General features: G+C 42.8%; 4 protein-coding genes across 12 annotated transcripts in view; 3 read left to right on the top strand and 1 right to left on the bottom strand.

Annotated features, from left to right (window-relative positions):
- Positions 1 to 5,388: 5,388 nt before the first annotated feature.
- Positions 5,389 to 9,316, top strand: LOC135543678 (zinc finger protein 703-like). The gene is made up of 2 exons (XM_064971052.1): positions 5,389 to 6,071; positions 6,980 to 9,316. Exons 1-2 carry the CDS (start codon positions 5,820 to 5,822, stop codon positions 8,480 to 8,482), a joined length of 1,755 nt encoding a protein of 584 aa, XP_064827124.1. The 5' UTR covers positions 5,389 to 5,819; the 3' UTR covers positions 8,483 to 9,316.
- A 12,240-nt stretch (positions 9,317 to 21,556) lies between these two features.
- LOC135543615 (erlin-2-like) lies at positions 21,557 to 39,130 on the top strand. 9 transcript variants are annotated; one of them, XR_010456246.1, is made up of 13 exons: positions 21,558 to 21,668; positions 21,978 to 22,053; positions 24,290 to 24,397; positions 24,574 to 24,655; positions 25,370 to 25,416; positions 25,543 to 25,604; positions 27,721 to 27,846; positions 28,065 to 28,138; positions 32,987 to 33,045; positions 33,419 to 33,510; positions 33,685 to 33,818; positions 34,632 to 34,711; positions 35,092 to 35,198. XR_010456246.1 is itself a non-coding variant. In XM_064971040.1 (13 exons), the coding sequence occupies exons 2-13, from the start codon at positions 22,013 to 22,015 to the stop codon at positions 35,263 to 35,265; spliced, it is 1,035 nt and encodes a 344-aa protein (XP_064827112.1). In that variant the 5' UTR covers positions 21,559 to 21,668; positions 21,978 to 22,012; the 3' UTR covers positions 35,266 to 39,130. The 9 variants fall into 9 exon arrangements, 7 of the variants coding, with proteins under 7 accessions (XP_064827122.1, XP_064827123.1, XP_064827112.1 ...); XM_064971040.1 differs by having other exon boundaries at positions 21,559 to 21,668; positions 33,729 to 33,818; positions 35,092 to 39,130; XR_010456230.1 differs by lacking the exon at positions 21,558 to 21,668 and adding an exon at positions 37,147 to 39,130 and having other exon boundaries at positions 21,971 to 22,053; positions 33,729 to 33,818; positions 35,092 to 35,334.
- A 3,278-nt stretch (positions 39,131 to 42,408) lies between these two features.
- Positions 42,409 to 48,540, top strand: LOC135543608 (cholesterol 25-hydroxylase-like protein). The gene is made up of 2 exons (XM_064971013.1): positions 42,409 to 43,096; positions 46,628 to 48,540. The coding sequence occupies exons 1-2, from the start codon at positions 42,654 to 42,656 to the stop codon at positions 47,082 to 47,084; spliced, it is 900 nt and encodes a 299-aa protein (XP_064827085.1). The 5' UTR covers positions 42,409 to 42,653; the 3' UTR covers positions 47,085 to 48,540.
- Positions 48,541 to 69,563: 21,023 nt separating this feature from the next.
- bmp10 (bone morphogenetic protein 10) overlaps positions 69,564 to 72,089 on the bottom strand; it is a 3,356-nt gene continuing 830 nt past the window's right edge. The window contains exon 2 of the mRNA XM_064984481.1: positions 69,564 to 71,557. Coding sequence (XP_064840553.1) covers positions 70,464 to 71,557 — 1,094 coding nt within the window. The 3' untranslated portion in view covers positions 69,564 to 70,463. The remainder of the gene's footprint in view (positions 71,558 to 72,089) is intronic.

Raw genomic sequence — 72,089 nt, 5'->3', positions numbered from 1 at the left:
ACAACAGCTGTTACAAGCCCCACTTCAATGCAAGACATGAAAGGAACTACTCCCCTTGTTCCTTTCTCTCGCTCTTTGTCTTTTTCCTCTCTTGTCCTCCTCCAGGGCTCCTTTCAACCCCCTCCTTCTTTAACCCGCCCCACCCACACTTATCCTCTCTCTCAACCCACCGACCCCCTTACAAATGGAGAAATGAGTTATGTCAGGGAATGACTTGAGTTTTAAGCACGGCACATTTCCTTGTGACATTTTTCAAATCTTTAGATCAGAAGTAGACAGGGAGTAAAAAAATATATATTTGAAGCTCATTCAATTCTTGCCTCATAGCCTGGCCTACTCTTGAATTGGCTTGTGAACAGAATAACCAACCCGCGCATGCGTCATCTGTTTATACATCTTACATCCCACGGTGGAGACAGAGTAAAACAAACACACAGACAGACAGATAGACAGACTCAAAAGGAAGATCACATCACACTTAACCCTGAGTACATCTGCATACACATGTTCTTGGGTCTCGGGCAGGTTATTTGAGTGTTTGCTGCAGTGTGTAGGTGAGAAGTGATGGCTCAAGGCTAACGATGACAAGTCAGACAGTGATCCTGTTGAGTGAGGCAGAAGAAGTGACTTCATCTATCCACCCCCAGCCAGCCATTCAGCCAGCCAGCTTCCCACTCCCTTTCCTCTTAACTGCAGATAAATGGCAATAGTCATTCTAGTCAAGGACTCCACTGCTGACAACACTTGATAAGCACTGTCACAGACTTTCTACGTCCTATGATTTTTTTTAAAGCAGCACAGGAAAATCCCTTATTTATTGTTCTCTTGAGTCATTGAGTCTGTCAGTGTTCTCAGTTTAACAAGGTTGAATGAACAACATGGTGTTGTTTAGAACCAAACAGGCATGTACAGTGCATTTGGAAAGTATTCAGACCCCTTGATTATTTCCACATTTTGTTACATTACAGCCTTATTCTAAAATGTATTAAATTGGAGCATTGCTGCACAGCTATTTTCAGGTCTCTCCAGAGATGTTTGATCGGGTTCAAGTCCGGGCTCTGGCTGGGCCACTCAAGGACATTCAGAGACTTGTCCCAAAGCCACTCCTGCATTGTCTTGGATGTGTGCTTAGGGTCATTGTCCTGTTGGAAGGTGAACCTTTGCACCAGTCTGAGGTCTTGAGCGCTCTGGAGCAGGTTTTAATCAAGGATCTCTCTGTACACTGCTCTGTTAATCCTTCCCTCAAATCTGACAAGTCCTCCAGTCCCTGCCACTGAAAAACATCCCCACAGCATGAAGCTGCCACCGCCATGCTTCACCGTAGAGATGGTGCCAGGTTTCCTCCAGATGTGATGCTTGGCATTCAGGCCAAAGAGTTGGTTTATTGGTTTCATCAGACCAGAGAATCTTGTTTCTCATGGTCTGAGAGTCTTTAGGTTCCATTTGGCAAACTCGAAGCGGGCTATCATGTGCCTTTTTCTGAGGAGTGGCTTCCGTCGGGCCACTCTACCATAAAGGCCTGATTTGGTGGAGTGCTGCAGAGATGGTTGTCATTCTGAAAGGTTCTCCCATCTCCACAGAGGAACTCTGGAGCTCTTTCTGGGTGACCAAGGCCCTTCTCCCCCTATTGCTCAGTTTGGCCAGGTGGCCAGCTTTAGGAAGAGTCTTGGTGGTTCCAAACCTCTTCCATTTAAGAATTATGGAGGACGTTGTGTTCTTGGGGACTGTCAATGCTGCAGAAATGTTTTGGTACCCTTCCCCAGATCTGTGCCTCAACACAATCCTGTCTCAGGGCTCTATGGACAATTCCTTCGACCTCATGGCTTGGTTTTTGCTCTGACATGCACTGTCAACTGTGGGACCTTATACAGAGAGGGAAAAAAGTATTTGATCCCCTGCTGATTTTATACATTTGCCCACTGGCAAAGAAATGATCAGTCTATAATTTAGTAGCCCATTCCAGCCTTGTGTAGGTCTACAATCTTGTCCCTGACATCCTTGGAGAGCTCTTTGGTCTTGGCCATGGTGGAGAGTTTGGAATCTGATTGATTGATTGCTTCTGTGGACAAGTGTCTTTTATACAGGTAACAAACTGAGATTAGGAGCACTCCCTTTAAGAGTGTGCTCATAATCTCAGCTCGGTATCTGTATAAAAGACTCCTGGGGCCCAGAAATCTTTCTGATTGAGAGGGTATCAAATACTTATTTCCCTCATTAAAATGCGAATCAATTTATAACATTTTTGACATGCATTTTTCTGGATTTATTTTGTTGTATTCTGTCTCTCACTGTTCAAATAAACCTACCATTACAATTATAGACTGATCCTTTCTTTGTCAGTGGGCAAAATTACAAAATCAACAGGGGATCAAATACCTTTTCCCCTCACTGTATAGACAGATGTGTGCCTTTCCAAATCTTGTCCAATTAATGAAATTGACCACAGGTGGACTCCAATCAAGTTGTAGAAATATCTCAAGGATGGAAACAGGATGCACCTGAGCTCAATTTTGAGTCTCTTCTTAGGGCTGCAATCCCGTTAACGGGATCGATATGACAACGGCCAGTGAAAGTGCAGGGCGCCAAATTCAAAGCAACATAAATCTCATAATTAAAATTCCTCAAACATACATGTATCTTATACCGTTGTAAAGGTAATCTTGTTGTTAATCCCACGACAGTGTCTGATTTCAAATAGGCTTTACAGTGAAAGCACCACAAACGATTATGTTAGGTCACCACCAACTCACAGAAAAACCCAGCCATTTTTCCAGCCAAAGAGAGGAGTCACAAAAAGTACAAATAGAGATAAAATTCATCACTAACCTTTGATGATCTTCATCAGATGACACTCATAGGACTTCATGTTACACAATACATGTATGTTTTGTTTGATAAAGTTCATATTTATATAAAAAAATCTCAGTATACATTGGCGAGTTATGTTCACTAGTTCCAAAAACATTCAGTGATATTGCAGAGAGCCACATCATTTTACAGAAATACTCATTATGAATGTCGATGGAAATACAATTGTTAGGCATGGAAATATAGATATACCTCTCCTTAATGCAACCGCTGTGTCAGATTTCAAAAACACTTTACGGAAAAAACAAAACCATGCAATAATCTGAGACGGCGCTCAGAAAAAGAAAAAAAATGATCCGCCATGTTGGAGTCAACAGAAATATAACATTATAAATATTCCCTTACCTTTGATGATCTTCATCAGAATGCACTCCCAGGAATCGCAGTTCCACAATAAATGCTAGATTTGTTCGATAATGTCCATTATTTATGTCCAAGTAGCTACTTTTGTTAGGCCGTTTAGTACACAAATCCAAACGCTCATCAGGTCCAGCCGACCTGCCAGGGCTCTCTGCCAGAGCAGTGACTCAAACAGATCCCATTCGGCCCCACATCACAGTAGAAGCCTCATTCAAGTTTCTAAAGATGGTTGACATCTAGTGGAAGCCTTAGGAAGTGCAACATAACCAATATCCCACTGTGTATTTGGGGCGGCAGGGTAGCCTAGTGGTTAGAGCGTTGGACTAGTAACCGGAAGGTTGCAAGTTCAAACCCCCAAGCTGACAAGGTACAAATCTGTCGTTCTGCCCCTGAACAGGCAGTTAACCCACTGTTCCCAGGCCATCATTGAAAATAAGAATGTGTTCTTAACTGGATTGCCTGGTTAAATAAAGGTAAAAAATAAAATTCAATAGGAGCTGGGTTGAAAATTGACCAACCTCAGATTTTCCACTTCCTGTTTGGATTTCTTCTCAGGTTTTTGCCTGCCATATGAGTTCTGTTATACTCACAGACATCATTCAGTTTTAGAAACTTCAGAGTGTTTTCTATCCAATACTACTAATAATATGCATATATTAGCAACCGGGACTGAGGAGCAGGCCGTTTAGTCTGGGCACCTCTGGTCACCTTTCAGCCAAGCTACTCAATACTGCCCCTGCAGCCATAAGAAGTTTTAACAAAGGGTCTGAAAACTCATGTAAATAAGTTATTTCTGTTTTTTTGTTTTTTTTAAATAAATGTGCAAAAATGTACAAAAAACCTGATGTCGCTTTGACATTATTGGGTTTGTGTGTAGATTGATGAGGATTTTTTTTCTCATTTAATCCATTTTAGAAGAAGGCTGAAATGTAACAGAATGTGAAAAAAGAAAAGGTTGTGAATCATTTCCGTATGGACAGTAGATACATCTGTTGCTTAGGAAGATTCGGTAGAACACATACATTTGCTACAGATGGGTTGACTTGTTGCTCATCTCAACTGGCCTGAGAAGCAAAATGTTTTGGCTTGTATTAGTGAATAAGGGGGGGGAATCATATGTGTAATAACTTGATATGTTGATTGTTGTAACATAACCTGATGCATAGTTCTGTTGGATAATATCTGTTGAATAGTTTTGCAACTCATTTTGTTGCTGTGTTGTCAGACAGTTGCTGTTGTCTTGTCATGACAGGCATCTCTAGACGCAAGCGTGTCATTCTAATGTATAACCTCAGTGGAGACAATGACGTTTATTATACGGCCGATATAACAAGAGGTGATGTGGCATCATGTAGTTACTTGGGAGAGAAATGAGAACTATCATGCCAGACACAATTTATGACCATTGGAGGAGCAGAGTACCCTGAGCATCAAAGTTTATTTATTTCAGCCCGAGCTTAATAGCATCTGTCAGGACTAATTTTCCAATAATACAACCAATTCATTGCGCAATTAGATTAGTTAAATTACCTAATTGGCGATTCAGCTAGCAGCAATGCAATGAAGTCATTAACATTCCAGAATTGTACCCAGACATGAACATAGGGCTGTTATTTTCGAATGCACTTAATTTATTTACAAGGGGAATGGATAGGCTATATAAAAAATGACCTCTTCAGGAAACCATCAGCTTGTTGTTTGGCTATGCGCTATCTATGTCAATAAAAAAAACGACTTAATGTCAGTTATCATACAAAATATGTCTATATGTCTTGGACTCCCAGCGGCCTAAGGCACTGCATCTCAGTGCAAGAGGTGTCACTACAGCCCCTGGTTCGAATCCAGGCTGTATCACATTCGGCCGTGATTGGGAGTCCCATAGGGCGGCACACAATTGACCCAGCGACATCCGGGTTTGGCTGGGGTAGGCTGTCATTGTAGATAAGAATTTGAATTTGTTCTTAACTGGCTTGCCTAGTTAAATAAAGGTTAAATAAATTTACAACAAAAAAAGAACATAGGCCATACTTCACAACATTGCTACAGAGTGTAAGGGTGTGGGCATAGGCAGGCCACGCCTCTACATGGAGAGAGTCTTCCCCCTTATTGAATGCGGGAACTCGCTATTGGGCGGCGGCTTCTTGCTTTGAAATTCCTGGTCCTTAGATCTTTAGTATGTGAAATGAGCATGGTACTAGCTGTTGTGTGAACGGAGAGAGACAGTGGGACATCGACGGAGCAGCCTGACCATATCCTCTACGGCGATATTCGATTTAGTCCTTCTTTTTTATTCTGTTCTTGTGATAACTGACTACTGATGATCTTTCTGCTCCATTCCAAGGAAAGTATTTTGAAGGGACAGAAGAGCGGATCAAGGATTTCTGACATTTGAGATAAATCTTCCTCTTTAAAGACAATAATTTGATCTGATTCAGGGAACCCATGCTAGCGTTGGTATATTTGGATTAAACAAACCGGGTACTAATCATTGATTATTGATTTGCGCATAATACGGTGTGTACATAAATGTATTTCGACTTGCACCTACACGTTCGCTGCCCTCGCCTGAACTCTGCGCCGCCTCGATCCAGATGAACGGTTCTCCCCACGGATCTGAAGCGCATTTACGCAGTCCGTCCCCCGAGCGCACCGGTAACAACAGCGGTAATTCACCCCAGAGTGGAGCGAAAAGACCGCTGGTTTCCGTACCTTCTCCCTCAGATCCAACACGCCAGGCTAAAAGGCTGCCCATTCGGATTCTAAAGATGTTGAGCGCACACAGCAGCCACTTGCTACACCCGGAATATCTCCAACCCCTGACGTCCGCGCCAGTGAGCATTGAGGTAAGCGAAGCATATCTTCTAAAACTGTCTAATTGTTCAATCATCATCTACCGTGTTAATGTTTGGAAATATCTACATATATTTACAAATATCCCATGTAGTTTACGAGATTAATCATGAATTACGCATCAAATTACGCATCAAATTGTCGCTAATGCGTCAACAGTTTACATTACAATGCTGTTTATATTTTTTTCCCCTTTTAAGTTTTGTTCTTAGATAATACAAACATGGGCCAACGAATTACATTGAATTAATTTCTCAAATTAGTAGCCTATTATTGAGTCGACTTTTTTAGATGACATAAATAAGCCAGTGTCTTGATACTCCCAGATATTGTCGGTAAATTGTCTGTAAAAGAAGGAAACAGAAATAGTTCAATCGTTTCCTTAGTTTTCTCCAAATAGAACAGATGCTGTTTACCACGTGCCAACATTGCAGTCATAAATCTTTCTATTGGGGATTTTCATACTGAATACACAGGGACATTACAACTCTCGAGCAGAATTATGTTTCCTTCCCTCTGCGGATATATGACTCATGGGCTAATTTATGACTAACATTTATAACACATTTTACTGCACCTCGTTGTGATGACATTTATTGGATGGAAATCACATCCATGTATTTTATTTGGCCTATTAAATGATAGTGGCTGAAATAGATTTCTAGTGGAAATACTACACGCAGCACAAATATTACAGAATAGTAACCAAATAGTTACAGATTAGTAACCAAATAGTTACAGAATAGTAACCAAATAGTTACAGAATAGTAACCAAATAATTACAGAATTACCCCAATACTTACCAAATTACCATCCAATGTAAGTCTAGTATAGTGTGAATATAGAGTGTTTTTAACATGGCAGTGCTCTCATCCTGTCTCTGTGTGTGTCGCCCCCTCAGCTGGATGCTAAGAAGAGTCCCCTGGCCCTGCTGGCTCAGACCTGCTCTCAGATTGGCAAACCAGACCCCCCGTCCTCGTCCAAACTGGGCTCCCTCTCCTCCGGCAGCCTCAGTGACAAGGACCCTTCCGGACGCTCCTCCAGCTCCGGCCACAAGTCTGGAGACCAGCATCAGTCTCTGGAGGATAAGTCTAGCTTCAAGCCTTACAACAAGGCCGGAGGGGAATGCCGCAAGGATGGGCTGTTGACCAAGGGTGCTACAGACAAAGCTGGCTTCAGAGTGCCCAGTGGTGGATCCGGGAGCAGCGGCTCTTGCCCTTCCTTCCCCCCACACTCCACCTCTCCTAGCTCCAGCTCCCCTCCCCTGCACTCCCAGGGCCAGTCCCACAGACAGACCCAGTCCCCCTCCACGCAGCAGCAGACATCACACTCTCAGGCCCTGCACATGGACAAAAAGCCTGTGAGCTCAGACCAGGCCAGCTCAGACAGCAACAGCAGCACAGGGAAGAAAGACTCTGATCACAGCAAGGAGAGGCTGGATGGGGCCCAGCTAGCTAACTCCAGTCACATGCGGGCTAGCGCCAACTCCAGCAATGCCAGCTCCGCTAGCAGCCCGCGGCCGGATAGCAAGGCTGACCCACAGTCCTCTCAGCCTGGGCTAGGCTCCGGACACATCGCCCCTGTCTCCCCCTTCAAACCAGGACACTCCGTCTTCCCCATGCCCCCCGCCTCCATGGGCTACCATGGCTCCATAGTGGGTGCCTATGCAGGCTACCCCTCTCAGTTCCTGGATCATACCAAGTCTAGTCTAGGGATGGGGATCCCAGGGAAGCACCCTGGCTCCAGCCCCCTCACCGGGGCCTCACCTCCGTCCCTCATGCAGGGTCTATGCAGGGACCCATACTGTCTGACCTATCCCAACCACCCCCATCTAGGGGGCAGCAACTGCAATACTTGTGTCCACGACCCCTCCTCCCTAAAATCAGGTTTTCAAATCATGTATCCGTCTCACCATCTCCACTCCCTCCACCCCAGTTCTCTATCCTCCACCACCCCCACCCTGTCCCACCCGCTCTACACCTACGGCTACATGCTACAGAACGAGCCCCAGCCACACGCCTGTAACTGGGTGTCAGTAGGAGGGCCGTGTGACAAACGTTTCTCCACGTCAGAGGAGCTGCTGGCCCACCTGCGTACTCACACAGCTCTCTCTGGTGGGCTGGACAGTAAGCTCCTCTCTGCCTACCCCTCCTCTGTCTCCTCAGCCGCCTCCTGCCACCTCCACCTTCCCCAGCCCGGCAGCCCTGGCACCATGCCCAGCTCCTTCTCTCTGCGGGGGTCACCAGGCTTAGGCCTGGCCCGCTACCACCCCTACACCAAGGCCCACCTGCCCGGAGCCCCAGGCCTGTCCATGCATTCTCTACAGGCCTCCTCGCCCTACTACTCCCCCTATGCCCTCTACAGCCAGAGACTGGGCTCAGCCTCTGCCCTGGGCTACCAGTGATGTCTGAGGACACAGAGACAACAGAACAGGCACCTCAGACATGCACAGTGGATGGATGAACCAGGCCCTGTCTGGACAGGAGGGGTCTTTGCCAGTCACTACAACAAGGGGGCCTCACCCTGCCTGCCTGGAATACCACCTGTTGCCACAGGATTCTGAATGGCATTGCAATGGCAAGAGACCCAGTGGTGATGGCTGGCCAGCAGTACAGGCCCAGAGACATTGGTGTGTGGGCCAGACACCTGCCTGGGAACAGAAAGGAGCTTGAATTTGATTGGATGAGATGGTGGAATTTAGATTGTTTTTTGATTTTAGATTATGATTTTATTTTCCCGCTCCCTCCTAGGAATGAAAACGTGTATTTATTTTTCACTTGAGCGCTTGGCATTCAAAATGGGGGAAGTGTACTATCCAAATGAATTGTTCATAAATATTCGAATAGAAAAAAACGATTTGAATCATAGCATTATGTCTATCGTACACTCTTTAAATAAAGTTTTGCACCATGGCAAAGATGGACTGATGGTTTTTTCCTGGAGGAATAAACCTACTTTTTCAACATTTCATCTGTATCTTTCCATTTCCGCTGTTTTTTCCCCCATCTGCTGTTCACACTCTGAGGGAGTATCGCATGTCCTGACGGTGAAAGTCTTCTTGATAAATTGCCATTTATTTTCTATTTGTAAGCAGAGATGTCATATTTTTTCAAGTGTTATTGTGTGAGCCCGTTGGGGTTGCTGACTGTCATTGAAAGAGGACGGGATTAAATCAAACAAAATACATACAAACGATGGCAGTGCTCTTATTTTGTTTAATAAATGATACTTGATTGCATTGGAAGTTGTTTTGTCTTAATTAAATGTTTATATACTGCCCAACGTAAAACTAGTTTTCATCATGGGTATAAGAGGGTCATTTAACTGTTAAATGTAATTACATTTAGCTGTTGTACTGCAGTTGTCTCTATGGACCAGTATAGTAATGATTTAGTGATATACTACAGCTATATGGCCGTGTTATATTTAAGCAATAAGGCCCGAGGTGGTGTGGTATATGGCCAATATACCACGTCTGAAGGCTGTTCTTAAGCACGACGAAACGAGTGCCTGGAGACAGCCCTTAGCCGTGGTACATTGGCCATATATCACAAACAAGTATTTTTGCGTCATGTGTAACCTTTATATAACTAGGCAAGTCAGTTAAGAACAACTTCTTATTTACAATGAAGGCCTACATGGGACAAACCCGGATGACACTGGGCCAATTGTGCGCTGCCCTATGGGACTCCCAATCATGGCCTGTTGGGATACAGCCTGGACAGCCTATACCCGTGGTATATTGTCTGATATACCACAGCTTTCAGCCAATCATCATCTAGGATCCAAACTACCCAGTTTATAATTCAGAATAAATAATAGCAGTTGACAGGATTTTAGTGTCTCAGAGAAGGCAGATCAGGTCAACTCACATTTAGCCAGTTAGCTTCTTTCTAAAGACAACTATCCCTCCTTCCTCCCCTTCTCCCTCTACCACCACCATAATGTTGGCTGTTGGGAGTGCAGGGTTTAATTGCTGATGCTTGTTTGTTAGCGGGCCAGAATAGCCATCTCAGCAGCACTGTGGCTTGCTAGCTGTCTCTGAATGGCTGCTGGGTCAGTGGGATTTCAATAATGACTAGAGAGAGGGATGCCAACCCTGGCTCCCCTCCCTGTCTGATGGATGGCCCTGCTGCACAAAGGCCAGGACTGACAATGCAAGCGGTAAATAGAGAAATATTAATCAAAGCTCTTGACATTTTGTCCTCCCCAGAGAGGAGTACAGCCTTTAAACCAGGCAGCGCAAACAAAAAGGCTATGTGCGTCCCAAATAGCACTCTATTCTAGGACACTACTATGTCCTACTATGTAGGACACTACTATGGACCAGAGCTCTATGGGAATAGGGTGCCATTTGGGATGCATTCTATGTCTTTCTCCTGGTGGAGGCAAGCATTTTGTAGGTTAATAAATACAATACTGTGTTGTGTATAATCTGAGGTCAGATTTCTCAGGTTTTTAGTATTTGTTAGATACTAATATTCAGGAAAGAGAATGCAAGCCTAGGTAACAACAACACCACAGTTCAGCAATTCCAGTGGTTTGGATCTTGGTTAAATAATGGTTTATTTCTCCAGCCTTTAACTGTCTGACATTGTATCGTACAGGAGGTTTATCCAGGAGTAAAGGGGATAGGAGTCTGTCTCAGGGGCGGCTATTGACCCAGACTCCCCTAGCAAGAGAAGCACTCTCGGTTCATTAGCACTCCAGACAAGGGAGAGAGAGAGAGAGAGAGAGAGGCGAGCACAGGTGTCACTTGACAGGGCCATTAACAAAATAGATCACCCTCCCAAACCATGGCGGGCTGGCCAGCTCCAGACCAGCAAGATCACTCTGCCCTGAGAGCTGAGCACAGGAAGTCATCAGGAGGGATGCCCAGCGGACACATTTTTCATCCCCAGGAACAAGCTAAGGCCCACAGCAGACGGGGATGGGGAGTGTCTCCCACACATATGGTTTATCTGGGTTCTCTACCTGTTTTCGGGGTTGGATCAGATATGGTTTATCTGGGTTCTCTACCTGTTTTCAGGGTTGGATCAGAGGTTGGAATCAAAACTAGGACAGAGGAATTGTTATTTTTAAGGTTGCACTGTAAATAAGAATAACTTTTATATTGAAGATATGTTGAACTGTTAAAAGCGGCCCACTGTATTTGGTCATATCCTGGTTTGTGTTGCCACCTATGGGTCTGTTGTAGAAGTAAAGATTATATATTTGACTGAGTACTGCACTATGTATTACTCTTTGCCATGCTGTACATAGCTATTGACTTTGTATATCAGGGTCCCTGTGTAAATGTAGTAGTAAGAGTTTAAATATTAAGTTAATGTCCTGGGTGAGGCTGGCACTGGCCCTTAAAATACTTGTGACCGACCAGCCTCACGTTAGTGTATTAGAGAAGGGCCTAGAACCAGAGGTCAAACTGAGGGCAAAACTTTCAATCTTGTCCACGGGGAGGAATTAATTCCGCTGTCGCTATTTACACTCGTTCATCAAATGCCTCACTATTCTTTCTATCCAAGTACTCTCATCAATCTCACTCTCCATCTATCTTTCTCCTCTCTCACTGCTCCAGCTGAGTCAACACCCAGATTCTCCATTTCTGTCGCCTCTGCTCTGCAGGCTGGCTGGGTGAGGAGGAGGGGTGAGGGGTGAGGAGGGCAGTTCATAAAGTCTCCAGCTGCTGTCCTCCCAGGAGGGCCCACACCTGAGATAGATTGATCTCCCTGTCCTGTCCCTACTTCCTGGGTTTGGACCCTGGTCAAAAGCGTTTGGACCCTGGTCAAAAGTAGTGCTCTAGAAAGGGAGTCGAGTGCCATTTGGGACACAGCAAGGGAGATTGTAGCCTCTCTCTCAGGCTGAAAGAGAGCTCTGTTGCCTGCCTGCCTGCTTGCCTGCCTGCATGTCACTGTGGGGTCCTGGGCAGACAGCCCCAGTGATTAATGACAGGGTGTGGAGCTGCTCCTCAATTAGACGCCAAGTCCACACTGGCTTACCATTCAAGATGTTGTCCTAGGAGACACAGGGATGAGAGAGAGAGAGAGAGAGAGAGAGAGAGAGAGAGGGGGGGGGAAAGGGAGAGAGAGGGGGGGGAGAGAGAGAGTGAGAGAGAGCGAGAGGGAGGGAGAGAGAGAGAGAGAGAGGGAAAGAGAGAGAGAGAGAGAGAGAGAGGGAGGGGGCAGATAGAGAGGGGGGGGGACAGAGAGAGAGCTAGAGGGAGAGAGAGAGAGTCTATTTCTCTCTTTCTCTCACTTACACTCTCTTCTCTCATAAACACAAACAGTCAAACATAACCAAATGTTAACTTCAACTTCCATGACTCTGACCCCTACGGGGCGGCAGCATAGCCTAGTGGTTAGAGCGTTGAACTAAAAGGTTGACAGTTCGAATCTCCAAGCTGACAAGGTAGAAATCTGCCCCTGAACAAGGCAGTTAACCCACTGTTCCTCAGCCATCATTGAAAATAAGAATTTGTTCTTAACTGACTTGCCTAGTTAAAAACAAAAATGTTGAGCTTCATTCAGAACAGGACACAATGCAGAGCTCTACTCTTTCCAACAGTGACCACACTGTAAAGCAAACCAGATGGTAAAACACATCCTTCATCTGGGCCATTAAGCAATCACACAACTCCTGCTTTATTTCCAAATAAAAACACGAGGAATGCCTCTCTCTACATGCTTCAAATCAACCTCTCATCTCATTCACACCGGAATTTAAGCACAGCATAATGCCAGTCTTTAAAACAATAACAAAGAAATAAAGCACATGGCGCCCCAAGGGAGGCCAAACTCGTTTGAACCACCTCTTCTGCTCTGCTCCAATCTCGTTTGTCCTATTGCATGCGTGTGCGCCGCAGTTAATAAACATACACCCAGTAACCCCGGAGCAGAAAAGTACATCGCAATTATGTCGCACCGCTAATAACGCGCATACCGCTATTGCAGCTGGATTCCATTTGTTTGTGCGCTGGGAGAGCTTGGTGGGGATGTCACAATCACGGTGTTGCACAGGAGAAGGTGCCTTGGCAAGGAATGAGCGTTGGCCCTGCTACTTGCCATTATTGGCCTTGTATGCAAATCTTTCCCCCTTCACTTAGAAAAGTCTTTTTGCGTCCCTTTGATATTTTAAGTAGAAGTTGTGCACCAATTTTTAATTTTAAATGCCTGTTATATTAAATGAAATGGTATTTTGTAGAACACATGGAAAATACCATTATTCTGATTTTTTTTATATGAATAAAGGATTGCTAAAGTGACAAAAGTCAGCATGCCTCCTATGTCAACACTATGTCACTTCTAGGAAGATTTCAACCCACTTAATCAAAAATAGTATTCAAGTTTCCCCATCATCTCCAAATTTCCCCATCATCTCCAGGTTTCCCCATCATCTCCAAGTTTCCCCATCAACTCCAGGTTTCCCCATAATCTCCAAGTATCCCCATCATCGCCAAGTATCCCCATCATCTCCAGGTTTCCCCATCATCTCCAAGTTTCCCCATCATCTCCAGGTTTCCCCATCATCTCTAAGTTTCCCCATCATCTCCAGGTTTCCCCATCATCTCCAGGTTTCCCCATCATCGCCAAGTTTCCCCATCATCTCCAGGTTTCCCCATCATCTCTAAGTTTCCCCATCATCTCCAGGTTTCCCCATCATCTCTAAGTTTCCCCATCATCTCCAGGTTTCCCCATCATCTCCAGGTTTCCCCATCATCTCTAAGTTTCCCCATCATCTCCAGGTTTCCCCATCATCTCTAAGTTTCCCCATCATCTCTAAGTTTCCCCATCATCTCCAGGTTTCCCCATCATCTCTAAGTTTCCCCATCATCTCCAGGTTTCCCCATCATCTCCAAGTTTCCCCATCATCTCCAGGTTTCCCCATCATCTCTAAGTTTCCCCATCATCTCCAGGTTTCCCCATCATCTCCAGGTTTCCCCATCATCTCCAAGTTTCCCCATCATCTCCAGGTTTCCCCATGATTGTAAAGCCCTAATTATGTTGCTGCTTTAGTAATTTCTGAAGATTATTATTTCTTTCATGTGATTAATGATTCACGTATTTATGTCCCTCTTTTTAAGGTCAACCCTGTTATGTGCAATGAACTCTCATTTTAATATGGTGAACACATTCTTTTTTTTTTTTGTTAAAAAAAATACATTGAACATCTAATAGTCAAATCATAGTGTAAAAGCAGGTGAGCTGGTTCTACTCTTTTTGGCCATTTTCTGGTCTTCACGTCAACCCTGTTACCATTAGATGGACAGGCCAAAAAGGTTTTAGCAATTTCATTTTTTGTGAAGCTTGCACACAATAAGCTTCCATTCCCCCTCATGAAGAGATTTATTCCTGATTTAAGATGAGATCATTAACCCTGTTATGGTCGGTCAATCCTGTTTCTATTTGCCACTTATAGGTACTTACTATAGTCATTTATTTATTTAACTTCTTGAGATAGGAAGACGTGTTTTTTTAAATAAATTGAACATGTGCTCTTTATGACAGAATGTTAAAATTAGGTGAAATCAAATGGTTTTTTTTTTGACCAAGTTACACTTCTCAAAAGGTTACAAATTGGTGGAACAACCCTTATGGTTTCTGCCTCTGCTGTCTCTCTCAAATCAAAGAGTCTGTCTAAAACCAGATGCACTCTTCAGTCAAAATGTCTAGCTAGAGAGAAGTTATTTAGATCATACTTTCAATGCAGCTGGTCTGAATTTCGCAAAGTCATGAACTTCAAAGTCTAATCAATCCCAAATTCATATTCTTATCAGAGGCAAAATCAAGGTTATCTTATACACTTATATTTGGGCTTAGGGTGAACTTATCTGACATGTGAGATTGAAACCACATGTTGAAATAAAAGGATGTGAACCCTTCTTGATGAGTAACCATCTATTCATCAATTACACAGTCAGTCTCTATAGGAATACCAGTATGTGAGGACTGAACTTCTTCAGACTGTAGGCAACGAGAATGAATGATTGGTTGACTGTAGTGTATGAGCGCTGCCTCTAGAGCAAACAGTGTTGTGTGTCTCTGTGTGCCATGTTCACTCATCTGTAGAGAGTGTATTCAGGGGATGGTATTGTCGTCTCGCAACTGTTCAAACAGAGACATAATTCCAGGTGTCAACACACTGCCGGTGCCCCCCCACCTCACCACACACAAATGTACGCAAGCACACACACACACACACACACACACACACACACACACACACACACACACACACACACACACACACACACACACACACACACACACACACACACACACACACACACACACACACACACACACACACACACACACACACACACACACACACAGCGAGAGTTCCCCTTCTCACTCCCATACCTAAGCTTCAGCTTGCAAGTCTCCCTTAGGCAGTGACAGCTCTGAGTAAGACACAGTGAACACAGTTGGTCCAAACTGACACTATGGCCTGATTCCATCACAGTGACTCTAATGAGCCCTTGTATTTAGCTAGTTGATAGATATATTGTCCCACGAGTTTCCATAGCTCTTGTTGCCCCTATAGCACTACATTACAGAGTTGTCTTGTGTTGGCATCTCATGCCCATCCATGTATTGTGTGTATTTTAATTCAGCAGGACTGTGAGATTGTGTTCACATATGGGACTTTACATTAGGAGAGTCATAGCGGTTTCTTGAGTGAGGGTGAAAAAAACAAATTCCCTCCAGAGGCCCTAGCTGTAATTATTTTCACTTTTTTACTCGAGCCCCTTTTAGAAGCCTGAGAGAGACCACTCCCTCACTCCTTCTTCACCCCTCCTCTCCCAGTGCATCCCAAATGGCACCCTAGTTACTATATAGTGCACAGAGCCCTATGGGCCCTGGGCAAAAGTAATGCACTTTATAGGGAATAGGGTGCCATTTGGGACGCAGCCTCTGTCCTGTAATAAGTCAACCCAGCTGCCTGTGATGTTGCTTGGGGCGGAAAGAAAAAGAGGGAGGGGATAAGAGGGGAGGGGCTGGAAAAGCCAGGAGGGGAAACAGAGCTGATTATCCAAATACAGTCATTAAAGGGGAAATGTGTTTTTCAAACTGTCAAGATGATTAATGGAGTAGAGCAAAATCCTCACAAATGCTCTTGTTTAGTCTAACTGGCAGACACGATCCTACCCATTGATTTATGGCAGGCCTGGTGTGTGAGGCCATAGTGGGGTTAGGGGAGCGCTGGGGGAGGGAGGGGGAGGAGGGGAGAGGCAGGATGGTGAGGAGCGAGGAAAGGGATTTGTGGTGAGGGAGCATTAGGGCACAGGAGGTAGAGAGTTAGGGAGGGATAAAGGAGAGGAAGGGAGGGGTGGAGGGGTGGGAGGCAGAAACAGCCAAGTAAATACTGTGACTCTGGCAAACTTTGGCCCCTTGGTTTTAGAATGCAACATGTCAAGAGTAGGATTTCCAGTGCTACTTTCATATTTTTGGTGTTATGAAAGAAGAATGCTGTCACATTTTCAATCTCAATAAATCACCCAAGCAATAAATCAACAAACCTGTCAAGCTGCCTTTTTTTGAATGAATGAATTAATAGACCTGCACTCAAAGCAATGGATTACACTATAAATCCCCTTTAAGTGAGAAAGGGACACAAAACCATTTATTTTTCCATTAATCAGGTTGAGACTTCATGTAATAACTGTGCATACATGTACAACATGTTTCCTAAGACATGGGATATGCACTGTCAAGTGTAATACCTCTACAGTACAACTCTCAATGGATATGACTAAGACGATAATAAAAATCCATCAATGCATTCATCAAAACCACCAACTGGTTTATCCAAAGGTTCTAGAACATGTCACAATCCCAAATGGCACCTTATTCCCTATAATAGTGTACTACTTTTGACCAGTCCTGTGGGCCACAGGTTTACCCTACAAACTCCCCATTGCCTATTGATGAGTCCCTGAAGACCACCCTTTTCCTTCCAGCAGGCCAGATAGATGGCTAGCAGCTGTTAGCCTTACAGCCTCTATCTAGTTCCTCCAGCAGATGCAGGGGCTGTCTATCAGGAATGTTCTCATTCTTCCAATGCCCCGCTGAAGCCTTCGGAGAGCCTTTCCCACACCCCCACAGCACCGCACACACTGTGTCTCTATGTACCAGAAATATACTTAGGCACATTCACAGGACCATTTTACCCCGCCCATGCACACACACTGTACACATACACTGAGCCCTCTCATAACTCTTCAGATGAAGAGGAAGGTGTTAAATGGAGATCTCAGCAGCGAGGAGAAGATTAATGTGTTGCTGGAGAGAGAGAGAGAGAGAGAGAGCGAGAGAGAGAGAGAGAGAGGGGGGGGGGTATAGAGAGGGATATAGGGGGGGGAGGAGAGAAAGAGAGAGAGATAGGTCAAGCTTGTGTTACTCTGCACTGGGACCACTTCTGGCAGCAGAGAGGAGAGGAGGACATCCAAGACATGGAGCACAAACAGTAATGATATTAAATGGCACCGAAATGGAGTAGAGGGGAAAGGTAGCAGAACATCAGTTTCCAAAAGCTAAAAGTAATATCTTGACTTATTTCCTTCCTGCTTAACTTTGTGTCAGGTGTCTTAGCCATTGTGAGGCTATAGTGATTTATCCTAAAGGGGGGGTGGAGGGAGGGGCAGGGGTGGTGGTGGAGAGAGCTTGGAAACTGGGAGGGAGAAAGGCAGGGAGAGAGGGAGGGAGAGAGGGAATGCAGGGTATGAGTATGAGTAGTTGGCCAGCATGTCTTGTGAGTTGAGTGGTGTCTTGCCCAGCTGTAAGCTCACTCATGGTGCCATGTCCTCTTTGGCTGTCTGAGAGTGTATATGTGTGTACACCCGTGTGCCTGTATACCTATGTGTGTGTCTGAACCACGTGTGTGTGTGTGTGTGTGTGTGTGTGTGTGTGTGTGTGTGTGTGTGTGTGTGTGTGTGTGTGTGTGTGTGTGTGTGTGTGTGTGTGTGTGTGTGTGTGTGTGTGTGTGTGTGTGTGTGAGCCTGTATTTGTTGAGTTTGTCCCAGCTGTGAGCTCACCGACAGTGCCCCTGGCCTCCTGGTATGTGTGTGTCAGGGCCCTATGATTAATGACCCACAGGCCTTGTTTCTGCTGCTTCCTTTCTTTCCAGCCATGTCACACTCACCGTCACGCGTCAACCTAATGGACGCCGGCAGATTGATACTCGAGCAACCCCCACTAGGCCACAGCAATAGACTGGAGGTTACTAGGTACTACACATGGACATACACACATGTATGTGCGTGTGCTCACACACACACACACACACACACACACACACACACACACACACACACACACACACACACACACAAACAAGATACAAAGCTCCAGGGATAATTCAGTCCAAACCTCGCTTCTCAACCTCTCCTGTTCTGGAAGGTAAGACAGTGCTGCAGTGGGCATGTGTGTTAGTTAGTGAGGGTGTGTGTTGGAGTGTGTGGGTTGGGCTGTCTGTAGATGTGCTGTGCAGTGTACGTTTGTGTGTGTGCAGGAGCAGGAGCAAGGCTTGCATGTGTGCTGGTTCCCAGCCTGTCAGAGGGCTGTCAGGCTGTGATTTATGGTTGCTAGATTCAGAGCAGTCTTCGCTGCCAGTTCAGTATTGTTACAACTGACAGCTAATGAGGCCAGACGTGCTTTCAAGAACAGCACTTAACAGAGGCCTCCATCTTCACGAGTCACAGGGTCCTTCTCCTCTCTCTCCCATGTATTTTCTCTTCTGGAGTGGCAGTATGGAGAGGGCTAGCAGCCATAAGAGCCCTGCTAGGGTACTGAGAGAACAAGGCAGGGCAAAGCAGACAGAGATATACGGAGGACGCTCTCTTTCATTTACACTCTTCACTACCTCACACACACTATTAAGCCGGACTTCACACAAAACACCCGCAAGAAAAACTCTGAGCACCATGCCACCCTTTACTGCTGCTACACACTGTATATTATTCATGTTACACGGGCGTGGTGTGATTTACATCATCTTCTAAAAAAGAGAAACGGTAAGGAAACAGTACAGGAAAAACGATGATAATATCACAATGGTGGCCTCCTTGTTGTTCAGACGGCGGAAACATACCTGAACTATGAGTTTTAGCTCAGTGGTCTCGTCTGTTCTACCTTCAACACCTTCGCTCTGTGTGTAGACCCCATGCTATAATCACTACCAGAGTCTCTGGCAGCAGCACCCGTGCGCTCCCCTCCTTCCCTCCCCCCTCCTCCCCTGGCCCCTGGTTCCTTGTCAGTCGTGATTAATGGTAGGGCCCCGGTGCGGCTTACATTGCCAGTTCCAGCAATGTTCCCTTGATACTTAATGAACTCTGACAAACTTATTTTCCCCTCGCTCTGTTGTTCCTTTTTTTCTATCCCCATTTAAAATGCACAGCACAGATCTGCCATGCACTGCGGCACCTAGGGGTTAGGGCTGGCTTTTCGTATGTCTAAAAAAAAAAAAAACGAGGGCTATAAAAGGCTCATTTTGGAAGTGAGGAAGCAGCAACACACATACAGCAGATGTCTTTCAAGCTTGATGAGGTGTTATCACTCTACCTTGTGAGCTGCACAATGTATCCTAACTATAATGTAGCTAGATCATCTTAAATAATGTTTTGTACTCGCTGTGAGTTCTGCCGTTGCTGCAGTCCACCACTAGTCTCACCATTAAAAAAAATAATGTTTTAAATGTATTTAACTAGGCAAGTCAAATTCTTATTTTCAATGATGGCCTAGGAACAGTGTGTTCAGAGGTAGAACAACAGATTTGTACCTTGTCAGCTCAGGGATTAGACCCTGCAACCTTGCGGTTACTAGTCCAACGCTCTAACCACTAGGCTATGCTGCCGCCTGTTCTCTCTGCTTCCACAGGGAGCAGTACCGGAGCACCATCATCAGCTAATTTAGGCTGTCCAGCACATGGAATCAGTTTTCAAGTTTTTATTGTCACGTTCTAGCTCTTTCCCAACAATGCAGTAGTACTATTAAAAAAATACATGTAAATAAATAAATAAAATGTAAAAATATATATATGTGTAAGTCAAACAAAAACACAAGAAATATAAATAAAAAGAACACAAGAAGATAAGTAAGCTATATACAGGGTCAGTTCGTTCCAGGGTCAGTTCCAGGGTCAGTGCCAATACCATATTTACAATGTGCAGGGACACTGGAGTGGTAGGGTTAGATATGTATAGGGGTAAGGTGACTAGGCACCAGGATGTGTGATAAACAGAGTAGCAGCAGCGTATTAGGTGATTGTATGTGAGTTTGTGTGTGCGTGTGTCAAGAGTCAGTATGAATGTGTGTGCGTGGTATGCGTGTGTGAGCAAATAGTGTGTGTTTGTGTGTGTTGGAGTGTCAGTGTGTAGAATGTGCATAGAGTCAGTGCAAAAATAGAAATAAAACAGAAGGGTCAATGCAGATAGTCTGTGTAACCATTTGGTTAGCTATTTAGCAGACTTATGGCTTGGGGATAGAAGCTGTTCAGGAGCATGTTGGTGTCAGAGTTGACACTCCGGTACCGCTTGCCGTGCGGAAGCAGAGACAACAGTATATTGCCTGGGTGGCTGGAGTCTTTAACAATTTTCCGGGCCTTCCTTTCACACAGCCTGATATAGAAGTCCTGGATGGCAGGGAGCTCAGGCCCAGTGATGTACTGGGCTATTCGCACCACCCTCTGTAGCGCCCTCTGATCAAGAGCGGTGCAGTTGCCATACCAAGCATTGACGCAGTCAGTACATGGTGTAGCTGTAGAACATTTGAGGACTTTTGAGGGTCCATGCCAAATCTTTTCAACCTTCGTAGGGGGAAGAGGTACTGTCGCGATAAAGATAAACGCCAGAAGAATCACATAATAGCCAAGTTGAATTTTCAAAATAGTTCTTTTTGGAGGGCAGATAAAAGCCTTTTTTTAATCAAAAACAATCACTTTTGCATATGAAGCATAGAATCCTACACATTACCCCACATGCTTAATCTACATCACTTTTACATCACTTCGGACAAAACGGGGCACAGAGCTCATGCCTGGGAGGCAGCCCGGTTCCAAAACGAATACAATCAACACTGGCCCGGTGCATTACTCAAATCCCTTCACTGGACAGTCTATATTACCAGGGGTGGTTTTATACCATTACATGTTCCCCACTAATTATGATCCTCTGTGAAGCACTGACCAAAACTATGGTTCCTACCTTGTTACAGTAATATAAAAGCAACACTGCCCTATTGTATCACAGAAAACAGTGTAGCAATTTACTTATCAGTACACTTTATGTATTAATGCATCATATAAATGCCACAATTAATAGAAAACTCATCAACCTAGATATATGATTTTTTTAAATCACAGAAACAACTTCTACATAACAGTCAGAATATTTAGCTTTCTTTGATATAGTCTTTGTTGCCCTCTACCGGTTTTGAAGGATATTTCCTCTCAAGGCACTGAAGAACGCCCAGCTGATGACGCATGACGCAAAATGAGGAAGTGAATTTTGTAGTAGGTGTTAGCAAATGTTGTTAGCGTACATGTTTTGTATTTATTTATTTTTTACCGTGGAAGAGGCACCTCGTGTAATAATACAGGTAACAATACGGGTTTCGAGTACACTTTCATCAATGGCCTTTTCAAGTATCTAACGTTACATGCAACAACAATGTTTGAAATATTTAGTCAATGTAGGTTAGATACCATCCTCTGTAGGAACTAAAGATAGCTTAACAAACTAACGTTTAGCGGTTGTTGCACAATGCCTGTTACGTAGTTGGCTTATCTTGTTTTGCGTTACTGGGAGGGGTGTATGAGTAAATCCAAGACTGGGCGCTTAGCTAGGTAATTCATGTTTAGCTGTCAGCATTCTGTCAACTGAAAGTGAAACAACTTCTCCATGTTAGACTTAGAAAGTGGAACCAAAGATACAGAACCAAAGATGACTGAACCTTCACGTGCGAGCTCAAGTTTCACGACCTGGTATGAAAAGACTGCATGCTGTCATTGATTGATTGATTGATTGACTGACGTGTAGTTGTCTAGACAAGATCACTATAGTATCTTAATATGATTCCTGTTGTAGCTGTGCACAGACTAATAACTTGTGGATGTTTTCGGAGTGAGGTGAGGCAGGCGAGAAGTTTCCATGCCTTTCTTGGTCAATCCTCTTATAATGTTGTAAGGTCAGTCCCTGCTGATGTCTCAGCTAAGCTTCTTCTTCCTGACTAATAGGAGTTTACCTTGACGGCAGCATGCCTAGCTGGCACAGAACGTTTTAGTAATGTTTTACAACATTGTTTTTTTTTTGCCAGCTGAATGATCTCACATCCAGAGCCTTCTATTTACAAATAGAAGGCTCTGCTCAGATGTTGTTTTAAACTACATGCAGCTGATTCTATTCTAATAAACTGTCCTAACATCCAGGACTTGCAAGATTACTATTTACTACACTAAAACAACATTTTTGTAAAAGCGGTAGAGAATTTGTAAGGTTATGTATTAGATTAGACTCTTCAGTGAAAGGTATCAACAGTGCATTCGGAAAGTATTCAGACCCCTTCGCTTTTCCACATTTTGTTACGTTATAGCCTTATTCTAAAATGGATTAAATAAAATAATCTCATCAATCTACACACAGTACCCCATAATGACAAAGTAAAAAAATATAAATGTCTGCAAATCTATTAAATTTAAAAACAGAAATACCTTAACCATTTGTTATGAGAATCGTAATTGAGCTCAGGTGCATCCTATTTCAATTTGATCATCCTTGAAATGTTTCTACAACTTGGAGTACACCTGTGGTAAATTAAATTGATTAGACATGATTTGGAAAGGCACACACCTGTCTAAGGTCCCACAGTAGACAGTGCATGTCAGAGCAAAAACTAAGCCATGATGTTGAAGGAATTGTCTGTAGAGCTCAGAGACAAGATTGTGTCGAGGCACAGTTCAAGGGAAGGGTACCAAAACATTTCTGCAGCATTGAAGGTCCCCAAGAACACAGTGGCCTCCATCATTCTGAAATAGAAGAAGTTTGGAACCATTTACATTTACATTTAAGTCATTTAGCAGACGCTCTTATCCAGAGCGACTTACAAATTGGTGAATTCACCTTCTGACATCCAGTGGAACAGCCACTTTACAATAGTGCATCTAAATCATTAAGGGGGGGGTGAGAAGGATTACTTATCCTATCCTAGGTATTCCTTGAAGAGGTGGGGTTTCAGGTGTCTCCGGAAGGTGGTGATTGACTCCGCTGTCCTGGCGTCGTGAGGGAGTTTGTTCCACCATTGGGGGGCCAGAGCAGCGAACAGTTTTGACTGGGCTGAGCGGGAACTGTACTTCCTCAGTGGTAGGGAGGCGAGCAGGCCAGAGGTGGATGAACGCAGTGCCCTTGCTTGGGTGTAGGGCCTGATCAGAGCCTGGAGGTACTGCGGTGCCGTTCCCCTCACAGCTCCGTAGGCAAGCACCATGGTCTTGTAGCGGATGCGAGCTTCAACTGGAAGCCAGTGGAGAGAGCGGAGGAGCGGGGTGACGTGAGAACCACCAAGACTCTTCCTAGAGTTTGCATCCTCGGTCAAACTGAGGAATCGGGGGAGAAGGGCCTTGGTCAGGGAGGTGACCAAGAACCCAATGGTCACTCTGAGAGAGCTCCAGAGTTCCTCTGTGGAGATAGTTGTCCTTTTGGAAGGTTCTCCCATCTCTGCAGCACTCCACCAATGTCTTCATAGTAGAGTGGCCAGACGGAAGCCACTCCTTAGTAAAAGGCACACAACAGCCCACTTAGAGTTTGCCAAAAGGCACCTAAAGAACTCTCAGACCATGAGAAACAAGATTCTCTGGTCTGATGAAACCAAGATTGAACTCTGGCCTGAATGCCAAGTGGCAATTCTGGAGGAAACCTGTCACCATCCCTACGGTGACACATGGTGATGGCAGCATCATTCATCAATATTTTTCCAAGGCTGAAGCGTGACAAGAAATAACTACATTGAAAGACCTGCACTGTAGCGTTGTTTGTAGCTGCTTCTATGCGTGCAGAACAAATTCTGTACTTCCTGTTTGCGTCGTCTTTCTAAGTACCAGAAAGCGCCACTAGGGGGCAAATAACACCATTGAACACAATGAAAATCCAATTTAACCATTGTAATTAAATAATCTGTTACCTTCTAACAGGATGGCAGCACAGGTTTATTCTTCCTCTTCTTCCCAGGATGGCACAGTTGGGTGCCATTGCCTCAATAATCTGTGCGATTGGTGGCGCTGCTCTCTTCGCCTCTGTTCACAAGATTGAGGAGGGACACACTGGAGTTTACTACAGGTCAGATTTATGTTATGTCTTCATTTAAATTGATCTATTATTATGTAGCACAGACATGTCCCTTCAACATGCATGCAGAGTAAGGAATTATATAATCTCTATTTGTGGCAGATCTATCTGCAGCATTTGTTATGTTGCTTCCTCTTAAATGTGTCCTTGACTTGTGTGTTCCACAGGGGAGGAGCTCTCCTGACCACCACCAGTAACCCTGGGTTCCACCTGATGATGCCTTTCATCACTAACTTCAAGTCTGTGCAGGTAAGAATGATGTCTTAGGCCCTGGGCATGACTGGTCTGGCTGGGGTTTAGGCTGAAATGTATTTGAACAAAGAGAGGAACTGAAACCTGACTGGTCTCAGAGGTGAAATGTAGTAGGGCAAAGGCTGAGGCTGGACTTCAATCAAACTGCAAAGTTTAGGCAGTTTCTTTGTTTAAAAAAGTCACCCTGTGCCCGCACACTTCTTCTTCTGAAAAGTGACAGCAAATCTATGATGGGAGTCTATTCACTAGGAACCAAACGGGGAGGAACCTGCCTATATTTGTCTAATAGTAAATCTAGGTTACGGTTTCTGTTCCAGCACATTTAGCTACGACTGTGCTACTAATGAATAAACCCCTGGTAGGTTTGCAGTTATTCATACAGTGAAAAGTGTTGTTTTACAGGGTCAGCCATAGTAGTACGGCACCCCTGGGGTAGATTAGGGTTATGTGCCTAGCGCCAATCCTTTTTTTTTTCTTTTTTTTTTTTTCACCTTGTCGGCTCGGGTATTTAAACCAGCTATCTTTCGGTTACTGGCCCAACGCTCTAACCGCTCGGCTACCTGCCGCCCAAAGACTTGTCAGAAGAGTTTTTGGACCATGAGGGAAAATAACTACTGTGTAAATACTACAATGTGGGTTTTATTGAGTTGAGCCCTGCAGAAATGATGGATTTATCGAGTGTTTAACGCCTTCTCTTTCTGTTCTTTGTAGACCACTCTACAAACAGATGAAGTGAAGAATGTACCATGTGGCACAAGGTAGGGTTGTATGTCGTCAATGCCCAAAATAAACTTCATGGATGGAAAGATTACCAGCTACTTTTATCTCCATTCTTGAGGATGTATTGCATGTATGTCTAGTTACATTCTGTTTTATTTGTTCAGTGGGGGAGTGATGATTTACTTTGACCGGATAGAAGTGGTGAACTACCTGGTGCCATCAGCAGGTAAAGTCATACGCCAAAACATCAAACGTTGGAGCAATTTTGACAAGGTGCTCGAGTTTTATCTCTCAACACAAAACTAAAAACTGATCTTACTTGTGACATAACATGCCTGATGTTCAAATCCTTCCTTAGTATATATGCTATATTGTTTCAAAACCAGTGTAACCCATGTATTGTTACCGTGTGTTGTCCTCTGCACCATCATTTCATGGGAGACTCATTTTCCAACCTGTGTTTGAGTAAAAAATAAAACAACTGTTTAGTAAGTTCCCGGTTCTGTTCGTGAAAGGCGCCTGGACACATTTAAACACTGTTAACTCCATGTTCTCTCAAAGTGTGCTCCAAGTCTCTTTTGTTATGACAGAAATTCTGAATTTCTAAAGAATCGATATGTTGTTGTAAAATATGAACACAGAAATACTGAACACTTTGAACTCTTATGCTGCCAATTTGACACAATTATAATCCCCCTCCAGTCTTGGTCTTTGTTCCGGTCTTGAATCAGTCTCGCTTCAGGTGGTCGAGAACACAACACTAGTACTCGGCAACCATTTTGAACACAGCTTACTGTAACCCTGCGATAGATTAGCTTCCGGTCCAAGGGGTGTTCCATCAAGCTGCCTGATGCTAAGAGACAGGAGACAGGAGGCTTCTGCCTTATGGACCGTTCAGGCTCGGACCAAGCTCCGTATTTACTGTAGCCACTACTACTTACTTACTTTATACTCCTTTCACATAGGATTTACGGTACTATATCAAAAAGAACATTTAATATTGATTAACTTTCAGATATAAAGAAAAGATAGGGAAAAAATTGGCGGTATGGTAAAGTTGGCGGAAAAACGTTTTGGTGAGAAAGGGATATTACTGAAGCCCACAGGAGGGGAGAATGGCTTGTAATAATGTCCGGAGCGGAGCAAATGGAATGGCAGCATACACCTGGAAACCATGTGTTTGATGTATTTGATACCATTCCACCAATTCCGCTCCAGTCATTACCACAAACCCATTCTCCCCAATTAAGGTGCCACCAACCTCCTGTGCTGTAGCCATTCTTCTTTGTCCTTTCTCTGCAGTGTATGGTATAGTGAGGAACTTCACTGCAACTCTTTCTCCTCTCTTCTACAGTGTATGGTATAGTGAGGAACTTCACTGCAACTCTTTCTCCTCTCTTCTACAGTGTATGGTATAGTGAGGAACTTCACTGCAACTCTTTCTCCTCTCTTCTACAGTGTATGGTATAGTGAGGAACTTCACTGCAACTCTTTCTCCTCTCTTCTACAGTGTATGGTATAGTGAGGAACTTCACTGCAACTCTTTCTCCTCTCTTCTACAGTGTATGGTATAGTGAGGAACTTCACTGCAACTCTTTCTCCTCTCTTCTACAGTGTATGGTATAGTGAGGAACTTCACTGCAACTCTTTCTCCTCTCTTCTACAGTGTATGGTATAGTGAGCAACTTCACTGCAACTCTTTCTCCTCTCTTCTACAGTGTATGGTATAGTGAGCAACTTCACTGCAACTCTTTCTCCTCTCTTCTACAGTGTATGGTATAGTGAGGAACTTCACTGCAACTCTTTCTCCTCTCTTCTACAGTGTATGGTATAGTGAGGAACTTCACTGCAACTCTTTCTCCTCTCTTCTACAGTGTATGGTATAGTGAGGAACTTCACTGCAACTCTTTCTCCTCTCTTCTACAGTGTATGGTATAGTGAGGAACTTCACTGCAACTCTTTCTCCTCTCTTCTACAGTGTATGGTATAGTGAGGAACTTCACTGCAACTCTTTCTCCTCTCTTCTACAGTGTATGGTATAGTGAGGAACTTCACTGCAACTCTTTGTCCTCTCTTCTACAGTGTATGGTATAGTGAGCAACTTCACTGCAACTCTTTCTCCTCTCTTCTACAGTGTATGGTATAGTGAGGAACTTCACTGCAACTCTTTCTCCTCTCTTCTACAGTGTATGGTATAGTGAGGAACTTCACAGCAACTCTTTCTCCTCTCTTCTACAGTGTATGGTATAGTGAGCAACTTCACTGCAACTCTTTTTCCTCTCTTCTACAGTGTATGGTATAGTGAGCAACTTCACTGCAACTCTTTCTCCTCTCTTCTACAGTGTATGATATAGTGAGGAACTTCACAGCGGATTACGACAAGGCCCTGATATTCAACAAGGTTCACCATGAGCTCAACCAGTTTTGCAGCGTCCACTCTCTACAGGAGGTCTACATCGGCTTGTTCGGTAACTAATCAATATTCAAAGGGTTTTAAAGGCCTATTGTTGTCTCTGGGTGGTCCCAAATGGCATCCAATTCCCTACATAGTGCACTACAACTGCAAAAGTACTATACTGTATAGTGAATAGGGTGGTGTATGGGATGCAGCCTCTGTCTCCATTGTGTGTGTGTGTGTGTGTGTGTGTGTGTGTGTGTGTGTGTGTGTGCTGGTTTCCCCCCTCAGACCAGATAGATGAAAACCTGAAGCTGACCTTACAGGAGGATCTGACCTGCATGGCTCCTGGACTCATCATACAGGTACTTGGAAGGAGAAAGAGACAACAAACCAATCTTAGAGAATCCTTGCATACCAGTATAAATGTTTATTAAAGGTTAATAAGCAAGGAATTCTGATGATTGATTTGATTTACTTGATACTCATCTTATCCTTGTGTGACTGGGAGAGGAAGAGCGATGGGAGGTTGGAATTGTAGAGAATCCTTGCATATAAATATGTTATTGATGGTGAATACTCATTTAACAATATCATGAGCAGTTTGAACATTGTAACTGCCCATGTTATGTGAGTACTGTTTATTTATATACAAGGATTACCTCATTGATTTCTGATTCGGGTTGATAATCCACTTATCCATGTGTGATCCAGGTAGAGTCACACACACACACAGGGGGTTGAATGGCAGAAAGGAAACGGGGTTAAATTTAAAGTAATGTGTAAGGTTAAAGTAGAATACTGTTCTTCAGCTTTATGAGGCTCCATATTGTGATAATGACTGCCAGGCGATGTGTGGGCTGCTAAGCTGTCCTGGATGGACTTCGGTTACTAGCTAAAACTTAATGAAAGACGATAGACAGAACAGATCCCATGTTGCAATATCTGGACTGGAAAACAATGACAGATTCTGTCAGGCTCATAAATGAGAGAGCGAGCTGGAGAAAGGGAGAGGAATAATAATTTCCTCCCCCACCCCCGCTCATTCCTTTACAGTTTTAAGGCCCCTCGGGGTTTAAACACTTAGCTTTTTGTCCTCATTAATCCTCTAGAAGAAACTACAATAACAGCTGTAGGTTCTGCCAGGAATGAATAACACTACAGTACAGTTCACTTCAGAAAGTGTTTGGGGAGGAGTAAGATTGCGTTGGCTCTTTTGTGCTCAAAAGGCACCCTATTCCCATGACCAGAGCCCTATGGGGCTGGATCAGAGGTAGTGCACTACAAAGGGAATAATGTGTCATTTGGCATTTAGCCTAGATGATTCCCTGGTGATTTTTTATTTTTTTTTATTTGTATTTTTTTCACCTTTATTTAACCAGGTAGGCTAGTTGAGAACAAGTTCTCATTTGCAACTGCGACCTGGCCAAGATAAAGCTTAGCAGTGTGAACAGACAACACAGAGTTACACATGGAGTAAACAATTAACAAGTCAATAACACAGTAGAAAAAAAGGGGAGTCTATATACATTGTGTGCAAAAGGCATGAGGAGGTAGGCGAATAATTACAATTTTGCAGATTAACACTGGAGTGATAAATGATCAGATGGTCATGTACAGGTAGAGATACTGGTGTGCAGAAAAGTAAATAAATAAAAACAGTATGGGGATGAGGTAGGTGAAAATGGGTGGGCTATTTACCAATAGACTATGTACAGCTGCAGCGATCGGTTAGCTGCTCAAATAGCACATGTTTGAAGTTGGTGAGGGAGATAAGTCTCCAACTTCAGGGATTTTTGCAATTCGTTCCAGTCACAGGCAGCAGAGTACTGGAACGAAAGGCGGCCAAATGAGGTGTTGGCTTTAGGGATGATCAGTGAGATACACCTGCTGGAGCGCGTGCTACGGATGGGTGTTGCCATCGTGACCAGTGAACTGAGATAAGGCAGAGCTTTACCTAGCATGGACTTGTAAATGACCTGGAGCCAGTGGGTCTGGCGATGAATATGTAGCGAGAGCCAGCCGACTAGAGCATACAAGTCGCAGTGGTGGGTGGTATAAGGTGCTTTAGTGACAAAACGGATGGCACTGTGATAAACTGCATCCAGTTTGCTGAGTAGAGTGTTGGAAGCAATTTTGTAGATGACATTGCCGAAGTCGAGGATCGGTAGGATAGTCAGTTTTACTAGGGTAAGTTAGGCGGCGTGAGTGAAGGAGGCTTTGTTGCGGAATAGAAAGCCGACTCTTGATTTGATTTTCGATTGAAGATGTTTGATATGAGTCTGGAAGAAGAGTTTACAGTCTAGCCAGACACCTAGGTACTTATAGATGTCCACATATTCAAGGTCGGAACCATCCAGGGTGGTGATGCTTGTCGGGCATGCGGGTGCAGGCAGCGATCGGTTAAAAAGCATGCATTTGGTTTTACTAGCGTTTAAGAGCAGTTGGAGGCCACGGAAGGAGTGTTGTATGGCATTGAAGCTTGTTTGGAGGTTAGATAGCACAGTGTCCAAGGACGGGCCGGAAGTATATAGAATGGTGTCGTCTGCGTAGAGGTGGATCAGGGAATCGCCCGCAGCAAGAGCAACATCGATATATACAGAGAAAAGAGTCGGCCCGAGAATTGAACCCTGTGGCACCCCCATAGAGACTGCCAGAGGACCGGACAGCATGCCCTCCGATTTGACACACTGAACTCTGTCTGCAAAGTAATTGGTGAACCAGGCAAGGCAGTCATCCGAAAAACCGAGGCTGCTGAGTCTGCCGATAAGAATATGGTGATTGACAGAGTCAAAGGCCTTGGCAAGGTCGATGAAGACGGCTGCACAGTACTGTCTTTTATCGATGGCGGTTATATCGTTTAGTACCTTGAGTGTGGCTGAAGTGCACCCGTGACCGGCTCGGAAACCAAATTGCACAGCGGAGAAGGTACGGTGGGATTCGAGATGGTCAGTGACCTGTTTGTTGACTAGGCTTTCGAAGACCTTAGATAAGCAGGGCAGGGTGGATATAGGTCTGTAACCGTTTGGGTCCAGGGTGTCTCCCCCTTTGAAGAGGGGGATGACTGCGGCAGCTTTCCAATCCTTGGGGATCTCAGACGATATGAAAGAGAGGTTGAACAGGCTGGTAATAGGGGTTGCGACAATGGCGGCGGATAGTTTCAGAAATAGAGTGGCCAGATTGTCAAGCCCAGCTGATTTGTACGGGTCCAGGTTTTGCAGCTCTTTCAGAACATCTGCTATCTGGATTTGGGTAAAGGAGAACCTGGAAGGGCTTGGGCGAGGAGCTGCGGGGGGGGTGGAGCTGTTGGCCGAGGTTGGGGTAGCCAGGCGGAAGGCAAGGCCAGTCGTTGAGAAATGCTTGTTGAAGTTTTCGATAATCATGGATTTATCGGTGGTGACCGTGTTACCTAGCCTCAGTGCAGTGGGCAGCTGGGAGGAGGTGCTCTTGTTCTCCATGGACTTCACAGTGTCCCAGAACTTTTTGGAGTTGGAGCTACAGGATGCAAACTTCTGCCTGAAGAAGCTGGCCTTAGCTTTCCTGACTGACTGCGTGTATTGGTTCCTGACTTCCCTGAACAGTTGCATATCGCGGGGACTATTCGATGCTATTGCAGTCCGCCACAGGATGTTTTTGTGCTGGTCGAGGGCAGTCAGGTCTGGAGTGAACCGAGGGCTGTATCTGTTCTTAGTTCTGCATTTTTTGAATGGAGCATGCTTATCTAAAATGGTGAGGAAGTTACTTTTAAAGAATGACCAGGCATCCTCAACTGACGGGATGAGGTCAATATCCTTCCAGGATACCCGGGCCAGGTCGATTAGAAAGGCCTGCTCACAGAAGTGTTTTAGGGAGCGTTTGACAGTGATGAGGGGTGGTCGTTTGACTGCGGCTCCGTAGCGGATACAGGCAATGAGGCAGTGATCGCTGAGATCCTGGTTGAAGACAGCGGAGGTGTATTTGGAGGGCCAGTTGGTCAGGATGACGTCTATGAGGGTGCCCTTGTTTACAGAGTTAGGGTTGTACCTGGTGGGTTCCTTGATGATTTGTGTGAGATTGAGGGTATCTAGCTTAGATTGTAGGACTGCCGGGGTGTTAAGCATATCCCAGTTTAGGTCACCTAAAAGAACAAACTCTGAAGCTAGATGGGGGGCGATCAATTCACAAATGGTGTCCAGGGCACAGCTGGGAGCTGAGGGGGGTAGGTAGCAGGCGGCAACAGTGAGAGACTTATTTCTGGAGAGAGTAATTTTCAAAATTAGTAGTTCGAACTGTTTGGGTATGGACCTGGAAAGTATGACATTACTTTGCAGGCTATCTCTGCAGTAGACTGCAACTCCTCCCCTTTGGCAGTTCTATCTTGACGGAAGATGTTATAGTTGGGTATGGAAATCTCTGAATTTTTGGTGGCCTTCCTGAGCCAGGACTCAGACACGGCAAGGACATCAGGGTTAGCAGAGTGTGCTAAAGCAGTGAGTAAAACAAACTTAGGGAGGAGGCTTCTGATGTTGACATGCATGAAACCAAGGCTTTTTCGATCACAGAAGTCACCAAATGAGGGTGCCTGGGAACATGCAGGGCCTGGGTTTACCTCCACATCACCCGCGGAACAGAGAAGGAGTAGTATGAGGGTGCGGCTAAAGGCTATCAAAACTGGTCGCCTAGAGCATTGGGGACAGAGAATAAGAGGAGCAGGTTTCTGGGCATGGTAGAATATATTCAGGGCATAATGCGCAGACAGGGGTATGGTGGGGTGCGGGTACAGCGGAGGTAAGCCCAGGCACTGGGTGATGATGAGAGAGGTTGTATCTCTGGACATGTTGGTTGTAATGGGTGAGGTCACCGCATGTGTGGGAGGTGGGACAAAGGAGGTATCAGGGGTATGAAGAGTGGAACTAGGGGCTCCATTGTGAACTAAAACAATGGTAACTAACCTGAACAACAGTATACAAGGCATATTGACATTTGAGAGAGACATACAGCGAGGCATACAATAATCACAGGTGTTGAATTGGGAAAGCTAGCTAAAACAGTAGGTGAGTCAACAACAGCTAATCAGCTAGCACAACAACAGCAGGTAAAATGGTGATGGAATGCCTCTTATTGCCATGTAAATGACTTGCAGTTCCACAGTAAAACAAATGTTCAATATGATCTCGGTCATCTCTTCGTCACTCTTCTTTTTCACGGTTGTGGTTTGGCAATCTTGACCATAGGCGGTCCGAGTCACAAAGCCCAACATTCCTGAGAGCATTCGGAGGAACTACGAGATGATGTGAGTAGAACAGTTGGCTGTGTAACACTGAAACATTCTAGAACACTGCAATGCTCCATATTCCCAAAACCCCCAACCCCCTTCCGTCCTGTATTCATTCTCCTCCAACCTGGTTGTATCCCAAATGGCACCCTATTCACTCTATAGTGCATGATCTTTGACAAGTGCATTACATAGGGAATAGTATGCTATTTGGGACACTCACCACTTCCATCTGGAGGGCTTTAGTAATTGACTGGTGATGGTATTTTTTCCATGTTAACATGCTGGCTGTTTTAGGATGTTCCCGTGAGGGATGGGACACATGCTGTGGGACGGGAGAAAGATATTAACTAACTTTTAGCACGTACCTTTAATGTGTGTGTGTGTTTAGGGAGGCTGAGAAGACAAAGCTTCTGATTTCTGCTCAGACTCAGAAGGTGGTGGAGAAGGAGGCGGAGACAGAGCGGAAGAGGGCTGTGATCGGTCAGTCATGTGATTGGTCAGACACTAACGCACTATGACCTTTACATTTTCATAGAAAAAAATATTAAACTGACATTTTATAATAATACATGACATTTATAAACAAATGACTAAGTCTGTTTTCTTGAATTCATTTTTAAGAGGAATTCTGCCCGTTTTCTCATTAAATCCCAGAATGTAAGGCTCATTTCCTGTCTCCTCCCTGTGCTGCTCTACAGAGGCAGAGAAGTTGGCTCAAGTGGCTGAAATCAAATTTAGCCAGAAAGTCATGGAGAAAGAAACAGAGAAAAGGATCTCTGAAATTGAAGGTGTGTATGTGTGTTTGGCAAAACAATAAGACTGTATACTTAAGCAATAAGGCCAGAAGGGGTATGGTATATAGCCAATATACCACGGCTAAGGGCTGTTCTTTGCAACACGGTGTGCCTGGATACAGAGCTGTGGTATATTGGCAATATACCGCAAGCCCCAGGGGTGCCTTATCGTCATTAGGCAACTGGTCAGTGAAATGGCATGCTGGCATAACGGGGCTTTTAAGATGCTCTACATTTTTGTCCTTTTCCCTGTGGGTCATGATGGTAGAAAGAGTAGTCTCCCGAGGATTGACTATGGGAGCTCAAAGCTATACATTTAGACATACCCCGTCACTGCTCCCTCCTGTCTTCAGACCACGATGGTGTTGTAGCCTATTCCCTTATCATAACCTTTGTTTTTGTTTCTCCAGCAAGGCCAACGTTAGACATTTTCGGCATGTGCTAGGCTATCCATGGAAAGTAAACTTGTCGTATTCTCACGTGGGGAGAGGGAACATAAACTCTGGCGTAGACAAATTGGAATGTTTTAGCACAACACAAATAAGGGACAGTTCCCGGTTCGACACACTCTCAATGCATGGCTGGTAGCCTTGTGTCTGCCTCGCCACTCCCAGAATGGAATTCGTATCACAACAAGCTCCTGGGTTTTCAAAAGTATTATCTTGATTTTAAAATGTTTCCGACCCACAATATAATTCTGAACCGCGAACCAACCCACCGGTTGAAATAATGTTTTCATTCTACCCACCAGCTGATAATATTTTAGATGGCGTCAACACAATTTGACGTCTTACCCCTGGGTTGCAGACGGAGCATTCTTGGCTAAGATGAAGGCCAGGGCCGATGCAGAGTTCTACACAGCAGAGAGAGCGGCAGAGGCCAATAAGGTGAGAGGACCATACTGAGAGGAACCGCCGGTCCTCCTTGGCCCTAACCCTTCCACGTTTGCAGATCTGAAGGATCTGTATAATCAGGGTGGTGAACGATCTCTCAGCTCCCTCCATGTTGCTTCCTCCATGCAGATCTACAAATATCCAAGGGTTAGAGCCAAGGCGAGGTGGTAGGTAGTGAATTCAGACTGGCTGGAAGAGTGAGAGAGAACACACTCCCTCCTCAGGCTACAATCTAACAGTATCACAGGACATCCAGGCATTCATCATTGGCTTCTGCCTTCTCTCCCTCTCCTCTCTCCCTCCATTTCTATCTCCACCCCCACCTTCCTTTCTCTCCCCCCCTCTCTCTCCGCCCTCTCTCTCTCCACTCCCAGCTGAAGCTGACGCCAGAGTATCTGCAGCTTATGAAGTTCCAGGCCATAGCAGCTAACAGTAAGATCTACTTTGGGAGTAAGATCCCCCAGATGTTTGTTGACTCTGGCCCCTCCTCCACTAAGGCCTCTGATGCCATGGACGTCCTAACTGAACAGATCCTGGACCTAGACTGATGGAGAAGAGAAGAGAAGAGACCTATCCCAGGGCTGGAGCTGTGGAGCTGGGCCCATGCTAGCCACAAGGTGGGGTGAAAGATGAGCCTTGGGTTATGTGTCCCAAATGGCACCCTGTTCCCTATATAGTGCACTACTATTTTTGAAGTATCTGGCCAATGAAAATCTTAGTTTTAAAAGTGAATATTCTGTTAACTCATACCAAAATGTTTTTGACTTGTCTTATTCATATTTGTGGCCAAAGAACTTTATACATTTAAAAATGTAAAAAAAACACTTCAAAAACCCCACCTCAAACAGTCTGTTAAAAAAAAAAAATGCTTGCTATTTCCTCAAAACATAATGTCATGTTGGCTTATTGGCTGAGCTGGCCAATGAGCGGTCTACTAGCATGAATATTTTTAATGACCAGTATACGGCCACACCATTCTGTTGGGTTATGCCCACACCATTCAAACACAGGAAAGCTGCTTTCTAACCTACTTAATTGCCATTTTTTGGGGGAAGGAAAACTATTTCACTCGTGTTATTAATTATAGGTCATATTTCATAGAAGTCTGGTCCACAGATACTTTAAAGAGGCAATCAGCAGTTGCTACATTCATTTTGAGTTATACATTAATGATATGTACCTTATTGAAGAATATAACTTATAAATGCCTCATGAGTTTAGGTCAGCTGCCGTACCCCATCAGAACCCCAAATATATGCTTGTTTTACTCCAGTGTTTGTTAACAAAGTAAATGTAATCAAACACTACATAGCCTCAACATGACCCATGGCTCTGTTTATTCATTTTAGTGGTTACATTCTTCCAGCCCCATCACTCATCTTTTTACCAAACATTACATTTTTGTTCTACCACTGATTACCTTTTTAAAGCGCAACTGAAGGCAAACAACTTCTCGGATTAGAAAGTGGCATCTATATTAGTCAAACATTTATTCTAGTGTCAAAATGTACTACAGTGTAAATAGGATAATTTTGTTCATAAAGTCAGTCTTGTCCAAAACTGAGTTTAGTGAGTTCTTCATGACTTGAGGGTTGGGTTGTGATTTCAACAATGCTCAATTGGCCACTAACACAGGGTTACAGCTGCGGTGATTGCCTCTATCCAATCCTACTGCAGAACACCCAGACAGTGAGACATACCTGCCCATTAGCAGGTAACACGGGACCGGTTTAAAAAATGAATGGAAGTATGGAGGTGGTTTTGTGCCTACAAAAAAAGGGGTTAAATATGTGTCCAAAAAAAACTAAATACCTCCTAGATATAGGACAGACACTTCAAAACCTTATTCCTTATAATTTCCCGTCTTTTTTGTCCATTTATGAATGTGTTATTCATGGCATTTCTAAAGCCCAAATTAAATATTTAATCAAATTTTTGTATATATTTTTTTGATACCTACAGGGGCCTAAAATTCGAAATCAAATAGCTAACTGATCCATGGTTTGACCAATTCCAGGTCAGCTTAGTAGAACCCCTACCCAAAAGTGCACTACTACCCATAAGGCTCTGGTCAAAAATAGTAAACTATATGGGGAATAGGGTGCCTTTTGGGATGCTACCCTGGACCGGAGGTTTTACTAGCCCTACAACAGACCGTAGGCGAAACAATGATATATTGAATGTAAGTGTGGTTTGGGACATTTTAAACATTAATTGAACTTTTGCAAGTGTATGATGTCTGTTTTGTAACTTAATTTAATAGGTAGCGCTTTCATGTCTTTTCTATGTGTTGCATAGCTCATAATACAGTAAGTGTGTGAGAGATGTGTGCAGATATATAGTTGTGTATGATTAACTCAATTTATTAATGATTAATTTACTTAATCATACACAATACATTGTTTGGAATACCTTGTTTCTTCATACAGATCCCTCTCCCATATGAATTGGCTGAGTGTCTTCACCTTATCTCACCCGGATCGTCTCACAGTAGCAGATGTAACAGATCTTAACTAGCCCACTGAATGAACATTACTTTACCTCCGTTTCAGAGAGTGAGCATTGATGTTCAATCGTTTTTTTGACTCAAAAGTCAAGGTTGACTTGTTTTCTCTCAATTATCTGTAATTATGCTGGGCAAAAGGCCATTATATTCATGTCTGCTCTTGAGAGAGTGTCCTAGACACAACTGAGAGTATCTGTTAGAATTGAGATGTTGAGAAACCAGCTTCTCCTTGAGTGGGAACATTGTCACATGCTGGAACAGAGAGAGCAATGGCTTCTCTGTCAGTAGTAGTCATAGTATGAGGGATACAGATGAACAACTCTGATAATGACAACTTGACAAACCACACGACACTCAAAGCATGTTCTACTAGTGGTGTTTGACGGTTGGTCTCATGCTCATCACATTTTATTTTCTGGTATTGACTACAAATGTTGTAGGAATGTTATTGAACTACACAGATGGATACCTTTTCTGAAACTGAGGCAGACTTTGGGCTGAAACTCTCCTGGTTTTGCATGAGAAGGAAAGGAAAGGGGGGTGACATTAGAAAAGGGTTCGGGACTCACTATAAAAGTATTATAAATTATCTTCAGCATCAAATCATCCTGGGAATTTGGGATTTGTGACATTATCTAATTGTACATTATACAAAAAGTTCTACATGCAATACAAGCCTCACACTCATTAATGAACCATCTTAACCCTCTGCTATTGCCTATCCCCATGATTTGGTGAAGGGGTGATACCAACCAAATCCAATTTGATTGGTAACATACACATATTTAGCAGATGTTATTGCGGGTGTAGTGAAATGCTTGTGTTCCTAGCTCCAACAGTGTAGTAGTATCTTAACAATTCACAACAATACATACATCTAAAAGTAAAAGAATGGAATTAAGAAATAAATAAATATTAGGATGACCAATGTCTGAGTGACATTGACTAAATAGAATACGAGAGAATAGAATACAGTATATACATATGCAATTAGTAAAGCAGTATGTAAACATTATTAAAGTGACCAGTGACTCCATGTCACTGTACATAGGGCAGCAGCCTCGTAAGGTGCAGGGTTGAGTAACCGGGTGGAAGCCGGCCAGAGAGCGCTATTTAACAGTCTGATGCCCTGTCCAACCACTCCCAGTTCAGTATTCGAGAAAAAAAATAAAATGGCAACTTTTGTCATTATCTGCTAGGCATTTCATACAGGCTCTACATGGAAACATTTTTTTTCCTGACGTTGGTTACTAAGAGCATTACAGGTGAGTGTTTTAACAGTACATTTTATTGCCTGCGGTTCATGACAGATCATGTCCATATATATTAATTTCGTCATTGTGACGCATGTTCGCTGAATATTGGACCAGGCCTCTTGTTATTTTCCAAATAAAATCTCTCTGTCACCTTACATGGGAAGGAATGGTGGAAATAAAAAAACAAGTGTTTTTTTTCTTATTAAAGTGATTTATTTACATAAAAGCAAACAAAAGCTGACTTGTCTTAGTCATTCATATTGGAAGGATGAGTCAATGGTATAAACATGTAATGGGGTTTTCATGAAAGATGCAACTGCAGCTTTTTGACTATTTCACACACTGGTGCCCTCGGTGTAGTGTTGGACTGAGTTCATTTGGGGTGAATCATTTGTATGTTTTTCACCAACGCTTTGACTAAAGCAATGACTTGTTTGAGAGGCACTTGTGTTGTATCCAGTAAACTGTTCTCTCAATGTAACACTGGTTTGTTCTGGCTGTGTAAACTGTTTGTTAGACTCTCAGGTTGACTTGACTGATTATGACTTGAAGGAGACTCTTTTGCACTCGCTCACTGATGTTAAATTGTGAATCAGAAATCCATCATTTTGTGATTTACACGATTAAATGTTTTTCTTTGATGACGAGGTACTTTGTCTTGAAATGTAGTCTGTTTTTATTGCCTTTTTCTTACATTACCCTTTCACATCTGTCAAACGAGACTGAATCTTGATTTTGCAATTTAGTAGGGGTAGACAGTTACATACCACACAGTCTATTAAAAAAATATATTTATCTGCTTATGTTATTTAAACTATGATAATGTCAGTCAAGATGTGAATCTCAGACTATTGCACACCATGTGGACTGGATTTCAGACATTATGGAGAAGAGAAGTTACCCAATTTCAGGTGTAGGTGAAATGTTTAATAAAACAACAAAACCAGTAACGAGACAATTCCTTAAAGCTACACACCGGTAAACAAGAACAATACCACCTGGTGAGAAAACATAAGGGAGTTACATATAAAGGGGAGGAAATTATGAAGGGAATGAAGTCCAGGAGAAGAAGTCAGTAACATTTTATAAAAAGTATAGTATTTCATAATGTAGCACTGATTGTTAAATATTTTTTTAAACTATGCAAGTCAGTAAAAACACATTCTTATTTACAATGATGGTCTAGGAACAATGGGTTAACTGCCTTGTTCAGAGGCAGAACGACACATTTTTACCTTGTCAGCTGGGGGATTTCATCTAGCAAAACTCTTGGTTACTGGCCCAAGGCGCTAACCACGAGTCTACCTGCCGCCTCAAGATGACTTGATAACCTGGTGTACACTGTCAAGTGCTGAAAGTTCAATCACCTGTTATCTCCTGTGAGAAACCCCCTGGATTCCCAAACAGGTATGCCGGATTTGCAATCAGAAGTATGCGACTGCGTAGGCAGGACCCAAGGTGCCAATATCCCTGCTTCAGATTCAGGCTTGAAGAGGTCATTTCAAGCATGAGACATGTCTAGGATTGCAAAGGGAGGGTATATTACTGGTAACTTCCGAAGCTACCGGTAAATTACCAGAACTTGGTAACTTTCAAGTTTTCTAAAATTCGATCACATGAAATCTAGTGGCCTTATTGGGTACATCAGATTATCACAGGTGTCTGTAATTATCTCTGGCCCTCCATGTGGTCATATAAAATGACACAATAAGATGATTTTAAAATAAACAATATAATGACAAAGCTAAAATCTTTATCTGAAGTCAGGTCTATGACATGAATTGCTTTACTCCCATAAAATTATCACAGGCTTTGAGTTTGAATGGAACACATTGACTAGACTCAGATATCCCTGTTCCAGAGAGGGGCCCCACGGCAAGATGCTTATGTGAAACCATCTGACTCCAGCATGGTATCATACACTAGACGTAACATAGTAAATGAAAATACAGGACACTGAAATTAGTATATCGTGTTCACGCTACAGGTTCCCCAAGGGGAACCACACCCCACCGCTCATCTCAAACCGTGGCGCACAGAATGCAAAAATATTCTTAGAAATATTTAACCTCCACACATTAATAACAAGTCCAATAGCTCAAATGAAAGATAAACACCTTGTTCATCTACCCAGCGAGTCAGATTTCTAAAATGTTTTACGGCGAAAACATAGCACATATGTATATCAAACCACCACAAAGACACAGACGATATGTAGCCATTTTGTCAAACAAAAGATGCAATCACAAACGCAGTATTAAAAGAAAAATAATTCACTAACCTTTTGAAAATCTTCATCAGATGACAGTAATAGGACATGTTACACAGTACATTTGTTTTTTTTCAATAATATGCAATTTATATCCATAAATCTCCGTTTACATTGACGCCATGTTCAGAAAATGCTACAAAATGTCCGGAGAAATTATAGATAACTCCGCCAGATAACAGCAATACACATCATAATCTTTGACTGAATATACATGTTCTACATATAGTTAGAAAGATACACTGCTTCTTAATGCAATCGCTTTGTCACATTTCTTTTTCAAGTTACAGAAATCGCTCACTATTCAATCATCTGAGACGGCGCTCAGACGTCAGCAATATTTCTCCGCTATGTTGGAGTCAACAGAAACACAAAATTACAGCATAAATATTCCCTTACCTTTGATGGTCTTCGATCAGAATGTAGTGGAGTCATACTTACCCAAAACAGTGTTTGGTTTCAAGTCGTGTGTCTTTCTGTTAGCAAACGTGACAAATTCCAGATGAAATGCATCCAAAATTACTTCTGGGCTCGAGGGGTTGCGCATCAAAACTTCAAAATTACATATTATATGTCGACTAAACTGGTCAAACTAAGTGCAGAATCAAGCTTTAGGATGTTATTAACGTACAAAACAATTCTCAAATCGAACAGACAAACTGACTTCTTCTCGTGCTCCATGGAACAAAGGGCACTCTGAGCGCAACGCGCGCCTGAAAGTGCATGTATTTCCTCGCGACACTCAGTATTTAGCCTGCCAAAGGGTCAAAGCTCGCGGGATTTGCACAATGAAACGCTCTATTGGTAGAAGACATCTTGCAGAAGACATAGAAACTGATCCCAGATCCATAGCTGGTTGGGAAGGGTGGGGGCGATGATGTCAAAGTTGGCCCAACTTTCCTGATGAGAAAAATAGTTTGGGAGATTGGCTGCCCTGTGAGTTCTGCTATACATACAGACATAATTCAAACGGTTTTAGAAGCTTTAGAGTGTTTTCTATTCAATAATAATTATTATATGCATATATTAGCAATTTTGGACAGATTTTTTTTCAGTTTACTATGGGCACGCAATTCATCCAAAAGGGGCAGTATTGTCCCGAGCCTTAACAGGAAATATGCTAGGTTTGGTATGGTTACATAAGACAGAAGGTTACTTAATAAGGCAAAACCTAAAGGAGGGTAGTTGGTCAGGGTGGATGAGTGGGCGTGTAACCTGAACGTCTAGTAAACCAACAGTTGCATGTTTGAATCTCATCACGGACCACATTAGCATTTTTATTAATTAGCAATGACTTACTACCGTTTAGCTACTTTGCAACTACTTAGCATGTTAGCCAACCTTAACCCCTAGCCTAGCTAATGTTAGCCACCTAGCTAACGTTAGCCATAAAAAATGGAATTCGTAACATATCACACTAAATGGAGGGAGGTAGATTTACTATGTTACCTACCACTAACTATCATACAAAATGGATGATGGAGATCCACAAATTAATGCATGCCATATGAAATGTAACATACTGTATCATACTAAATGGAGGGGGACAGATTTACATTTACTATGTTACCTATAGTCTATGAGACCAGGCTGTGCTGTTGACTTGTATAAATTGGAATGTGATTTTTTTTAAACATTTACTGCTTCTGTGGCTCTATTACCCTCCCACCAAACGACTGCCAATCGTGTTCTGTCAACCATTGTGGAAGAGAAAATAAGTATTTAATTAGGCACTCGAGCATAAACTAAATGCGTACCGTCAGCTGGAGAGAGTGAATTGAAGAAACTACATCATGGACTACGTTATTACAAAGTAGTAGCCAACACACTTGGATAAATGCGGAGAACACTTCATGGTGGTCATTTTTTGTTTGATTAAAAAATAACCCTTCGTATGCTGGTATTATGAATATTAGTATTTTTCTAAAACATGGGAACCCAGATGGAATGCTGCTCCAGCCGCTGTGGGATGATCTGCGAGCACAACGGGAGTTCCTCACGTCACCTTTCCTGCCCGCATGCTTCGCTTTCCTCATCCACCTTCTCCTCTGCGCACCTTTTCTAGCCTTTGAAGCGCTGGGATGTTTCTGGCCACGGATAAATCTCTACAGGATCTCGAGGACCGCTGAACCGTTGCTGTTGTGTTTGCAGCGATGGGTTGGCTGCTGTTGGAGGATTTTTCTGAAATACCTGACAACTGTTCTCCCAGCCACCGCGCTTTATCAAAGAGTTAGGATTCCAAGATTTCCCGAACTCGCGCCATCATGCAGCCTGCTCATTGGGGAGGTTATCGCGTGCCTACTTTTATTTGATGCGCTGTTCTTTATATGGCATTATTCCATGCATCGGTAAGCTTGAACCATGATCTGGGTTTACAGCACAGGAGGTTGGTGGCACATTAATTTGGGAGGACTGGCTCGTGGTAATGACTCGAGTGGAATAACTGGAATGTTATCAAACACATGGTTTCCATGTGTTTGATGTTTCCATGTGTTTGATGCCATTCCATTTACTCAGTTCCAGCCATTAGTATTAGCCGTTCTCCCCTCAGCAGCCTCCACTGGACTCAGGAGACATTGAATGTGAAGATTCACCAGCTTTTCAAGCTGAATACTGTCATACATTCGGTAATTAGAAAAGGATGTCGTTTCGCTGAACAACTATCGTCATTACTGCCGTTACAGCCAGTAGGCCTATGTACTTCCTAAAAAATGCTATATATATTGTTATTTAAGTGCTTTTTCTCTCATGGCTAACTACCAGTAAGTTTGAAAAGACAGGCTGAGTGGGCGGGGAGCTTATACTCATGGCTTCGCCTTGACTGACAGCTTTTTGAAATGTTTATGTCAAGTAACTTGGATGTGGTGTTGCATTAAAATCATCTCAAGCAAATTTGGTAATACTCAAACCAAGTCAAACAACATTAAAATAGCATTAATAACCACGTTTCCATCAACAGTTTTTATGCAAATAAAGTCATACCGTTAAAAAAATATATAAAAAATCACGACAGCTGTGATAGAAACGGGTAGTTTCAGTACAATTTTGTAAATGCCGACAGATCATTTGTTCGTTCGACATGGTGGGATCTTTTTGTGGCTGTAAAATTAATAATGCGAGAAATGGTGGTGGCAACACCTTTACGTACAAATATTGATATAATAACCATCATATCGAAGTAAACTTGGAGTCACATGATGATATAATGTGTGGTCCTCCCACTATGATTTGGGATACCATGCAGTTTATTAGGCTACAGATGAAAAATGTTATGATGAACTTCACATGTCCCGAATACAACAGGTGTAGTAGTGAAACAGTGAAAAGCTTACTTATGAGCCCCTAACCAACAGTGCAGTTTAAAAAAAATATGGATAAGAATAAGAGATAAAAGTAACAAGTAATTAAAGAGCAGCAGCGAAAAATAACAATATATACAGGGGGGCACCAGTTAGTTGAGGTATTATGTACAGTTGAAGTCAGAAGTTTACATACACCTTAGCCAAATATATTTAAACTCACTTTTTCACAATTCCTGACATTTAATCCTAGTAAAAAGCCCCTGTTTTAGGTAAGTTAGGTTCACCACTTTACTTTAAGAATGTGAAATGTCAGAATAATAGTTGAGAGAATGATTCATTTCAGCTTTTATTTCATTCGTCACATTCCCAGTGGGTCAGAACTTTACATACACTCAATTAGTATTTGGTAGCATTGCCTTGAAATTGTTTAACTTGGGTCAAATGTTTCAGGTAGCCTTCTGCAAGCTTCCCACAATAAGTTGGGTGGATTTTGGCCCATTCCTCCTGACAGAGCTGGTGTGACGGAGTCAGGTTTGTAGGCCTCCTTGCTCGCACACGCTTTTTCAGTTCTGCCCATAATTTTCCTATAGGATTGAGGTCAGGGCTTTCTAATGGCCACTCCAATACCTTGACTTTGTTGTCCTTAAGCCATTTTGCCACAACTTTGGAAGTATGCTTGGGGTCATTATCCATTTGGAAGACCCATTTGCGACCAAGCTTTAACTTCCTGACTGATGTCTTGAGATGTTGCTTCAATATATAAACATAATTTTCTTTAGTCGTGATGCCGTCTATTTTGTGAAGTGCACCAGTCCCTCCTGTAGCAAAGCACCCTCACAACATAATGCTGCCACCCCCGTGCTTCACAGTTTGGATGGTGTCTTCGGCTTCCAAGCCTCCCCTTTTCCTCCAAACATAACGATGGTCATTATGGCCAAACAGTTCTATTTTTGTTTCATCAGACCAGAGGACATTCCTCCAAAAAGTATGATCTTTGTCCCCAGTTGCAAACCGTAGTCTGGCTTTTTTATGGCAGTTTTGGAGCAGTGGCTTCTTCCTTGCTGAGCGGCCTTTCAGGTTATGTCGATATATAGGACTCGTTTCACTGTGGATATAAAAACTTTTGTACCTGTTTCCTCCAGCATTGATTGCACTTTTCGCACCAAAGTACGTACATCTCTAGGAGACAGAACGCGTATCCTTCCTGAGCGGTATGACGGCTGCGTGGACCCATGGTCTTTATACTTGTGTACTATTGTTTGTACAGATGAACGTGGTACCTTCAGGCGTTTGGAAATGTCTCCCAAGGATGAACCAGACTTGCGGAAGTCTAGAATTATTTTCTGATGTCTTGGCTGATTTCTTTTGATTTTCCCATGATGTCAAGCAAAGAGGCACTGAGTTTGAAGGTAGGCCTTGAAATACATCCACAGGTACACCTCCAATTGACTCAAATGATGCCAATTAGCCTATCAGAAGCTTCAGAATTTTCCAAGCTGTTTAAAGGTACAGTCAACTTAGTGTAAACTTATGTAAACTTCTGACCCACTGGAATTGTGATACAGTGAATAAATTCTGAAATAATCTGTCTGTAAACAATTGTTGGAAAAATGACTTGTGTCATGCACAAAGTAGATGTCCTAACCGACTTGCCAAAACTATAGTTTGTTAACATACATTTTTGGAGTGGTTGAAAAACTAGTTTTAATGACTCCAACCTAAGTGTATGTAAACCGACTTCAACTGTACATGTAGGTAGAGTTATTGAAATGACTATGCATAGATGACAACAGAGAGTGGCAGTGGTGTGGAGAGGGGAGGGGGCAAATACAAATAGTCTGGGTAGCCATTTGACTAGATGTTCAGGAGTCTTATAGCTTTGGGGTAGAAGCTGTTAGAAGCCTCTTGGACCTAGACTTGGCGCTCCGGTAACGCTTGCCGTGCGGTAGCAGAGGGAACAGTCTATGACTAGGGTGGCTGGGGTCTTTGACAAATATTAGGGCCTTCCTCTGACACTGCCTGTTATCGAGGGTCCTTTTCTGGTGACATCATGATCGATGCTTGACTGCAGTTTGACAAATAAAAATATTCTCTTATCTATAATAATCTCATCATGTAGACTAGTCTACCAGCATAGCGTACCTTCACTGTATTGGTGAGCTCTTGTCTAGTGCACACGTGCCAAGACCAGAATAGGCAAATTTGCTATTCAACGAAACAGTTTTTGCGATACAACTATCGTTGGAGTTGAAAATGCAATGGAAACACTGAACTTTTAGATTTTTATTAAGTACAATGAAAACTTAAGTGAAAATAAAATGTTGTGTGCACTACATCATCACGCACTGATTTCTATCTGCTGTCAGTTGGTTGGAAACACACCAAGTTTCTCAAAAACAAATTAAATCGGACCGTTCTATAACATGCTATTTACATGGAAAATAGAGATTATATTGTAAAAAAAGCCAAATTCTCCTTTACCTCGGACGACCCTCATGTAGAGAGTCTAGAAGGAGCACTTAAGGTTTGTCCCTGACTGCCTACCAAACACACAAGTTCTGTCTGTATGGTCCCCAGGGTTCCCTGGCTGTATCGGAGGGTCCACCAGACTCATCACCAGAACCGGATCACCTTCGCCCTGACTGCCCAGGACGCCAGCCCGGCTGAGCTACTCTCCCTGCAGATGCTGGCCCTGAGCAGTGCCTGGGTGGTGGGCTGCCACCCTCTGAGTGAGGCCCTGTTCCACCTGCTCAACACCTGGCTGGCCATAGAGGACCACTGTGGCTACGACCTGCCCTGGGCTATCCATAGACTACTGCCCTGCTTCGGAGGGGCCCCCTTCCACCAGGCACACCACCACATCTACAGGGGGAACTATGCCCCCTACTTCAGGCACTGGGACTGGCTCTGTGGGACCTACCTGGTGGTAAGGGGGGAGGCTGGGAGTAAACATGGAGGGAGGACAATGAGGAGAAGGAGAAGAAAGAAGAGCCTTGGATCTGACTGTGTGTGCGCACAAGCTTGCATGTGTTAAAATGAATGTAATCTATGAAGCAAACAAAGAACTGACATGTTAGGTAGCATCATTAGTACAGTGAGTACAGGCTAACACATGGGTTATGTGTACTTGTGTTTGTAAATTACAGGTGGTTATATGTTGACTCAAATGGAATATTTTACAAGCATTAGATATAAAGAGACAATGCTGGTCATTTGGCTAAATGTGAAAATAAAGGACAGCCGCACACTCCAGGAGCTCAGTTGCAAAAATGTAATGTCCAACGTTTTGACAGACAAGCTGTCTTCATCAGGGTTATAATGACAAGCACTGCAGGGTGACTCGTTTATATAGTGTCAAAAGACACATGCAGGTGTCTGTAATCGTGGCTTGGTGTGGCCTGACATCATTGGTTAATTCTCATATATTAAAATAGCATACAAAAATCATAAATGGATAGCGTATTATCATAGATACAATTTGGCTACATAAGCCTACAAACATTTACAGTAGCAAAATCACAATAATCACAAGAATGGCTTCAGATCAAAGTCTACGTTGAGACCAAAGGGAGCAAGGGTCTTTATATTAAAGATCCAGGCAGCCTCTCGTTTTAACAATAAATTATCGAGGTCACCCCCTCTCCTGGGGAGAGTGACATGTGCGATGCCAGTATAACGTAGAGACCCCAAAAATATTTTACCTTTATTTAACTAGGCAAGTCAGTTAAGAACAAATTCTTATTTTCAATGATGGCCAACAAACAGTGTGTTAACTGCCTTGTTCAGGGGCAGAACAACAGATTTGTACCTTGTCGGCTCAGCGAGTCGAACTTGCAACCTTTCGGTTACTAGTCTAACGCTCTAACCACTAGGCTACGCTGCTGCCCCAAGATCAAGTGGTTTGCTTCCAAAAAGTGGGTCACAACTGGGTCAGTCAAGTTTTTGCATCGACTTACCCAGTTGCAGCCCACTTTTTGAAAGCAAACCACTCGATTTTGTCTAATTGAGTGTATGTAAACTTCTGACCCACTGGGAATGTGATGAAAGAAATAAAAGATGAAATAAATCATTCTCTCTACTATTATTGTGACATGTCACATTCTTAAAATGAAGTGGTGATCCTAACTGACCTAAAACAGGGAATTTTTACTAGGATTAAATGTCAGAAATTGTGAAAAACTGAGTTTAAATGTATTTGGCTAAGGTGTATGTAAACTTCAGACTTCAACTCTAGGTTAAGTAATCAGTAGTAATTTGTGAGGATCGACGCTGGTATAGACAAGAAGCAGGTACATGGAGTGAACATTTAATGGCGACGGACGTGGAACAGGACAGCGTCTGGACATAAACACATAACGCCATTAATGCAGACCCGGAACAAACGGGGGAGCAGACCGTTATAGACGGGACAATAAACGAAGAGGTCGTAAATTCCCGGAAGGGACCCTCTCCCCTTTTGGACATGCAGTATTGATGGAGAGAGAATGTTCAACTCCTAAACCCCAAAATTGGAGGATTAAACAATATTTCAATTTTTGAGAATGTGGGAATGGACCGTGGGTATTTAAAGAACAATCCTGTCGAAGTTGTTTCATTTTGTGACATCAGGATGGCCAGGAAACACACATAACTGTATCTCTTAAAAGTGTACATTTTCCAGCTGCTGTTCCAGCAGGTTTACATATAAGTATTGTGAAATGTATGTGATTAAACATGAAACTTTTTGTGAAAAGATGTAATGTGATGTTAAATTTCTAAACGAGAAAATACGGGTTTTCATGTAAAGTTAACAAAATCATTGGTCACGCCCACGTGAGCATAGACATTCATTCGGCGTCATGGAACCGCCCGTTCTTCCACAGAGTATAAACCCACTTCCTACAAAATCTATATTAAGACAGAGAACGCCGGGACAGAGTCCCCACGTTGGAATGGCTACAATTCTATAGATCATTAGACCATACAGCTGTAGTTTATGGCTACACGATTGGAAATGGTTAAACTCTGAGACTATCAATCACTACAGAATAAGAGCAAATCTTAGACATATAATTACTAGTCAGCAGCTAGAAATTCCATAAATTTAGAATGAGAATACCGACAACCGCCGAAGCATCTATTCTATGAGAAAATTTCCGAATAGTACTCTGAAGTAGCCATTCTAACCACCTACAACCACGAAGAGACTCTCTAATGATTGACTCTCCAGCAGACGGACTGGATTCCAACAGAGAAGACAACAAGGACGTACGGGCGTAAATATATACAGTACATTGCAATTATTCTCGAATGAGCGGCCGTTCATGTGCAAAGGTTTATAATTTCAATGATTATAATTATCCACTGTGTGTAGTGAATCCATTTTGTCTTTCCTGCTTTTTCTCAGTCCCCACCCCTTTCCTTTGTCGTTTAGCCCACTAGGGACTTTTCTATCATTGTTAGTAACCAATATCTATTGTTTGTTTGTTATGTATTTCTGTGACTATTTAGTTAGTTAGTAATTAAATAATTAAGCAAATTTGTATATTGCTGATTCATTATGGAAACTAGGGTTCGTGCAGATATCCAAGGGTTTGCGACGTTCAGTAATGAGAACTGATGAGGTAGTAATAATAATAGATTAATGAGAATGACTGTAATTGATCAGATATTAAAATATCTGAAGAGTTATATTCGGAAAATTATACGTCTAAATCGCAACATTTTCCGCTGTGCCCCGACTTCTTAGTAAATTAATGTTTAAATGATTAGTTCAAATCACGTAATAAGGAAACCTAGAGAACTGATTTGATATAAATAAAAGTCTTCACATTTAATGGGTGGCAGGGTAGCCTAGTGGTTAGAGCATTGGACTAGTAACTGAAAGGTTGCAAGTTCAATTCCCTGAGCTGACAAGGTACAAAATATGTTTTTCAGAACGACAGATTTTGTACTGTTCCTAGGCCGTCATTGAAAATAAGTTCTTAACTGACTTGCCTCGTAAAATAAAGTCCAGACACGACACAGGTGTGCGCAATGAAGGGCACCCTGGCTCCCTTCAGCGGGAGCAGGCGTGACAGTAGTCTACAATTATATAAACTATATTGGGGAACTAATATCAGCCTGCTCATGAGGACTTCTCATTCAGTATTTTGCCAGCTTGAATTCACAGTCATCAAACTTGAATTCTCAAGTCATCATATTTGATGACTTGAGACTCAACTTGATTGAAAATAAAATAACTTGAGACTTGACTTGGAGCCTCAAGACTCGGAACGCGACTTTGACTTTTAGAAATGTTTTGTCATTTGTGTCTCTGTGGATTACTCTCCACACAGCCAGAGAGAGTATTGCACTTGCAAAAAAACGAATTGTCTCGTAAAAAGCCCATTCAGCACTCTGATTAGACCAGCAAACTGTCAATCAACACAGGTCAGTCAGCTGGAGCTGGGGTTGACAGTAGGCCTATGTTATTTTCATACATATTTTTCTAGACTACACACACCTGTACGCTAGCCGAACATTTGTATTTTACATTTATACCTTTGCTTATTTTTTAAATATTTTTTTTGCAACTCCAGTACGGACTCCGAAACACAACCAAACCAAGCTGCACTGCTTCTTGACACAATGCCCACTTAACCCAGAAGCCAGCCGTACCAATGTGTCGGAAGAAACACCTGGCAACCTTTTCAGTGTGCACTGCACCCAGCCCGCAATAGGAGTTGCGTGATGGGACAAGGACATCCCTACCGGCAAAAACCTCCCCAAACCTGGACGACGCTTGGCCGATTGTGCACCAGCCCATGGGTCTCACGGTCGCGGCCAGCTGCGACAGAGCCTGGACTTGAACCCAGAATCTCTAGTGGCACAGCTAGCACTGCGATGCAGTGCCTTAGACCACTGTGCCACTCGGGAGGCCATACCTTTCCTTATTCAATCTGGTTACCATAGGCCTACGGGATTACAAAACCTTTTTTGCCAGAAACATCTAATCTGTGCTTCAGAAACAAAAAGTTGTGCATCTTGACTGTCGACCAATGACCAGTCATCAGCATTGCAAAGGCGGACGCACATATTCAGATTATTGACCAGAAAGCACCTAGCAGAAACAGAGTAACCTACCTACCAGTGGCGGTCGGTGCCATTTTTTTTTTTTAATGAGCATGGCCTTATTTCTATTCAGTGGCGTGTAATTCCATGGTTGCAAATATTTAAAAAACAAAAAAATTAAAATGTATAAAATAATTTATATTCTGTCTCTCTGTGTTTCCATACTTTTCCGTCAATTCAGAAGTGGCTGAATCTCAACAGAGAAATCAACCGAGCGAAGGAAACAGAACCCCACTGTCTCAGTATGTGTAGCCCATGTATCTGACGCTGTCTGGACCAAAAGAGTATAACATGTTGCCGCCATAGCATTTGTTGAATGATGCCAGAAAGATTTTGCCCTCCCTTCTTAAATAAAATATACAGGAATTAGCCATTCAGCATTGAGGTGTAATGTTTAAGTTTAAATGGTGCTGAAATAGCGGAGGCAGTACTCCTGTTGTTGTTGTGCTGACTTAAAACATATCGAAGCATTAACTTGCTTGACCATGCTGCAGGAGATATTTGCTTTGTGGACTTCACCGGACAGATGTTGCTCTCTGATTTTGTGATGAAACAAACGTATGTGTAGTGTAATTTATTCCACTTGATACTGACACCTATACCTGGGGCGGCAGGGTAGCCTAGTGGAGCGTTGGACTAGTAACCGGAAGGTTGCAAGTTCAAACCCCCCAGCTGACAAGGTACAAATCTGTCGTTCTGCCCCTGAACAAGGCAGTTAACCCACAGTTCCTAGGCCGTCATTGAAAATAAGAATTTGTTCTTAACTGACTTGCCTAGTTAAATAAAGGTAAAATTAGAATAAAAAAAATAAAAGGTTGCTACAACCTAGCCTATCAATGAAGAATTTTGTCTGTTCACCAAAAACATTCACAAACTTTTACAGATGCACAATCGAGAGCATCCTGTCAGGTTGTATCACCGCCTGGTACGGCAACTGCTCCGCCCACAACCGTAAGGCTCTCCAGAGGGTAGTGAGGTCTGCACAACACATTACTGGGGGCAAACTACCTGCCCTCCAGGACACCTACACCACCCGATTTCACAGGAATGCCAAAAAGATCATCAAGGACAACAACCACCCGAGCCAACTGCCTGTTCACCCCGCTATCATCCAAAACGCGAGGTCAGTATAGGTGCATCAATGCTGGGACCGAGAAACTGAAAAACAGCTTCTATCAAGGCCATCAGACTGTTAAACAGCCATCACTAACATTGAGTGGCTGCTGCCAACAAACTGACTCAAATCTCTAGCCACATTAATAATTAAACATTGGATGTAATAAATGTATCACTAGTCACTTTAAACAATGCCACTTTATATAATGTTTACATACTCTACACAACTCATCTCATATGCATTGACTGTACTCTATACCATCTACTGCATCTTGCCTATGCCGTTCGGCCATCGCTCATCCATATATTTATATGTACATATTCTTATTCATTCATTTACACTTGTCTGTATAAGGTAGTTGTGAAATTGTTAGATTGCTTGTTAGATATTACTGCATGGTCGGAACTAGAAGTACAAGCATTTCGCTACACTCGCATTAACATCTGCTAACCATCTGTATGTGACCAATAAAATTTGATTTGGATTTGATTTGAATTGAATTCAAGTTTACAATGTAGGTTTTATTTTTATTTAACCCTTATTTTACCAGGTAAGTTGACTGAGAACACATTCTCATTCACAGCAACGACCTGGGGTGCAAAAGTCAAGAGAAAATTTGAGTAAACAAGGTGACAGACAGTGACACATTCAATGTCGCCTTGCACTCTGCCTGCATCTAGCTGATCTCGTAAGTAATCATTAGTCCAACAAACAAGAGTTGTAAACGGTTTTTGTTACGTTTGCTTCTGTTCAAGAAACATTTTTTAACAGAATCGGCAGAATGAATACACCCCTGATCACATACAAACACAGTTTACTTTTATAGCAGCATGATCACTTTGCTCGTTAATTCCTTCTCGCATCTACGCACTCTCCTCCTCTCATCTTTTCACTTCGCTTGTGGACTTCAGTGCATAACACATCAGCTGTCTGTGACCAGGCAAAAAAAACATTCCAAGCCAAAACTTCATGTCATAACTACACACAGCCAACATAAACTCAGCATAAAAAGAAACGTACTGTCACTGTCAACTGCGTTTATTTTCAGCAAACATAACATGTGTAAATATTTGTATGAACATAACAAGATTCAACAACTGAGACATAAACTGAACAAGTTCCACAGACATGTGACTAACAGAAATGGAATAATGTGTCCCTGAACAAAGGGGGGTCAAAATCAAAAGTAACAGTCAGTATCTGGTGTGGCCACCAGCTGCATTAAGTACTGCAGTGCATCTCCTGCTCATGGACTGCACCAGATTTGCCAGTTCTTGCTGTGAGATGTTACCCCACTCTTCCACCAAGGCACCTGCAAGTTCCCGGACATTTCTGGGGGGAATGGCCCTAGCCCTCACCCTCCGATCCAACAGGTCCCAGACGTACTCAATTGGATTGAGATCCGGGCTCTTCACTGGCCATGGCAGAACATTGACATTCCTGTCTTGCAGGAAATCAGGCACAGACCGAGCAGTATGGCTGGTGGCATTATCATGCTGGAGGGTCATGTCAGGATGAGCCTGCAGAAAGGGTGCCACATGGTAGAGGAGGATGTCTTCCCTGTAACGCACAACGTTGAGATTGCCTGCAATGACAACAAGCTCAGTCCGATGATGCTGTGACACACCGCCCCAGACCATGACGGACCCTCCACCTCCAAATCGATCCCGCTCGAGTACAGGCCTCGGTGTAACGCTCATTCCTTCGGCAATAAATGCAAATCCGACCATCACCCCTGGTGAGACAAAACCGCAACTCGTCAGTGAAGAGCACCTTTTGTCAGTCCTGTCTGGTCCAGCGAAGGTGGGTTTGTGCCCATAGGCAACATTGTTGCCGGTGAGGTCTGGTGAGGACCTGCCTTACAACAGGCCTACAAGCCCTCAGTCCAGCCTCTCAGCCTATTACGGACAGTCTGAGCAATGATGGAGGGATCGTGCGTTCCTGGTGTAACTCGTACAGTTGTTATTGCCATCCTGTACCTGTCCCACAGGTGTGATGTTCGGATGTACCGATCCTGTACAGGTGTTGTTACATGTGGTCTGCCACTGCGAGGACGATCAGCTGTCCATCCTGTCTCCCTGTAGCGCTGACTTAGGCGTCTCACAGTACAGACATTGCAATTTATTGCCCTGGCCACATCTGCAGTCCTCATGCCTCCTTGGGGACATTTCTTTTTTGAATTTGTTCAACTATTGTCTTTCTCTCTTTTTGTGTCAACTACTCACCACATTGTATGCAGTGAAAAGCTAACTATAGCTTATGCTTTCAGTACTAAATTAATTCTCTCATCCTTTGATTTGGTGGACAACATGTCAGTTCATGCTGCAAGAGCTCTGATAGGTTGGAGGACATCCTCTGGAAGTTGTCACGATTACTGTGTAAGTCTATGAAAGGGGTGAGAACCATGAGCCTCACCAATACCATGGTGTTACCCTACAGAGTAGCTACTGTGGACCTTCATAACAAAACAGTGTGTTTTGGTGATGTGAATATATTTTGTATAGTTTTATCTATAAAGGATACGTTTTTTAATGTTTCACTATTTTAAAAAAAATGAAATTCACTGAGGATGGTCCTCCACTTCCTCCTCTGAGGAGCCTCCACTGCTACATTAATATTATCCATGTAAAGTAGGCTACCATTTTAGCAATCTGCTATGGACTCATCTTTGCAACAACAATAGGCTACCTAACTGGTGATTTCATTGATAATTTTCATATTTCAGATATGCCTAGTTTGGGTGGGTTATAATTAATATACCTCAGTGGTGGTACTGACTATATGTCTAAAGAAGCTGTGACATCTCATGATAGTCTATACTTGGGATGAAGTTGTAACTTTTTTCCCTCATTAAAATGCAAATCAATTTATAAAATTTTTGACATGCGTGTTTCTGGATTTTTTTGTTGTTATTCTGTCTGTCACTGTTCAAATAAACATACCATTACAAATATAGACTGATCATTTCTTTGTCAGTGGGCAAACATACAAAATCAGCAGGGGATTAAATACTTTTTTCCCTCACTGTAGGACTCGTTTTACTGTGGATATAGATACTTTTGTAACTGTTTCCTCCAGCATCTTCACAAGGTTCTTTGCTGTTGTTCTGGTTTTAATTTGCACTTTTCGCACCAAAGTATGTTCATCTCTAGGAGACAGAACGTGTCTCCTTCCTGAGTGGTATGACGGCTGTGTGGTCCCCTGGTGTTTATACTTGCACACTATTGTTTGTACAGATGAACGTGGTACCTTCAGGTGTTTGGAAATGTTTCCCAAGGATGAACCAGACTTGTGGAGGCCTCAAGTCAATGAATTGCAACATGTTGGCAACTCAATAGTCTCAGTGGTTGGGGAAGACAGATAGTATACTGAGAAATAAACCATGAATCATAGACACAGGAAATACGTTTCCCAGCACAATAGTCTAGTGTGTGAGTCTTGGCTGATTTATTTGGATTTTCCAATGATGTCAAGCAAAGAAGCACTGAGTTTGAAGGTAGTCCTTGAAATACATCCACAGGTACACCTCCAATTGACTCAAATGATGTCAATTAGCGTATCAGAAACGTCTAAAGCCATGACGTAATTTTCTGGAATATTCCAAGCTGTTAATGGGCACTGTCAACTTAGTGTATGTCTACTTCTGACCCACTGGAATTGTGATACAGTGAATTAATTGTGAAATAATCTGTCTGTAAACAATTGTTGGAAAAATGACTAAGTAGATGTCCTAACCGACTTGCCAAAACTATAGTTTGTTAACAAGAAATGTGTGGAGTGGTTGAAAAACTAGTTTTAATGACTCCAACCTAAGTGTATGTAAACTTCCGAATTCAACCGTATTTAGCAGATGTTATTGGGGTGTGTAACAAAATGCTTGTGTTCCTTGCTCCAACACTGCAACACTTTTTAAAAACAAGAATTACTCAGGAGGAAGAACTGTTGACTTAATGAATGTGGGTTTGGTTTTCTGTAGGTCCCAGGTGAATACCACCAATATATTAATGTTGACAAATAATGGTTGTGGAGGTTTTAGTTGAGGTCAAGGTCATGTTTCTTTTTTCTCTCAGGGATTGGAGGTGGTTTAGCGACTACATTTCATGCTATTCCAACTCAATCACAGAACATGTTCACTGGCATACTACTCAGCTTTCATAACAATGGCATAATGGCAATTCCCTTTGTAAAGTAACTCCCCGATAATGACAAAATTAACAGTTCCAAACAACTGTCTACTGTATTTCACTTGTATGTCCTCATTTGCTATCATATACTATATCTGTACAAAGCTAAACCAAATATACAGTGCCTTGCGAAAGTATTCGGCCCCCTTGAACTTTGCGACCTTTTGCCACATTTCAGGCTTCAAACATAAAGATATAAAACTGTATTTTTTTTGTGAAGAATCAACAAGTGGGACACAATCATGAAGTGGAACGACATTTATTGGATATTTCAAACTTTTTTAACAAATCAAAAGCTGAAAAATTGGGCGTGCAAAATTATTCACCCCCCTTAAGTTAATACTTTGTAGCGCCACCTTTTGCTGCGATTACAGCTGTAAGTCGCTTGGGGTATGTCTCTATCAGTTTTGTACATCGAGAGACTGAAATTTTCCCATTCCTCCTTGCAAAACAGCTCGAGCTCAGTGAGGTTGGATGGAGAGCATTTGTGAACAGCAGTTTTCAGTTCTTTCCACAGATTCTCGATTGGATTCAGGTCTGGACTTTGACTTGGCCATTCTAACACCTGGATATGTTTATTTTTTAACCATTCCATTGTAGATTTTGCTTTATGTTTTGGATCATTGTCTTGTTGGAAGACAAATCTCCGTCCCAGTCTCAGGTCTTTTGCAGACTCCATCAGGTTTTCTTCCAGAATGGTCCTGTATTTGGCTCCATCCATCTTCCCATCAATTTTAACCATCTTCCCTGTCCCTGCTGAAGACAAGCAGGCCCAGACCATGATGCTGCCACCACCATGTTTGACAGTGGGTATGGTGTGTTCAGGGTGATGAGCTGTGTTGCTTTTACGCCAAACATAACGTTTTGCATTGTTGCCAAAATGTTCAATTTTGGTTTCATCTGACCAGAGCACATTCTTCCGCATGTTTGGTGTGTCTCCCAGGTGGCTTGTGGCAAACTTTAAACGACACTTTTTATGAATATCTTTAAGAAATGGCTTTCTTCTTGCCACTCTTCCATAAAGGCCAGATTTGTGCAATATACGACTGATTGTTGTCCTATGGACAGAGTCTCCCACCTCAGCTGTAGATCTCTGCAGTTCATCCAGAGTGATCATGGGCCTCTTGGCTGCATCTCTGATCAGTCTTCTCCTTGTATGAGCTGAAAGTTTAGAGGGACGGCCAGGTCTTGGTAGATTTGCAGTAGTCTGATACTCCTTCCATTTCAATATTATCGCTTGCACAGTGCTCCTTGGGATGTTTAAAGCTTGGGAAATCTTTTAGTATCCAAATCCGGCTTTAAACTTCTTCACAACAGTATCTCGGACCTGCCTGGTGCGTTCCTTGTTCTTCATGATGCTCTCTGCGCTTTTAACGGACCTCTGAGACTATCACAGTGCAGGTGCATTTATACGGAGACTTGATTACACACAGGTGGATTGTATTTATCATCATTAGTCATTTAGGTCAACATTGGATCATTCAGAGATCCTCACTGAACTTCTGGAGAGAGTTTGCTGCACTGAATGTAAAGGGGCTGAATAATTTTGCATGCCCAATTTTTCAGTTTTTGATTTGTTAAAAAAGTTTGAAATATCCAATAAATGTCGTTCCACTTCATGATTGTGTCCCACTTGTTGTTGATTCTTCACAAAAAAATACAGTTTTATATCTTTATGTTTGAAGCCTGAAATGTGGCAAAAGGTCGCAAAGTTCAAGGGGGCCGAATACTTTCGCAAGGCACTGTACCTATGTCTTCCTAGTACATTAGGTTTACAGGACATAATCGAACTATCACTGTTTTCAAACTGAAGCGAGACTTAAAATGTCTGACTGCATAATGTTGGAAGAAAGGTAAGGCAAACTGGGGACACTTCGTTTCGTCAATCATAGGCAAACATCACCCTATTGTAGAAACACATAGATCTGCAGTTAACTACTGTAACTGTAGCTACATTATATAAGTAAACAAGACAGAAAGTTATGTAATACTATGACAGTGGATACAATGCCTTGTGTTCCTGGAAAGTACATGTTTATAAATCCATAAATCCATGTGTATAAGTCCATAAATACCCTGGAAGGCCACAAGATGTCTTCATTGAGTCAATATTATAAGTTTGACTGGATGTAGCAAAAGGGCCTCAAGTCAATGAATTGCAACATGTTGGCGTCTCAGTGGTTGGGGAAAACAGATAGTACACTGAGAAATAAACCATGAATCATAGACACAGGAAATACGTTTCCCAGCACAATAGTCTAGTGTGTGAGTGTTGAGGCTACCAATGACAAACATTTGGTACATTGTCATCAAACCCCCTACAACCCACCCCGTTTCCCCCATATCATTGATAGTCAGTTTAACACAGATGAAAAAAAAACATGAAAAAAAACCCACTGATGGAGGTGATGAAAATTAATAATAGTCCAATAGCAAAGCCCTGGCCAGCATAGAACACAGCAGGAATACCAAGTCTCTGTGCAGAGAGTGGCAATGTGCAGAAAGTTCCAGACTTCATTACACTCTACAGAAGTGCACCCACCAGAGCTCCTGGTTGAGCTGCAGCTGCTTACAGTACAGTACAGAACAGTAGTGTTTATTCCTGCTGAGGTGTGGCTCACCCCAGCTGTAATGAACATGGGTGGGAGTAGGAGGGGGAAGAAAAGGTCGGGGGCCACCCCTGGGGGATGCAGACACACACGTAGCTCCTTGCCACACAGCTAGTCCACATGGCAGTGTGACTTCAGCATAGCTTCCTCAGGACAATTGGACTCTGGGGCTCTGCCCAAAAGCGTGCCAGCTATCTCCATGATCAGCACAGGCTGTGGGGCAGAGATCTGGCTGGATGGAGGGCAGCGTCCTTGACCCTACGCCACACCTTCCCCTGTCCCCATTACAGGCAATTAGTACATTTCCTCCCATGTAAATACCCACGTTTGATGGTTCCTTACATCTCACAGCTCCCTCCCTCTTTCTCTCTTGCTCTGCCTCTCTCTCTATCCACCTCTCTCCATGTTGTTCTCTTTCTCGCGTTCTGCCACTCTCTCTTGTATGAAACATATCTGCTCTTCTTTATCTGTGAATCTAGCATTTCTTCTCTTGTGCTTTGCCTATGAACATGGATAGATAATTACACAAAATGACAGCTGGAAAGAACACCCACAAACCCACACATGGCCTGATATGGGCCTGAGGGATTCAGAGGGAGGGATATGATGGGAGCTATCCCACGTCAGAGCAAAGGCAGGGCAGGATGACACATCGAAGCACCCTCCAGCATTATCTCGACCTCATCTGTCATGTCTAACCTATGCATAGCAATGTCTCAGTTATGACTAAGTATGTACCACATCCAGAAAAAAAGTGTTGCCACAAACTCTGGCATGAGCATACACAATGGGTAAAATACATATTTTTACAATAGTCTTGACAAGGCAATCGATGCGTAATTACGAAGCATGTTTTGAGAGCCGTGTCATTTTGTAATGTGAGAAGTAGCCAGAGAAAGCACAGATTTTTCCACATTCATGTCCTATCATCAGCACAAACACTTAAGACTTCCTATTTCAACATGCTTCTTAGACTTTGGCATTAGTTGACAGTGGCCAGACTCATATTTTCAGCGGTTTCTGTAAATATTCAATTAGTGAGCTCCCACACTGAGGCTTGAATGCCAGCCTGTTGATGTCCAGTGTCTAGTAATTGGTTAGGGTCCTTGCCTTCTGGTCTGAGACTATTTATAGATGACCTCTGCTCTCATCTATCACGAGATGACAGAGGTCACTGATCTCATAGTTTACTTCCCAAAACATTGCAGTGCATTTGTCATTAGTATGGTAATGCCATATAGCTGTGTATATGGTTGTGAATAACTTGGTATATGGTATAGGACTCTTTAAGAAAAGTGGGTCGATGTGACTTAACTTTTCATATTTTGCAATTAATGAGTTTTTGACCTCAAGGTCAAATTGGTGGTGCTTATATTTGTCCTCTTTCACACATCTACAAGTGTGCGGTGAGAAATGGACATGTGTTTTTTGCACATCCCACTCCCCCTGCCCTCAGAGACTGGGGTCATGGCCAGGGATCAGCCATTATTGACAGCAACCATGGAGCAATTAGGATTAAGTGCTTTTTTCAGGGGCAGATCGACAGATTTTTCAACTAGTCAGCTCGGGGATTCAATCTAGCAACCTTTCAGTTATTGGTCCAACACGCTAACCACTAGGTTACTTGTCTTTGATGAATGGTTTTGTCAAATCCAAATTTTATGTGTTTTGGTGAACTAATCCTTGTGTAAATATATCATTTTGTGTAATTATCTATCTCATAGGAAAAGCACAAGTTAGCAGCAGAGAGAGAATAAATATTAGATGCATAGATAAAGAAAACAGAGAGGTTTTGTAAAAGAGAGAGAGAGTAGGGCCATGTCATTTTATACAGTGGTGTAAAGTACTTAAATAAAAATGCTTTTTGGATAACCATACTTGACTATTTACTGTATATTTTTGACAACTTTTACTTTTTACTCCATATGTTTTCTCTGATACCCAAAAGTACTTGTTACATTTTAAATGCTTAACAGGACAGGAAAATGGTCCAATTCACAAACTTATCAAGAGAACATCCCTGGTCATCCCTACTGCCTCTGATCTGGCGGACCCATTAAAGAAAAGTGCTTCGTTTGTAAATGATGTCAGAGTGTTGTTGTGTGCCCCAGGCTATCCGGAAAGGAATTTTAAAAAAGAAAATTGTGCTGTCTGGTTTGCTTAATACAAGTAATGTGAAATTATTTATACTTTTACATTGGATACTTAAGTTTAGTTTAGCAATTACCTTAACTTTTGATACTTAAGTATATTTAAAACCAAATACTTTTATTATTTTACTTAAGTATTATTTTACTGGATGACTTACATTTTTATGTGAGTCATTTTCTGTTAAGGTATCTTTACTTTTACTCAAGTATGACAATTGGGTACTTTTTCCACCACTGTTTTTATACTCTGTGTTATGTATTTATTTTATCACAGGGTTTAAACTGGTAGTATGCTTGTCTCCTGGCAGTTTAAGGCATGTGGCATGCTGCTTGGGAAAGCCAATAGCTCCTCCATGTTTCTACTTATCTGTGTGTGTCCCTCCTCAGTGTGTTGACATGGGTTACACGAGCTCTCTCAAAGAGGGAGACACCATGCCAACACAGTCTGGCATACAGTCAACTGGCCCTTGCACTGTGTCAGTGTTCTGGGTACTTTTTAGCTGGGTACGGTATAGAGGTCGACCGATTATGATTTTTCAACGACCAAAAAAAGCCGATACCGATTAATCTGACAATTTTTTAAAATGTATTTGTAATAATGACAATTGCAACAATACTGAATGGACACTTATTTTAGCTTAATATAATACATCAATAAAAATCCATTTAGCCTCAAATAAATAATTAAACATGTTCAATTTTGTTTAAATAATGCAAAAACAAAGTGTTGGAGAAGTAAAAGCGCAATATGTGCCATGTAAACAAGCTAACGTTTAAGGTCCTTGCTCAGAACATGAGAACATGTGAAAGTTGGGTGGTTCCTTTTAACATGAGACTTCAATATTCCAAGGTAAGAGGTTTTAGGTTGTAGTTAATATAGTATTTATAGGACTATTTCTCTCTATACCATTTGTATTTCATATACCTTTGACTATTGGATGTTCTTATAGGCACTACAGTATTGCCAGTGTAACAGCATACTTTCCATCCCTCTCCTCGCCCTTACCTGGGCTCGAACCAGGAACCCATCGACACATCGAACACATCGACAACAGCCACACTCGACAGCCACACTCAGCATTACCCATCACTCCACAAAAGCCGCGACCCTTGCAGAGCAAGGGGAATAACTACTCCAAGTCTCAGAGCGAGTGACGTCTGAAACGCTATTAGCGCCCACCACGCTAACTAGCTAGCCATTTCACATCGGTTACACCAGCCATTCGGCTGATAGGCTTGAAGTCATAAACAGCGCTGCGCTTGCGAAGAGCTGCTGGCAAAACGCACAAAAGTGCTGTTTGAATGAATGCTTACGAGCCTGCTGCTGCCTACCATCGCTCAGTCAGACTGCTCTATCAAATCATAGACTTAATTATAACATAACACACAGAAATACGAGCCTTTTTTCATTAAATGGTCAAATCCGGAAACTATCATTTAGAAAGAAAAAACGTTATTATTTCAGTGAAATACAGAACCGTTTGGTATTTTATCTAACGGGTGGCATCCCTAAGTCTAAATATTCTTGTTACATTGCACAACCTTCAATGTTATGTCATAATTACGTACAATTCTGGCAAATTAGTTCGCAATGAGCCAGGCTGCCCAAACTGTTGCATATACCCTGACACTGCATGCAATGAACGTAAGAGAAGTGACACAATATCACCTGGTTAATATTGCCTGCTAACCTGGATTTCTTTTAGCTACATATGCAGGTTTAAAAGTATATACTTCTGTGTATAGATTTTAAGAAAGGCATTGGTGCTTATGGTTAGGTACAGTCGTCCAACGACTGTGCTTTTTTCGCAAATGGGCTTTTGTTAAATCATCCCCCAGCGTTTCATTGATTATATGCAACGCAGGACACGCTAGATAAATTAGTAATATCATCAACCATGTGTAGTTACAACTAGTGATTATGATTGATTGATTGTTTTTTATAAGATAAGTTTAATTCTAGCTAGCAACTTACCTTGGCTTCTACTGCATTCGCGTAACAGGCTCCTGGTGGAGTGCAATGAGAGACAGGTGGTTAGAGCGTTGGGCTAGTTAACTGTAAGGTTGCAAGATTGGATCCCCCGAGCTGACAAGGTGAAAATCTGTCGTTCTGCCCCTGAACAAGGCAGTTAACCCACCGTTCCTAGGCCGTCATTGAAAATAAAAATGTGTTCTAAACTGAATTGCCTAGTTAAATAGGTATAAAAATAAATACAAATGAAATTTTTTTTTAATTGGCAAAATCGGTGGCCAAAAATACCAATTTCCGATTGTTATGAAAACTTGAAATCGGCCCTAATTAATTGGCCATTTCGATTAATCGGTCGACCTCTAGTACGGTAGACCTACTACTACATCCCACTACTACAGCCTACTACAGTACATAGCTACTGGATCCTCAAAAATGTCTACAGCTGCACCATTGCATCACCTCCTGGTATGGCAACTGCTCAGCATCAGGCGCCATTGATGTGCTGTAAGGCGCTACAGCACATCAATGGGGCAAGCTTCCTGACATCCAGGACCTCTATACATGCCGGTGTAAGAGGAAGGTCCAAGAAATTGTCAAAGACTCGTCACCCAAGTCATAGACTGTTCTCTCTGCTACCGCACAGCAAGCGGTACCGGAGCACCAAGTCTAGGATCAAAAGCCACATCCCCTTTGTTTTTACACTGTTGCTACTCACGGTTTATTATCTATGCATAGTCACTTTACAAATGACCTCAACGAACCTGTACCACCGCACATTGGCTCGGTACCGGCAAGAAGAAGTACGTCACCCCTTTGGAATTACCTGGATTTATGCATAAATGTGTCATAAAATGTGATCTTTGTCTAAGAATGTTCCGGCGCCGACAGAGATGGCCGCCTCGCTTCGCGTTCCTAGGAAACTATGCAGTTTTTTGTTTTTTTACGTGTTATTTCTTACATTAGTACCTCAGGTCATCTTAGGTTTCATTACATACAGCCGAGAAGAACTACTGTATATAAGATCAGCGTCAACTCACCATCAGTACGACCAAGAATATGTTTTTCGCGACGCGGATCCTGTGTTCGAATGGATCGCATGCAGCGACCCCAAAAAACGACTCCGAAAAAGAGGGAAACGTAGTGGTCTTCTGGTCAGACTACGGAGACGGGCACATCGTGCCCCACTTCCTAGCATTCTTCTTGCCAATGTCCAGTCTCTTGACAACAAGGTTGATGAAATCTGGTCGCCCCACCTCAGGGTGGCATAGAGAGGGGGGCGAGTAAGGGGAGAAGCAAAATTATCCTTAAGACCCACCAGAGTACTCATTCCCATAAATGAGCTCGGTCTCTTGAAGGGACAGGTAGACACATAATGACCGGCAGTACCGCAATACAGACAACTCTGGGTGTTAAGTCTGCATACACTCGGGAAGAGGTAAATCGTCAGTCTTCGGAGGCTCTTGGAGGAACTCGGGTAAGCTCGGATCCTCTCGGGGACGTAGACGCTGGGGACTTCCGGAGTTCATCAGATCCAAGGTGGGATCCTTGAGTGAGTGATTGGGACCGCAATCAGAACTCTTCTCCCTCTTACGTTCCCGTAGCCGTCATTTTCAAGCTGCTACAGCTTGTGGAATTTGATAGGGTTTGACTAAGTATGACATTCACATTTGGATGATTTGGGCGAGGTCCAAGGTCCTCACCACCCTCTCCTGCACCTTCATCTTCTCCTGCCTGTCTGCTCTCTCTCTCTGTCTGTCACTGTCTCAAACTCACTCTCCCTGCTTGATTGTATTATCTGAAATACACACGAAAAGGCATACTTAAGAGGAATATCTCAGCTTAAATGAACATTAGGACTAGACTGCTGTGATGTCATTATTCGGTCTAAACCATCAATATGTGCTCCTTTTCTCACTCACCTCCATGTCACCTGCTCTCCCTGTCCTGTCGGCATCCTCGTGCTCTCTATCTCCCTCTCCCTCTCTCTTTACTCTAAAGCACCAGAGTGAACATGAAATAAATATTATCAGTAAACAAGTGGCGTTTCTTGCCATGATGTTCAGGAATGGATTACTAACCATTTCTGATCTGAATGGCAATGATTATTATATCAAGAAATATTGACTCATCTCTTCTACTACTGTGTACCTCTAACATCTGACTGGTACTCATTTTCTCACTGCTCTCAACTTACTTTTCTTCTTTTCTGAGGCTGCCCCAAAAAACTGACGAATGTCACTGCCACCCTTCCTCTTGCTCATGATGACACTCACTGTGAATAAAAGCTGACTGTAAATAAAACTGCTTGCACTTTAATTATACAAGCACTCATAATGCTATTAATCATAACCAAGTACAGCTATACAGTATACTATACGAATATGCAAAAAATGAAAGCTACTACTGTCTACATAAATTACACATGCAGCGCAACATAAACGATTGACACTTTACTCAAGACTTCACCTGGGCTTTCAGACAAATATAACGTAATACAGATATTAACGTTAGTTGAATACGGCTGTGAGCACCATTGTTGGTCGCTGGATGAATGTGAGGCTAATTAACTTTCCAGGTAAGTTAGCTATGATAGCTAACGTTAGTGATGGTTGATTGATGAGCACTCGCAAATCGGCCCGTTTTCACCAAAAACGTTTGTTTCCACTACATACATTTACTGAAACTTTTTAACTAAATATTATTTATTTACACAATTTACCTGTTCTATTCAGCGCATGTGACAAATAACATTTGATTTAATTTGATTGACTACTACAGCCTACTACTACAGCCTACTACAGCCGACTACTACATCCGACTACTACATCATACTACTACAGCCTACTACTACATCCTACTACAACATCATACAACTACATCCCACTACTATATCCCACTGCTACATCCTACTACTACAGCCTACTACAACATCCTACTACTACATCCTACTACATCATCCTACTACTACATCCTACTACATCATCCTACTACTGCATTCTACTACTACATCCAACTACTACAGTCTACTACTACATCCTACTACTACATTCTACTACATCATCCTACTACTACATCCTACTACATCATCCTACTACTGCATTCTACTACTACATCCAACTACTACAGTCTACTACTACATCCTACTACTACATTCTACTACATCATCCTACTACTACAGCCTACTACTACATCATACTACTACATCCTACTACTACAGACTACTACTACATCCTACTACAACATCATACAACTACATCCTACTACTATATCCCACTGCTACATCCTACTACTACAGCCTACTACAACATCCTACTACTACATCCCACTGCTACATCCTACTACTGCATTCTACTACTGCATCCTACTACTGCATTCTACTACTACATCCTACTACTGCATTCTACTACTACATCCCACTACTGCATTCTACTACTACATTCTACTACTACAGCCTACAACTGCATTCTACTACTACATCCTACTACTGCATTCTACTACTACATCCTAATACTGCATTCTACTACTACATCCTACTACTGCATTCTACTACTACTATATCCTACTACTGCATTCTACTACTGCATTCTACTACTACATCCTACTACTGCATTCTACTACTACATCCTACTACTGCATTCTACTACTACATCCTACTACTGCATTCTACTACTACATCCTACTACTACATCCTACTACTACATCCCACTACTGCATTCTACTACTACATCCTACTACTACAGCCTACTACTACAGCCTAATACTACATCCTACTACTACATCCTACTACTACATCCTACTACTACATCCTACTACTACATCCTACTACTACATCCTACTACTATGTCCTACTACTACAGCCTACTACTACATCCTACTACTATGTCCTACTACTACAGCCTACTACTACATCCTACTACTACATCCTACTACTACATCCTACTACTACATCCTACTACTACATCCTACTACTATGTCCTACTACTACAGCCTACTACTACAGCCTAATACTACAGCCTAATACTACATCCTACTACTACATCCTACTACTACATCCTACTACTACTACATCCTACTACTACATCCTACTACTACATCCTACTACTACATCCTACTACTACATCCTACTACTACATCCTACTACTATGTCCTACTACTATGTCCTACTACTACAGCCTAATACTACAGCCTAATACTACATCATACTACTATGTCCTACTACTACATCCTACTACTATGTCCTACTACTACATCCTACTACTACATCCTACTACTATGTCCTACTACTACAGCCTACTACTACATCCTACTACTACAGCCTACTACTACATCCTACTACTATGTCCTACTACTACAGCCTACTACTACATCATACTACTACACCCACTACTGTATCCCACTGCTACATCCTACGACATCCTGCTACTACTACAGCCTACTACTACAGTCTACCAAGTAAAAGTCATGCATCTTTACACAGTGTTTTGGGGCACATGCTTTTTATTTACATTCACTATGTGTAGTGTCAACATTCCTTGGCACTGCTGCTGCTGTTGTTGATATAAGTCCATCAGGCATGTTTTTGGAAGAGCATTGGAAGTGAAGGAAACATGTTTATAGTTCATTTTTCTCCATTTTTTTTAAGCGCTCAAAAAAAGGTAAAGAACAGGTTTTCCATCCAAAGCAGCTGTCTGCATCTGCAGTTTGTTATAGCGAGCAGCAGGCAGATCATCAGGAAGACCATCCATTGTGTTCATTAGCTGGGCTTCCAGTCAGTTTCCCACTGTGTTTGTGTGACGTGTGTAAACTATGGCCTGTGAGCTGATACTATGGTACACAACAGTCCTAACCTCAGAGTTATGCATCCTAGTCATACCCCCAGCCCGGAAAGCCCCCCCCAGCTAGCACATAATGTTCTGAGAACCATATGTTTCTTAAAGCCTGGTGAGAGCATGGTTGTCCTATGGTTATTTTGCATACAACCTTCCCACAAATTTCTGAGAATGGTGCAGGATAATTCCTTGGCTTTAGCATATTCTCAGCACATATAAGGAACTTAACATAAAAATCTTTTTTTTTTCTTCTTGGTATTTCAATAGAACGTTTCCTAATAGTTCAAACATGGCATGCTAGCTCCAGCCTGGTGCCGCAGCAGTAGATTATAGGTTTGAATCGCACTGATGACGTGTCACAATAAAAAATAAATATGTTTGCATGATTAATACCTCAGGAAATTCATTTCCATGTGTCCTACCTGTGCTTGGAGTTCTAAAAAGTTAACCCAAAATAAGTTACCAGTGTTATTAAAAGTGAGAAACGTTAAGGAAATTATTCAAAAGCCTCCGAACAACCTGTAATTTCCGTTCTCAGAACGCTAATAAAACTTTTCCCAGGAAAACTTTCAAATAACCAGAGTAAAATATTATCAGAACCTCCCTGCAACATAAAAAAATAAAAGTTGTCAGAACAAGCAACATTTTCACTTCTGTTTTCAGAATGTTTAAAAATCTTTCAGTTTTACTGGTCAGGAAACCAAAAACATACATTCCCACAACTTACAAGGAACCAAATGTGCTAACTGGGCTCTTTTCTAAAGATAATTAGGCCTAGTAGGGAGGTTCAGTTTTGCAACCTGTTTATAGTTGCCGGGCCAGGAGAGAAATGAATTATGGTTTCCGATACAGATATTATTATGATAATATATGTACAATAGTCCTTTTTTAAAGTATTCATTGTATGAAAATATAAGGATTTGTGAAGCTTTTTATGCACACTAAGTTTAAGTTTTGCCTCTTCAGTATTTTACAAAAGGATTCACAAAGGAACCAACAACAACAGGTAACAAAATATAATATTCATAAAATATTTATAAATTAAAGACAAATTCTACAATATGGTCAGGGTATGTACTGTATGTTCACCCTCTGTATGCATATCCATGTTGTACAATTTTACATAATCACCTACTTGTCATAGTAAAATCAATAAATTAATCAATAAATAGGCTTTCACGTTACCCAAGCAGCAGAGAACTGTATTACATTTGTATGACAAGAACACAGAACAACAAGAGAGGACTCCACACAGGACTCTCAGGGGAGGGGAGGAGAGACATGAAGTGCCATACTCTCCACTCAACTTCTCAGCCTGTCCATGATAACAGGCCAAATATATGGAAATCTTTTCCTTAAACGTGAAGGATTTCGGGGCCAGGGGGAGAGGGATGTATGGAAGGTAATGACACAAAATGAGGGAGAGGAGATTGGAGGGGGCACATGGTGGGGGTAGGTCAGTGAGTTGAGCCTGTAGAATCTGTTTCTATTAGTACCCATGGAATCTTGACAGGCCATCCCCCCCCTCTCCTCCCCCCTCCGCTCCCCCAGCACCTCCAGTCCTGAGTGGTGGAGCACATGTTTCTCACCGCCAACACCTCCTTATCGGCACGGTGCGGAGGAGTGGGGGAAAGTGGCTCGCACGGCATGTGACTGACTCTGAGGCCGATGTGGGAAGGTGGGTGAGGGCTCGAGGGAGATAACCCAGCCCACCCTAACTGCTGCCCTGACCTCAGCCCACTGTCCTAAATGCCAGGGAGAGGTGGTGGGGATGAGGATGAGGGCAGGCCCTTACCAGAAGTCCAGTCCAGTCAGGTTTGTATTTCCCTTGGGAGGCCTGTTGCTGTTAGGGAGACATGCTAAATGAGGTGTGGATTAGTGTTAGCGTCTAGGGAGGGGGAAAACAGAGATAAGTGGAGAGGAAGACAGGAGATCGATGTCAGTGGAGAGCTAACTGGGGAGAACCCTATGTGCTCCCACCAGCTAGGCCTATTGGACATCACTGTATGGCTGGTTGCTGTATTGCCGGAACCCTTTGAGAGACCTAAGGATAGTTTATTTTTAAAGGTCCAAACTTTTTTCCTCAATTTTTTTTGCAAATTCCAAATGTCTTATTCAGCTTCAAATGGCATCCAACTGATTATATTACAGAATTATGAATTGGTATCATAGATATTTTACTGTACAAAACAAAATATACATTTTCCTGAAATACAAAATATACATACACAATGTACAAACTGTTTAGTTTAGATCCATCTTATATACACATACATGTCATAGCTGTTTTTCTTGTCAACTGTTCTCAACGGTGATTCTAGATTCATTTCAGAGTCCATCTATTCTAATACCAATCCTGCTTTAAAAAAAATGTAGTCTTTGCTTTATTCCATCCTCATCCTGTCATTTCTCTTCACAAATGTCTCTCTCCATGTCCATATGAACAGCAGGGTGGACTAGCTATCTGCAGCCACACTCTGCCACCACCATGCCCTCAAACTTATACTTGTACGTGACTACTCCGGTGTCATCCATGTAAAGCAGGGAGATGGGATCCAGCTTGGTGGGCACGCAGCAGGCCCGCGTCACCTTCTGTGGGCTCTTCATGCTCACCAGTGTCTGGACGATGGCGTGCTTGGTGGGCGTCACGTGTTTGGTCAGCGGGTATGTGCAGATGCCACTGCACTCAAAGGCCTCGTACCCGGCAGGCGCTAGGATCCAGCTGTCCCAGCCGATGTCTTTAAACTCCACGTACAGCGACTGCTTCTTACACTGGTTGACCTTGGCGTTGCGGCGGATTCTGGAGGCCGTGTCATAGATCAGATTGGAGCGCATCTGGAGCAGGGCCTCTTCGTCCTGCTCCTCTTCCTCCTCTTCCTCGCCCCCCGCCCGGCCCAGCTCCCCCCACAGCCTATTCAGCTCCAGGTCACCCTGAAGCACCGCTTCCGAGGTCTCGTGTCCAATCATCTCGTTCAGCTCCCGCTTGTCATCGCGGTGATCACCGCTCTGGTCGTCGGAGAAGATAATCATCAGAGGTTTGTGTTTGTCATCTGGGCTGGTGTCTATCTCCATGTCTCCCCTGAATATCCTCCTCCCCTCTCCTTCTCCCTCACCGTCTGCTAGTGTCGGCCCTCTTTCCCCCTCGGAAGTCAGGCTTGCTATGTGGACCTCCAGCCTGTGGGTGGTGCTGTACTCTGACTTGCGCCAGTGTTGGACGGCAGCAGTTAGGTCAAAGGCCTCCCAGCCGTTATCAGTACCATAGACCTGTCGTGATGCCAGCTCTACTAACTCCTCCCGTCCTCCACCTTTTCCTCCTGCTCCTCCTCTCTCGTTGTCCTTAGCTGTTCTGTTGTCCTCTCCAGTTTCGTCCTGCTGCTCCAGCTCGTAGATGGTCACCTTGCGGTCGACCCCAGCGTAGAGGTTGCGATCGGTCTGGACCAAAGTATAGAGACGCAGCTCTGCGGCGGTGATACGCTCATTGTGGGGTATGGATACGTTGAAGAGCAGAGGGTGTTGTCTCACCCCTCTACTACCCAAACTGCAGGGAGACGAGTCTGGGGGAGAGGAATACACAGAGATAAAAGCTGTTAATTAATCAGTAGTTCTACATGTTGATGCTTTGAATACACTGCAGAATTGATAGTACAGCAAAAGCCAAGATTTTGTCCAAAACACTTCCGAGGCAATTGTAGAATCCCAATTAACATTAAACTAGATCAAGTTGAATGAATATATTATTGTAAAAAAATCTAAATGAATAATGAGAAATTCACAGTTTCATATTCTTGTCCAAATAAATAAAAAACTTTTTTAATTATTTGCACAGTGCAGACTCTCAAAAATGTAAGGTGCTACAGTATTTGTAAGATGAAAAACAAACATAAATGAAAATGCATAAATTATACTTAATTGTTTTTACACTATGCATGTTGACCTTCTACAGGTACATTTTGATACGTAATACATTTCTAATGAACAGTTCTGATATTAATACTCTCATTACACAGGGATAAAGGGCTTACAGTACTTTAATTTAAAAAATTCCAAAGCAAAGAACACCACAGCATAATGTGAAGCTAGTACGGC

Source organism: Oncorhynchus masou, chromosome 1 (assembly GCF_036934945.1).
Source record: "Oncorhynchus masou masou isolate Uvic2021 chromosome 1, UVic_Omas_1.1, whole genome shotgun sequence".
Lineage (NCBI taxonomy): Eukaryota > Metazoa > Chordata > Actinopteri > Salmoniformes > Salmonidae > Oncorhynchus > Oncorhynchus masou.
Note: the sequence above shows the minus strand (reverse complement) of the source record. Positions and strands in the feature narration are given on the sequence as shown.

What these genes read in the sequence shown, in the direction of transcription:
- LOC135543678 (XM_064971052.1), top strand. Translation starts at nt 5,820, where the DNA reads ATGAACGGTTCTCCCCACGGATCTGAAGCGCATTTACGCAGTCCGTCC. An exon ending in CCGCGCCAGTGAGCATTGAG is followed by an intron (nt 6,072 to 6,979) that starts GTAAGCGAAGCA and finishes TCGCCCCCTCAG; the next exon opens with CTGGATGCTAAGAAGAGTCC.
- LOC135543615 (XM_064971025.1), top strand. Translation starts at nt 21,971, where the DNA reads ATGTTAGACTTAGAAAGTGGAACCAAAGATACAGAACCAAAGATGACT. An exon ending in AGCTCAAGTTTCACGACCTG is followed by an intron (nt 22,054 to 24,289) that starts GTATGAAAAGAC and finishes TCTTCTTCCCAG; the next exon opens with GATGGCACAGTTGGGTGCCA. An exon ending in CGGAGGAACTACGAGATGAT is followed by an intron (nt 33,046 to 33,418) that starts GTGAGTAGAACA and finishes GTGTGTGTTTAG; the next exon opens with GGAGGCTGAGAAGACAAAGC.
- LOC135543608 (XM_064971013.1), top strand. Translation starts at nt 42,654, where the DNA reads ATGAATATTAGTATTTTTCTAAAACATGGGAACCCAGATGGAATGCTG. An exon ending in TGGCATTATTCCATGCATCG is followed by an intron (nt 43,097 to 46,627) that starts GTAAGCTTGAAC and finishes TATGGTCCCCAG; the next exon opens with GGTTCCCTGGCTGTATCGGA.